At 36.2% G+C, this 72,089-nt stretch overlaps 1 protein-coding gene across 1 annotated transcript; it reads right to left on the bottom strand.

The window, feature by feature from the left end:
* Window positions 1-33,661: 33,661 nt before the first annotated feature.
* LOC145684846 (uncharacterized) lies at window positions 33,662-42,592 on the bottom strand. The gene is made up of 3 exons (XM_081757207.1): window positions 42,329-42,592; window positions 38,025-38,234; window positions 33,662-34,190 (listed from the first exon to the last, which is right to left on the bottom strand). Exons 1-3 carry the CDS (start codon window positions 42,341-42,343, stop codon window positions 33,849-33,851), a joined length of 567 nt encoding a protein of 188 aa, XP_081613333.1. The 5' UTR covers window positions 42,344-42,592; the 3' UTR covers window positions 33,662-33,848.
* Window positions 42,593-72,089: the final 29,497 nt, after the last annotated feature.

Here is a 72,089-nt window from a genome sequence, read left to right as displayed (position 1 = left end):
TCTAGAAGTGTACATTCTCAGACACTTGTTGTAAATGCATATTTGTTAAATAAACTCGACTAGCTTCCTTCTTTCCTTTCCGCATACCTTCAAGCACAGCCTGATACTTCCCGATTAGGTCATCATTCTTGAATTGATCAAAACCATGAAGAACAGAACAACAAGGGGTATTCGACACGCGATCAAGAGAGGTGCAGGATCATCGGAGAGAAACGGATCCCACCATTGGAGGACCACCGACTCCACAAGTCAAAGAGTACCATTCTGACGGTTCATCGCCGCAGACACCTTTAAGTTTATCACCAGAGTAGTAGTATGAAGGTGTAGGAGGACAACATCGCAAAGACGCATCATCGACGCCCCTTGCAGTTCAACAGGATTAAGATCCAGATGTTGACTGTGACCAGCTAATCCAGACTTCTCCAGATATTCATTCCAGATGACCAGGACGACACCAGCTTCGTTGGATATGTCAGGCTAGTGCTCATTCCTATTCCTTAATTATAACCTTTCTCTTTCTCTCACCCTTTCCCCCAACTAGTCATTTTCTAAATTAGAAGCATTTGAATTTTATTTAAATTCAACCACAATTTTACAGTTAAGTACCGTGTTGTGCATCAGTTCCATCCCCATTTGGTTGCATTTATTTATCACGTATTCTGAGCTATAACTGATGACACAGCACCGCCACATGATGGAGATGCTGTGAGGCTTACGCCTTTGTTACGATCCTAAAATTTTGATAAATTACGATTCTAAATATTCGGTAGATGCTTTAAGATCCCAAATTTTGAGTAATTTGTACTGTGTAATTTATAGTTTGTCGAGAGAAATTGAGTAAAGTTATTTTTAACCCACCCGCCCACCCTCGCTTCGTTTATTCATTTGCTCTATTAGAGTAATTCTTGTTTTATTGTTCCTTAGTTGAATGATTAAGTGGGTGAGAAGAGAAATTTTTGCCAAGTTATTATATTTTGTTTTTCTTTGTGTTAGTATATAGGAAGTGTTAATTACATTTTGGTGTTGGATATATACATAGTAGTGTAAGATATTTATTATAAGTGTGATTTTGAAAATAGATATAATGGAGAATACTAGTGTTATGTCTTCTGCTATAGATCGTTTAGTAGAACCCCCCAAATTTTCCGGCAAATTGAACGAGTCAGTTCAGTCGTTTTTTAGTCATTTTGAGGATTTTTCTGTCCTTCATAACCTACGTGATGTACAGAAACGTCATTTGTTGCCGTATTGTTTAGAAAATGGGGCTCGCGCTTATCTGTTAGCTCTACAATCAACCGCAGAATATGATAATCTCATGTATGTACAGATTAAGAAGAAATTAATAGAGGCTTATGAAGATAATATAGTTTCGCAAGTTTTAGAGCAAGAAATGAGAAATAGAGAACAGTTAGATTCTGAATCTGTCTTAGATTACATTTTTCATAAGTGGAAATTAATACTCGAGTACGATCCGAAGATGCCAGTGACCGAACAAATTAACTTGATAATCGATGGGTTATTGCCTTCATTTTATTCTGTAGTTGTAAGAAAATCGTATAAGTCTGTTATTGAGTTAGCAAAGTCCTTAGGTCTCGAGGAAAGAATTAATGTTCTTGTCAGCATGCGTAGTCAGCAATCGAAGACCTTGGCAATAACAAATGAATACAATATACATCCTGTTAGTTAGAATGCTATACAGCAAAAAGAAAATACTTTAGATGTTAATATTCAGAACGAAAATGAAATTGTAAGTCAGCCTGAAAGAAATAGCTTGATAGCTCAGTTAGACGGTATCAAAGTCCAGTTACAAGATCTCGTGCAACGAACTGCGCTCGCAAAAGTTTCTCACGCACACAAAGGAAAATCTGTGTGTATACAATCTTATGAGCATTCGCGTTTGGAGCGAAGAAATCCCATTCATGCATCCTCTCCATCCTTTGCTCATTCGTTGCCTCCTGTTTCTGTCAATGCAGGCAATGTAAATGAGAATGTTAAATCGAATAATAGGAATAAAGTAGACAATAATATGTGTCATAATGTTAGAAATAGTAAGCGATATTATGTGCCTATTCAATATGAAGCTGATTTGCCTCATGTTAAAGCATATATTGATAATAAGCCGCATTTATTTCTGTTGGATTCAGGCAGCACTGTTAGCTTAATTTCAGGTAATAGTTTAAGTAATAAGCATAAAATACTCAAAGGAACGACTTTTATTCGTGGTATCACAGGAAATTCTCAAGGAAGTGATCAAATCGCTTTAGTTAAATTTAAATTAGGAGGACAGTATTTTACGCATCCTTTTCGAGTGTATAATAATTTTCCGTATAATAGCATAATTGGCCAAGATTTTTTGAAAAATCATCTTGCAATGGTTGATCACAATAAGAATTCTTTTAGTTTTGTTAAATTTGGTATTCCTCCAAGAATTGAATTGCCGCCATACGTATCTTTTGATGAAATTTCTAACCATATAGCAAAATTATATAAACCTCAATTTTTAGTGGCTCGCTCTGTTGTTTTGCCTCCAAATTCAAGTGTTCAAGTTACATTGAAAAAAGTAAATGATCTTGCAGGAAATCGCAATTTATTAGTTCCCAATGAATTAATAGATACGCAGGCAGAAATTTTTGTGCGTAAATCAGTCGTAGACGAAATTCATCCGGTAATATCTGTGATTAATCCTACCAAAAGTAAACTTTACTTGAAAAAAAGATGTTGTTTTGGGTTCTGCCGAACATGTTATCAGTGATACCAACTTCAAGAAACAAAATAGCACTAATAATAAGGTTCATCAAGTTAATGCAGCAGATACGAAATCTTTTCCTGAAGGTTATGATAAATATAGAGTAAATGTTAACCCTGAATCGTTGCCACATCAACAGCAGCAATTATATGATCTAGTAGAAGAATTTTATTCTAGTTTTTCTTGGAATGAATTTGATTATGGTTGTGCTAAAGGATATAAACATAAAATTGAATTAGTAGACAATATTCCAGTAAATCGACCCCAATTTTCGATACCATTTCATCTACGGGATGAGATCAAAAAACAAGTAGATATTTTATTGAAAAGTAAGATCATTGAACCTAGTATTAGTCCGTATAATTCTCCGGTAATGCTTGTTAAAAAGAAGAATGGACAGTATCGATTTATACAAGACGCGAGATTTTTGAACAAAAAAATGGTTCCTGACAGTTTTCCGGTTCCTCCTATCCAGGATATTTTGACTAATTTGGCAGGACGCAAATATCTATGTTCTAGCGACGTTTTTGGAGCGTTCTTTAATATTCCCCTCACTGAAGAATCTAAACCTATTACAGCTTTTTCGATTCCGAATCTTGGATCGTACCATTTTAATTTTTTTGCCTCAGGGTGTCAAGACATCTACTAGCGGTATGAACAGATTAGTAAAACTCACCTTAGAAGGTCTTCCACAAGATAAAATATTTGCCTATGTTGACGATTATTTTTGGTCTAGTGATAGTTTTGATGAAATTTTGCAGTTAATCGTATGTTGCTTCAAAGAATAAAAGAAATTGGTTTAAAGCTTTCCCCAGAAAAAACAAAATTGGGATATTTTTCATTAGATGTTTTAGGTCACACTGTTAGTAAAGATGGTTTGTCTATTTCGAATCGAATAATTAACTCAATCTCCAACTATCAACGTCCCAAAACAAAGAAACAGGTCAAAAGTTTTTTAGGATTGGCTTCTTTTGTTCGTTCGTATTTACCTAATTTTAGTCAATTAGCAGAAGCGTTACTTTCTTTGTTGAAAAAAGACGCTCCTTTTCGTTGGAAGGACGCACAGGAGACAGCATTCAATAATATTAAACAAGCCATCATTTCAGCACCATGTCTTATGAGATACAAACCTGATTATCCTCTGTATCTCTACTTTGATGCCAGCAAACTCACTCTTTCTGGACTAATCAAACAACCTCAAAATTCACCTGACGATAAAAATCTAGTTCCTATTAGTTATTGTAGTCGTGCAACGTCTCCTAGCGAGAGAAAATTACACCCTTATCAGCTTGAATTACTAGCATTATTGTACTCATTAAGTTCATTTATGTATTTTCTTTTGGGGCGTCATTTTTATTTGAAGACAGATTGTCATAGTTTAATTTATTTGAAGCAAACAAAGAATGTAAGTAAAATTTCTAGATGGTTGAGTGAAATCGAATCGTATAATTTCACTATTTCACATATCAGTGGCTCCAGTAACGTAGAGGCAGACGCCATTTCACGTTTTTCTAACCCCCCTAGAGATTTGGAAGACGAGAAAAAGAATCAAGAAGATCCGAAAATTTTGTTTACTCAGACCACAAATTCATTTTCAATTTTAAATGAGCCAAATCTGGCAACAGAACAGCGTAAAGATCCATTTTTTAAAGATATTTTTTCTTGGTTGGAACAGAAAGAAAATAGAAATCCTAAAATAGAACGCCAAGCATTATATTTTACTATTAAAGATGGAATTTTGTATAGAAAACAGAAAACGTCTCAAGGTATAAGATTTTTGGTTGCAGTTCCTACTTCTTTGCGTTATAAAGTTTTTAATGCTTGTCATACGTCTGCATTGGGATCATCTCATTCTGGTTATTCTAAAACCTATGATATGTTAGTAAAAACAGTGTATTTTCCCAACATGAAGAAATATATATATCAAAAGTGTAAAGAATGTACGATATGTCAAGTATCGAAATCAAAAATTGGTTCTCCGTATGGTACATTGCTTACTTATCCCTCCGTTCCCCCTTTCTATCGCATCCACATAGATGTAGCTGGGAATTATTCCCCCAATAATATGTTAAATCACAAATATATGATAGTTGTAGTAGACAGTTGTACTAGATACATAATTGCAGATTCCCTTCCTGATGTTACAGCAAGTACTTTGGCTTCATTTCTTCATCATAAAGTAATTTTAAAGTTTGGAATTTTTTATGAGATTGTCTTAGACAAAGGCAGTGCATTCACTAGTGGACTATTTAAAGAATTATGTGCTATGATTGGTGCTAATATGCGTTTTGTAAATGTACATGGGCATTACAGTAATGGTGTTTGTGAAGTTACTATTAGAAACATAGAACAACGATTGAAATCAGCTTTATGTGACAAAGATTTAGGAGAATGGATTGACTTATTGCAACCCATAGTTTTTTCGCTTAACGTCACCAAGAATTTATCGTCTGAAATTTCACCATTTGAATGTCTTTTTGGCTTCAAACCTAGGTTACTTCATCAGGCAATTTTAAATACCCCGTGTCAATACGAAGATAATGCCATTCGTTTACAGCAATTAAGTAGTAGAAAATGGATCGATCTGGCTCAGTGTTGAACAACTCACAAGCCCCTGGGAAAATGACCACCGTGCACCGTGAGCCCACGGTCTTTTACGACCTCCATTTTAGGGGTGAATTCGTTCCCTTTTATGAACACTTTTAAGGGCGTGTATTCGTTCTCTTTTACGAGCCCATTTTTAGGGGTGAACTCATTCCCTTTTATGAGCATATTTTCCAACCCCTGTGAACACAGCGAAGAGAAGATAATACATAACACTACGTAACACACAGCAGAACAGATAACAGATAAGAATATGAAACACAGAAGGGGTGTATATACTTTCCAACCCCTATGTTAATTACGAACAGATAGAAGAGCACATAAAACTACAACCTCCATTTTAATGGGTGTATTCATTCTCCAACCCTTACGAACACATAGCATATCAGATAACACATAAGATTACGAACACATAACATAGCAAGGGTGAACTCGTTCCCTTTTCCAACCCCTATTTTAACATAGCAGAAATGACATAAGAATACATAACTCATTCCAACCCTTATTTTAACATAACGAGCAAAGATTACAATTGAACACCCACGGTCTACAGATAATCATTTTAGAGGGTGTATTCATTCATTCTCTTTGATGACCATTTTTTCCACCCCTAATGAAATTACATAGGAGAGCAGATAATACATAAGATTCGTTCCCTTTTATGAACACTTTTTAGAGGGGTTAACTCGTTCCCTTTTATGATTACTTTTTCAACCCCTATTTGAACATTTTAACATAGCAGAAATGACATAAACATGTCCTCAAACTACTGACCATCGTGAACAAAGGTCAAACTAAGAAACGAAACAAAATATCGAGGTGCTGTTTCCACATTTAGCAATTGGTCATCAAAAAAGTACTGACCATCAAGGTCAAAAATTAAAACTCGAAAACAGAGCCACATTTAGCAATAGGTCATCAGGTACTACATGTCCCAAAATTAGTGGTCATCGAGTTCAAAGGCCAAAATACTTAAAACCAAATAACTCTTAAATGGATCCACATATTGAGGTGCTGTTTCCAAATCTAGTAACTGGTCATCAACTACTACAAGTTCCAAAATAGTGGCCATCGAGGTCAAAGGTCACAGTACTTAAAACCTAATTACTCGAAAATGGATCCACGTATCGAGGTGCTGTTTCCACATTTAGCAATTGGTCATCAGGTACTACAAGTTCCAAAATTAGTGGTCATCGAGGTCAAAGGTCAAAATACTTAAAACCCAATTACTCGTAAACGAAGCAACATATTCAGGTGTTGTTTCCACATTTAGTAATTGGTTAGCAACTACTACAAGTTCCAAAATAGTGGCCATCGAGGTCAAAGGTCAACATACTTAAAACCTAATAACACGAAAACTGAGCCACATATTGAGGTGCTGTTTCCAAATCTAGTAACTGGTCATCAAATACTACAAGTTCCAAAATAATGATCATCGAGGTCAAAGGTCAAAGTACTTAAAACCTAATTATTCGAAAATGGATCCACATATTGAGATGGTGTTTCCAAATTTAGTAATTGGTCATCAACTACTACAAGTTCCAAAAATAATGAAAGCCCAATGAACCAATGAATGCAAATAACTCTTAAACTGAGCAACGTATTGAGATGCTGTTTTCAAATCTAGTAATACGTCATCAACTACTACATGTTCTGAAAACACTGACCATCGAGGTCAAAGGTAAAATATTTAAGCCTTAATAACATGTAAACAGCGTGTCGGATAAAAAACTTGTGTGACCTATTCAGTTTTGTACCAAGCAGAAAAAGTGAAGAATGAATCAATTTGAGTGGTTTATTTGCTATTTTACTAACGAGGAATGCCATTTTGTACTACTCAAACAAACGAAGGAATAAATTTGTATTAACCTAAGAAAAGCGAAAAATGCTCATTTTAATTAAACGAATTAATAAATTTATACTAACTAGAAAAAAAAGCGAAGAAGGACTATTTTGTACTACTCCAATAAACGAAGAAGTATTCAGTTTTGTACCACTTTTTATACCAACGAGAAAAAAATGAACTAGCTGAATATACGAAATAATAAATTTAAGTGACCTATTCAATTTTGTACCAATAAGAAATGGCTCAGCAAAAGGCGAAGAAGGACTATTTTATATAATTTTACTACTCAAATAAACAATGAAGTATTTAGTTTTGCACCATTTTGAAGTATTTAAATAAACAAAGGAATAAATTTGAGTGACTTATAATTTGTGTCAACTCTAAAATCAATTAAACGAAGTAATGCATTTGAAAAACCGAAGTTGAGTATTTTATAGCATTTTGTATTATTTCAACAAACAAAGGAATAAGCAAAAAAGGATCATTTTATATCATTTTAAACTAGTCTAATAAACGAAGGCATAAATATGAGTGAGCTATTTAATTTTGTAGCAACCAAATGATTTTCACGAAAGAACAAAATTATACTAATCAGAAAAAGCGAAGAAGACCCATTTTAACTAACTGAAAATTTCTGTACCTTTTTGTACTATTTAAACAAACGATGGGGTAAATTTGAGTGACATGTTTTTTATACTAACTAGAAAAATCGAAGAAGGTCCAATTTAGCTAACTCAGAATTTATATACCTTTATACTAGCTCAATGAACGAAAGAACAAATTTGGGTGTTCTACTTTTTTATACCAAACAAGGAAGAACCATTTTAACTTGCTGAGTATTTTATACCATTTTGTACTACTCAAATAAACGAAAGAAAAAGCGAAAAAAGACCTTTTTAACTAGCGCAGAATTTCTGTAACAAGAAAGAAAAGCAAAGATATGCCATTTTAACTATTTAAACAAAACGAAGGGATAAATATAAGTGATCTATTCCATTTTGTACCAAGGAGAAATGCCATTAACTTAGAATTTCTAGTGCATGTTGTATTATTTAAACAAAACGAAGGGCTAAATTTGAGAAAGCCAACATGAACCATTTTACAAAAATTTGAATGGAGTATTTAGCTTTGTATGAACCAGAAAAAAAGTAAAGAAGAACCGTTTTAACTAACTCAGATCATTATACCATTTTGTACTACTTTTTGTACCAATCAGAAGAAAATCAAAGAAGGGTCATTTTAACTAGCCAAGCGGAAAAAAGGAAAGAATTAACACTTTGTACTAACCAGAAAAGAAGAAGGATCAGCATTCTATACTTTTTGTGTAATTTGTTGGGGTGTCCTATTTCTTTTTTTACCAACGAGAACCATTTTTAACTGACTTAGAATTTTATACCTTTTCGAAAAATTTGTATCACATCGAAAAAAGCAAGGAAATACCATTTTAAATAGCTCAGCATGTTATAGCTTTTTGTGTTTTTGGTCTACCCAATTTCTTGACCATGTTGTACTATTTAAACAAACAAAGGAATAAATTTGTGTGACCTATTCACTTTTATAGCAAGCAGAAAAGGGAAAGAATAAATTTGAGTGGCTTAAGCAAAGAAGGTCAATGGTAACTAGCCTATTGAAGAATGAATAAATTTTGTTTGCAATTAAAAAAGCGGAGAAGGTCTAGTTTCTGTACCAACCATAGAAAAACAAATTTGTTTGACCTATTCACTTTTATAGCAAGCAGAAAAAGCACGAAAAAAAGGGAAGAAGGTTCATTATAACATGCTAGGTACTTTTATACCATTTTGTATTATTTTTGTGTCATCCAGAGAACAATTTCAATTGCCTCTCCCTGACAAATCAGTTGCCAGAGTTCAATGTTTGTAATATTACAATACTACAAATTGATCCATTTATCAGTTCAAGTTCTTCTATTCATTCACAATCAAATGTATATGCTACAGTTCATTTACAGAATTAAATAATTGTTTATCTTTCTCTAAAAACATTTCTACTACTTTGTTGATATAATAATCACACTCTGTAATGTATTCATATACCAGATTAAATTTTTTCTTCAAAGTATAAGTGTTCTTAATATTACAACTTTTAAAATGCTTCTTTATATAAAGTTTATAGATTTTTTCTCTCATTTCACGTTTAATTAAGATCGTCCATACCTTTTGCAATAAATCGTAATCATGCTGCAGCAAACAGTTGTGATCTTTTTCATTTTCATTACGTTTAGAACATGCTTCACATAATAATACTGAATTAGGTGTATACTCATTAAATACTTGTATAACACATGTATCGCTAATAGTTTCACTAGTACAGTCGCACTCATTAGCTTCCAGTTCAAAACAGGTAATATTTGAAACACTGTCATCATCACTTTCCGGGAGTATTTCATCATTATATCTATTATACCGTCTAAAATAATACACATCTTCTATTTCCTGTGTTGGATATATGATTCTCACTTTATCACGTAATTCATCTGGCAAATCGGGGTGAGACGGGTGAATTAACAGTATAGGTTTTTCGTTTTCACGCTGAATTTCTTTTTCTCTAGGTGAAATATAAACAATTTCTATGCTAGTCATTTTTCTGCTTTTCAGCAAAAACAAATCAAGTGTGATACATCTATTTATATACCTACAATGAAAGCATTCTATACATTCTCCGTGTTTAATAATATGTTTCAAGCAATATAAAACATCATGATGTATGTTCTATTATTTTCCAAATATACTCTATAAACTTATATTCCATTATAATAAAATATATAAACGCAAAAATATATATTTGTCTTTTTGACTTAGACGAGGAAGGAAAGTTCTAAAAAATAATTGAATCGTTGAACAATAGGCAGTACCTTACAACCTTCACTATACTAGGAATACAAATGTTAAATATCTGCAGCAACATGGAACTTTGAAAACTTCTCTTACTTTGATATAATCTCTTCTTCTGCTGTGATTCAAAATGGTCAAGTATGCTGTTACGTTAATTGCTATGTAGTCTGTTCTACACAATTATGACTCAAATTTAGCCCTTCGTTTTGTTTAAATAATACAACATGCACTAGAAATTCTAAGTTAATGGCATTTCTCCTTGGTACAAAATGGAATAGATCACTTATATTTATCCCTTCGTTTTGTTTAAATAGTTAAAATGGCATATCTTTGCTTTTCTTTCTTGTTACAGAAATTCTGCGCTAGTTAAAAAGGTCTTTTTTCGCTTTTTCTTTCGTTTATTTGAGTAGTACAAAATGGTATAAAATACTCAGCAAGTTAAAATGGTTCTTCCTTGTTTGGTATAAAAAAGTAGAACACCCAAATTTGTTCTTTCATTCGTTGAGCTAGTATAAAGGTATATAAATTCTGAGTTAGCTAAATTGGACCTTCTTCGATTTTTCTAGTTAGTATAAAAAACATGTCACTCAAATTTACCCCATCGTTTGTTTAAATAGTACAAAAAGGTACAGAAATTTTCAGTTAGTTAAAATGGGTCTTCTTCGCTTTTTCTGATTAGTATAATTTTGTTCTTTCGTGAAAATCATTTGGTTGCTACAAAATTAAATAGCTCACTCATATTTATGCCTTCGTTTATTAGACTAGTTTAAAATGATATAAAATGATCCTTTTTTGCTTATTCCTTTGTTTGTTGATATAATACAAAATGCTATAAAATACTCAACTTCGGTTTTTCAAATGCATTACTTCGTTTAATTGATTTTAGAGTTGACACAAATTATAAGTCACTCAAATTTATTAGACTAGTTTAAAATGATATAAAATGATCCTTTTTTGCTTATTCCTTTGTTTGTTGAAATAATACAAAATGCTATAAAATACTCAACTTCGGTTTTTCAAATGCATTACTTCGTTTAATTGATTTTAGAGTTGACACAAATTATAAGTCACTCAAATTTATTCCTTTGTTTATTTGAATACTTCAAAATGGTGCAAAACTAAATACTTCATTGTTTAAAATAGTCCTTCTTCGCCTTTTGCTGAGCCATTTCTCATTGGTACAAAATTGAATAGGTCACTTAAATTTATTATTTCGTATATTCAGCTAGTTCATTTTTTTCTCGTTGGTATAAAAAGTAGAACATCGAAATTATTTTTTCGTCACAGAAATTATCAACTTGTTAAAATTATCCTTCTTCGGGTTTTTCTGATTGATACAAAAATAGAACATTTCAGTAGTTCAAAAGTTACATAATGGTCAATTTTCGTTTCCTTAAACAGTACATAATGAGCTAGTTAAAGTAGCTCTTCTTCTCTTTTTCAGTTGGTACAAAAGAAAATAATCCACCTAAATTTTATTCATTCCTTCGTTTATTTGAATAATAGCCCTTCACTTTTTCCAGTTGGTACCTAAGGAAATAATCCAATCAAATTTTTCTGGTTCGTACAAAACTAAATACTTCATTGTTTGTTTGAGTAGTAAAATGGTATAAAAGTCTGAGAATGGCATATCTTTGCTTTTCTTCTGATTGGTACAAAAATAAAATAGACCACTGAAATTTGTTCCCTCTATTATTTGAATAGCACAAAAAGGTATAAAATGCTGATCTAGTTAAAATGACCCTTCTTTGATTTTCTTGTGATTATTTGGGTAGTACAAAATTGTACAGAAATATTGAACTAGTCAAAACGGACCTTCTTCATTTTTTTCTGGTTCATACAAATATAAATACTCCATCCAAATTTGAGTAAAATGGTCCATGTTCGCTTTCTTCGTATATTTAAATACTACAAGATGATATAAAATACTCAGCTAGCTAAATTGAACTTTCATTTTTGAGGACACAAATTATTTCTTTCTTTCACTTGAATAGCACGAAAAAGTACAGAAATTATAAACTTGTTAAAATGATCCTTCTTAGGTTTTTTCTGGTTTGATACAAAAACAGAACATTCAAATTTGTTCTTTTGTTACATAAATTCTGAGCTAGTTAAAATTGTCATTTCTCGTTTGTTTAAACAGTACCTAATGATATAAAATTCTAAGATTGTTGAAGTGGCTCTTCTTCACTTTTCCAGTTGGTTGGTTGGTTCTTTGCTTTTCCTCGGTGTACAAATTTATTCCTATGTTTATTTAAATAGTTAACATGGTCCTCCTTCGGTCTGTTTTTCTAGTTGGTACAAAACTGAATACTTCTTCGTTTATTGGAGTAGTACAAAATAGTCCTTCTTCGCTTTTTTTCTAGTTAGTATAAATTTATTAATTCGTTTAATTAAAATGAGCATTTTTCGCTTTTCTTAGGTTAATACAAATTTATTCCTTCGTTTGTTTGAGTAGTACAAAATGGCATTCCTCGTTAGTAAAATAGCAAATAAACCACTCAAATTGATTCATTCTTCACTTTTTCTGCTTGGTACAAAACTGAATAGGTCACACAAGTTTTTTATCCGACACGCTGTTTACATGTTATTAAGGCTTAAATATTTTACCTTTGACCTCGATGGTCAGTGTTTTCAGAACATGTAGTAGTTGATGACGTATTACTAGATTTGAAAACAGCATCTCAATACGTTGCTCAGTTTAAGAGTTATTTGCATTCATTGGTTCATTGGGCTTTCATTATTTTTGGAACTTGTAGTAGTTGATGACCAATTACTAAATTTGGAAACACCATCTCAATATGTGGATCCATTTTCGAATAATTAGGTTTTAAGTACTTTGACCTTTGACCTCGATGATCATTATTTTGGAACTTGTAGTATTTGATGACCAGTTACTAGATTTGGAAACAGCACCTCAATATGTGGCTCAGTTTTCGTGTTATTAGGTTTTAAGTATGTTGACCTTTGACCTCGATGGCCACTATTTTGGAACTTGTAGTAGTTGATGACCTATTACTCAATGTGGAAACAGCACCTGAGTATGTGGATCCATTTTCGAGTAATTACGTTTTAAGTATGTTGACCTTTGACCTCGATGGTCATTATTTTGGAACTTGTAGTAGTTGATGACCAATTACTATATGTGGAAACAGCATCTCAATATGTGGCTCCATTTTCGAGTTATTAGGTTTTAAGTACTGTGACCTTTGACCTCGATGACCATTATTTTTGAAACTTTTAGTAGTTGATGACCAGTTACTAGATTTGGAAACAGCACTTCAATATGTGGCGCAGTTTACGAGTGATTGGGTTTTAAGTATTTTGACCTTTGACCTCGATGACCACTAATTTTGGAACTTGTAGTATCTGATGACCCATTGCTAAATGTGGAAACACCACTTCGATATTTGGCTCCGTTTTCGAGTTATTAGGTTTTAAGTGTCATACAAAGGCGTATCCCACATAAACTATGAGACCCAGATAAAAATAAGTATGATATTTGTAATCAGCATGTCCGAAAACCCCCATATGCCGAGTTCCATCCAAATCGGTTAAAATTGTCATAAAAAGGGCGTATGCCACATAAACTATAGGACCCAGGTAAAAATAAGTATGATATTCGTACTCAGCATGCTCGAAAACCCCCATATGCCGAGTTCCATCCAAATCGGTTCAAAGAGCGTATCCAATCGCTATGTTACATAGGTATTCATTGTCTTAAAATAGGGGTTGAAAAAAAAAATTTTTATGTAATTTCTGCTATGGTAAAATAGGGGTTGGAAAAGTAATTATAAAAGAGAACGAGTCCACCCTTAAAATAGAGGTTTTTGTGTGTTACGTACTCTCAGTGTAATTTCTGCTATGTTTAATTAGGGGTGGAGAAAATGAATACACCCCCTGTGCTATGTCCGCCATGTTTCGTAGTCTCTGTCATGTTGAAATAGGGGTTGGAAAATATGCTCATAAAAGAGAATGAATACACCCCTAAAATGGAGGATGTTGTGTTTATTATCTGCTCTGCTATGTTAAAATAGGGGTTGGAAAATATGTTCATAAAAGAGAACGAATACATCCCTTGTGTGTTACATATTCTTATGTATTATCTGTTCTGCTGTGTGTTACGTAGTGTTAAGTGTTATCTGCTTTGCTATGTGTTCGTAATTAAAATAGGGGTTGAAAAATATGCTGATAAAAGAGAATGAATACACCCCTAAAATGGAGGATGTTGTGTTTATTATCTGCTCTGCTATGTTAAAATAGGGGTTGGAAAATATGTTCATAAAAGAGAACGAATACATCCCTTGTGTGTTACGTATTCTTATGTATTATCTGTTCTGCTGTGTGTTACGTAGTGTTAAGTGTTATCTGCTTTGCTATGTGTTCGTAATTAAAATAGGGGTTGAAAAATATGCTCATAAAAGGGAACGAGTACACCCCTTAAAATGTGCTCATAAAAGAGAACGAGTTCAATTTGCTCTTCTGTATGTTCGTTATGTTACGTAGTCTTATGTATTATCTGATCTGCTATGTGTTCGTAAGGGTTGGAGAATGAATACACCCATTAAAATGGAGGTTGTAGTTTTATGTGCTCTTCTATCTGTTCGTAATTAACATAGGGGTTGGAAAATATATACACCCCTTCTATGTTTCATATTCTTATCTGTTATCTGTTCTGCTGTGTGTTACGTAGTGTTATGTGTTATCTTCTCTTCGCTGTGTTCATAGGGGTTGGAAAATATGCTCATAAAAGGGAATGAGTTCACCCCTAAAAATGGGCTCGTAAAAGAGAACGAATACACCCCCTTAAAAGTGCTCATAAAAGGGAACGAATTCACCCCTAAAATGGAGGTCGTTATAGACCGTGGGCTCACGGTGCACGGTGGTCATTTTCCCAGGGGCTTGTGAGTTGTTCAACACTGAGCCAGATCGATCCATTTTCTACTACTCAATTACAAGAGATTAGAGATAAAGCGCAAGAAAATCTTTACAAACGTCATAAAACGGCGACAAAATTTTTTGACAAGAGACATACGAAACCTACTTTTAAAGAAATAGAAAAAGTTTGGATATTAGACACCACAAGAAAGAAAGGTCACGCCAAAGCATTCAGCGGAAAGTTTATTGGTCCAGGCATAATTGAACGTGTGGAAAATCCAAATTCATATTTTGTTAAGTATAAGACCGCCCGAGGATCTTACAAGATAGACAGCATAGCAGTCCAGAGATTGAAGAAGTTTTATGAGAAGGAAAACCCGGAAGAGGAAGACCACCTTGAAGACTCTGACGAAGAGATGCCTATCAACGTCTGCATACGATGAAGACCATACGATGAAAAAGAAGAAGACGAGACGCGAAGACCATCAAGGACCACCAACTGAAGAAATTTTCAACCCCAAGAAACAGTGTTTGGAAGAAGAAATTTTCATCCCTTCTCTTCATATTAAGGATGTTGTGATTGCCGAAAATCTACCAACTTGGGCAACTATAGGGAAGAATTCTACAGAAGAAAAACCGAAATTTGCTTGTAATACTGCCATCAATCAGAAGATTAGTATTTATAAAGGTAACATAGTGGACATAAAAGCAGATGCTTTAGTAAATCCGACGAATGAAACCCTAACTCCCTTAGGTGGTGCAGACAAAGCCATTCAAGATGCAGCTGGATCTGAATTTTTAGAAGAATGTTTGACCATATCACCATTGAAGCCAGGAGAAGCGAAAATTGCCAATGGTTATCGTCTACCAGCTAATTATGTAATTATGACATGTGGACCACGGAATTCAGACAAGAAGATTTTACGAGAGACATATAAAAATTGTTTTAAAGTGATGTTGGAGAGTGATCTTTCTACAATTGTATTACCTAACATTTCGACTGGAGCATTTAAATTTCCGAAGTTAGAAGCTGCCAAAATTGCCTTAGCTGCAACAAGAATATTTTTAGAGGAACATCTTGATTACGTAAACCGTGTCGTATTTTGTGTTTATGATAGAGAGAATTGGGACATTTATCAGCGATTACTCCTCATATATTTTCCCATTGATGAAGAATCTGTTAGTCCGTCTGTCCGCACGTAACTTGTATGTGGATTACTTTTCTTGAAGATTGGATTGTAGATAGGAACACCTTGTTGATGGATGATGAACTTTCTTTTAGCACTGGCCACGCTTAGAAGTTAGTTTATCTTGGTTTTGAATTGTGCATCTAAATCTACCGGTAGAACGCTTTGAAACTAGAAATACTTCGAATTTTGGAACACGTTGGTATCTTCAAGAATTGTACCATTTCATTTGATTGGACAGCGTACCACTACAGAAGTTTCTTACTTTTTTTGAAATGTGAGTATGTGAAGAATGAAGAAAATCAACGACACGCATATCGATAGATGTTTCAATGGATACATTAAGAAGATTGAAGTCAAGATTGCAAGAACCATGCTCCATCCCCTTAGATGTCCAGTATTCGATGCCCGAAGAGGACAAGATTCAAGAAGAAAGAAGATGAAGATAACAAGAATTTATATATTAGTTAGGGTTGTAGGTTATATGTGGTGAATAGTTCTGTCGTGCTGATTTCATATAGTTTGATTACAGCCAGTATATGGGGCTATAACCATATCTTGGAATTCTTTTTCAGTCTACGGACGCTTTAAGCCTAAATAACTTAAAGCTCATTTTTCTCAAACTGAAATCAGTACCCTTCTTGTGCAGTCTAACTTTACTATCTTTGGTTAGCTAGATAGTATTACACCGTTTTTTCTTTTCGCGTATAATTCACGTTTGATATTGAAGTTATTTTTTGCATTAGAGGAACATACACATACATATATATAGAGGTCTACATTGGATTATGAAATATTTATTTATTTATTTATTTATTTGATTATGACTTTTTTATTATACGTATCTAAGTTTTGATAATCTGTGTAAGTGATAATTAAATTTAGTATTATTCCTACCTTTCATTTCCCTTCCCTGAGCACTAACGGAACTCAACACTAACGTTTTAAAGCACATGTCACTCACAATGATATTATGCAAGCACTGATTTTTCTTTTTCTTTTTCTTACTTTCCATCTTCCCAGAGACACTGTCGTCATATCTTCAGGTTACCCAGTGAACTATATGAACTGATTCAGAAACGCACACTCAGCATTTTGCAGTTTGTGGTCAAGGATTAATTCAAAACATACATATGTTACACAAAGAACTCTCTTACCTTTAACGAACATTTTTTTTTTTTGGACTTTCTTCAATATTTTTATTCTTTCTTTTTCTACTACGGAAAATTAAAATTTTCGTGTATTTTGATTTCGAGGAGGGGGTGTGAAGTATCTGTCTATTGGAAATGAAGTGACTGTGTATTTGATATAAAGAAGCATGAACTTTTGAAAACTTATGAAAGAAAACTTTGACTAGAAGTGTACATTCTCAGACACTTGTTGTAAATGCATATTTGTTAAATAAACTCGACTAGCTTCCTTCTTTCCTTTCCGCATACCTTCAAGCACAGCCTGATACTTCCCGATTAGGTCATCATTCTTGAATTGATCAGAACCATGAGGAACAGAACAACAAGGGGTATTCGACACGCGATCAAGAGAGGTGCAGGATCATCGGAGAGAAACGGATCCCACCATTGGAGGACCACCGACTCCACAAGTCAAAGAGTACCATTCTGACGGTTCATCGCCGCAGACACCTTTAAGTTTGTCACCAGAGTAGTAGTATGAAGGTGTAGGAGGACAACATCGCAAAGACGCATCATCGACGCCCCTTGCAGTTCAACAGGATTAAGATCCAGATGTTGACTGTGACCAGCTAATCCAGACTTCTCCAGATATTCATTCCAGATGACCAGGACGACACCAGCTTCGTTGGATATGTCAGGCTAGTGCTCATTCCTATTCCTTAATTATAACCTTTCTCTTTCTCTCACCCTTTCCCCCAAGTAGTCATTTTCTAAATTAGAAGCATTTGAATTTTATTTAAATTCAACCACAATTTTACAGTTAAGTACCGTGTTGTGCATCAGTTCCATCCCCATTTGGTTGCATTTATTTATCACGTATTCTGAGCTATAACTGATGACACAGCACCGGCACAATATATATATATATATATATATATATATATATATATATATATATATATATATATATATATATATATATAAAAGGTAACTGCAGGTATATACGCCAATGCAGCTAAATACTCCAAGTGTTCAGCGCTGGGACATTTTTGACTAAATGCGCTAGAGTGCATATCTAATATGTGCCACGGGCTTGGACAAGTTCAATTGACGAATAGTCCGGGAGACAGCGCTGAGATCGCCACTCGGTGCAGTGTTGTTTGCTTCGGGAAGGTTCCGTGGACGGACATTATTATTTCAATAGAGGTAAGAATCCGTTATTAGTATCGTGCTAACTCAGAACATTGCTGGTTGTTTACAGCAATGTACGCCTTATTTCGTGACCGTCTAGGAAGACTTTATTTTGTAAGTGTAACTTAAGTATTTGTGATTCCATGGCTACTAAATCAATACCAAGCATGGTGCAGCGAAATACGCCAGGGCCTGTGCAGGACTGACTGCAGAGACAAAAATGATTTCATTTGTCTGACATGTTCCATGTAATATCTGTGTTGTTTTTTGAAGTCACAGTACAGTGATACTGTTTGTTTATCTTCTTATGGACTAAAAGTTTTCAGTTTAAAACTTCATTTTAACTTTAGAGATTATCGTTTTTCACATTTTATCTTTATATTTTCATCTTGGACTTTGGTTATTCTTTTTTTTCTTTCTTCAGCCATGCTGTATAGTAATATTTTAGTTCGTATAATACAGACGATGTAAACAGCTGCAAGATTTATTACAGGTTTCTTGTAGTATCCTAGACTTGCCGTAATTACCTGCACGTAATGATAAATGCGCCAGTTTGTAATACTTTTTTTCTTTTACCTTGGGTACAAAGCCGAAGTGAGTCGCATCATTGCCACATTTTTTTTTCTACATGCAGAAAAGGTCACTCCGTAACACACATGTGTTGGTCTTTGTGTTTCATGGAAATTAAGGCCTTCAAAAATTCAGCACCCTTAACATGGCGTATTTACCTGCACCTACCTTATATATACTATCTGAAGCAGACAAGATGGCCTCTGATTGGTTGATGAATTGCTCAATCATAGCGACAGTGGTGAATCTAGAACATAAAAAAACTTGGGGGCCAGCAGGCACGTAGCCAGGATTTCGTAAGGGGAAGGGCCCGTGACATGAAATACTGTGGTCATCACACCAGGGGCACGATCATTCTAAACTATTTTACTGGAACATATATTGGTTCATTTAGCCATCATTTCGTAATGGGGGACGGGGCGTGACATGAAATACTGAAGACCCAGGAACTCGATCAATCTAAACTACTTTACTGGCAACATTATATTGGTTTGTTAGGACGATAAAATTAGGATATATTAGTAAGTGTTTTAATCACAAACTATGAAGAAATCTTGAGTAAAATTATATTAAAAAAAAAAGTATTGAAAAAGATTTTACAATATTTACGAACCTTCCTCTGTTAATTCAAATATAACAATTTTCCTTTCATTATGACCTCATCAACTATTATAAAATTACATATCCACTATTATAAAAAGTACATATCCAACAATGTTTAAAATCAATTTTCTTTCCACATAACTTGTTTGTTTTCATTATTCCGTCAACTACTGTCTGTTCCAAATGACAGGTTAAAGGACCACTAGGAAACTGTTTCAGAAATAACATGTTTGATGCTGCAGGGAAACGATAAAAAAATATGAGAAAAATGTCCACACTGTTACAAAACGGCACTATGCTTTCAAAAACTTGAAATTTCCTTGCTTAGTAGCAGAAATTCTGAGATTTTCGTAACTTTAGAAATTTTTAAATTCCCTGACTTTTCCAGGATATCCCTCTCATTCGCCACCATGTATTGCAAGTCATACATATCTCCTCATAAGAAAGAGTAACGAAAAGCTCGCTGTAGCTTTTTATTTTTAACGCTGGTTATTTTTTTTACTTGTTTCCTTTTGTTTCTTCCTTCCTTAATTATTTTCATTTCTGGTTACGAAGGAGGGGTCCGGACCCCCTGTTCTCCCTATTCTACGTGCCTGGGTCCAGCCAGAACCCAGATTATGATAGGTCCTATCATAAGTTTACAATTTCTCATGAGGGGCCGCGGTGGCTCAGTGGTAGAGCGTTCACCTCCGGTGCTTGGGGTCACGGGTTCAATCCCAGTCCCCGCCAAATGAACTTTGTGGTGGACAAACACCGTGTGAGTGGGTTTTCTCGGGGTTCTCCCGTTTCCTACCACTTTCTTCATTCCAACATTTCATTCATTACTCATCATCACCGTCTCCTTTAGTCTAACCGGCATAAACGTGGGACGTAAAACTCATAGATTTAATTTCACTTTCATTTACAATTTTTCTTGAGTGCTGCAGAAGTTTCTAACTTAACACTCTCCTGATGGATATTATAGCACGATTGAACGTTAACATTGTAAACCTCAAGTATTGTTGTACACATTGCACAGCAGAAAACCTGCAACTCTTGCTATATCTAATGTTTAAAATATGTTCCAATAAAGAATACAAGAGAACGTTTAGATACTATAAACTATCAAAAATATATAAATAATAGCTTAAATTATTTTTGTCATTCAAAAAACTGTGGGGTCTAGGCCTCTCCGCCACCGGGCTACGTCCACCACTGTGTAGTGATAAAATTTAACTTTTTTTTTTTTACCGATGTCATTTCCTCAAGAGCCGCCACTATTCCGGGTGGTTTCTAGTGTACTTCAATCGTTGCTTCCTAGTTTAAAAATATATGCATGAAGAAAGCTTCACTTTGGTATAACCATTATTCGTGTATTACTTCAGGTTCAAAAGTTCTATCCCAAACTCCGGGTTGCATTGTATATTGGACACCCTGTATATTTCTCCTTCTGGTCTATTTAAGTGTCCCTTGCTTTCAAATTTTCTAAAATATAAATATAATATTGCTTCAGTTTTTTAAAAAAATAAATATTAAAATTACATAGTGCAGTAATTAAATTTCGCGTAAAATACATTTAAAGATCTCAAGAAGAATTCAGTAAAATTAACTTGCTAAAACTGTCGTTTTTTTTTTTGTTTTTTTTAAAGAATAAATAAAATGTTTCGTAATATAAATTAATAAGCTAAGAAAAAATTATGTTACATGTATTTAACACTATTAAGAGCTACTCTTGTTTGTTGAGATTTAAAGAACCTACAATTAAAATAATACATATTTCGCTCGACTTTTCTATGAACGTAAGCTTCACATTAGTTGCTATATATAAATTTCTTACCTTGTAGGGTCAAGAAGTTTCCTTACTCTATGATCTATTAGAAAAAGAAAATGGCCATGGAATTTGCAAAACAAAAACAAATGCCAGCCTCAAACACCACTGATAATAAGTATGAAAAAATGGGATTTCCATTCCCAAAGATGTTTCGACAATGAGATCACAGGTCAGATGTCAAACATTCGTCGAGTGGATAAATATAATACACTTCAGATAGTACAGAATGCACTTTTCCTTCATTTTCGTTTGCATAGCGGTTAAAATCTTGCAGGTCGTTATAATCTGGACTTGGAATACATTTCTTAAATTTTATTCCTGAAGCAAACACCTGTTTAATGTCGGTCTGCAACATAAGCTCAGCTATACACTACCGTATGTTTACGCGCGTAAACTAACGATGTGAGTTTATGCGCGTCATGCAGTTCATGCATTGTGCATGAATTTACGCATATAAGCTGAGGAAAGCAGTTGCAGAATGGATCGATCGAAAGCAAAGTTTTAAGGGTGGGTACTACCAATGTTATATTGTTGAGAAAAAGAATAAAGAAAAGACGCTAAAGAAATAGGTATGTTTGGACAAGGAATAGGATTTTAATATTAGACAAGGAAGGATAATCCAACTTTCACAGATTATATCAAATTTTTATTTAGATTGTGATGGCTCAGTAGTAGAAGGTTCATCTCTGGTGCGTGAGGTATCTGGTTCGATCGCAGCTCGTATCAAATGGGCAGGGGTGTAGCCAGCAGGTTTGTGTAGGAAGGTCCGTCGTTTTTGAGGGGGGGCAGCTACAATGTACAAAGCCAAAAAATGTGTTGCTGCTAGTGTTTTTGAGGCCTGAAAGAAAGGAAAATTTTGGTTTCCTTCTGGAAAACTAAAAACACTATTTTAGCTTCTTCTTCTTCTTCTTCTTCTTATTATTATTATTATTACTATTATTATTATTATTATTATTATTATTATTATTATTATTATTATTATTATTATTATTATTATCCATAAATTATATTCAAGATAGTTTTTATTATGCTTAATCAAGAACTACTGTCCGGGACCAAACGCTATAATTTTGTGCATAATTATAAAGGTAACCAAGAAAGTTCTGTCCCTTTTCGTGGATGTCTGTGTTCAATTGGACCTCACACCGTGTGTTGAATGCGAGTGGAGATAAGGCGAAGGTCAATTGTTGGTGTGTATATCCAACCATACTACCTGGTTGTGGCAATTCAGATACACCGTAAAGACAGAGGGAACGGCTTGGGTACAAAACCTCGCGGCCAGAACCTCGCGGCCCAAAATCTCGCCGGGCCGAAACCTCGCCTGGCCAAGACCTCGCCGCCCAAAACCTCGCGGGACAAAATCTCGCCGGGCCAAAACCCCGCCTGGACAAAACCTCGCCGCCCAAAACCTCGCGGGGCCAAAACCTCGCCTGGCCAAAACCTCGCCACCCAAAACCTCGCGGGCCAAAATCTCGCCGGGCCAAAACCTCGCATTGCCATAACCTCGCGTCCCAAAATATCGCCATACCCAAAATCTCGCCTAACCAAAACCTGGTTGTAATGATCGCGCGACACAGAATCTCGCCTGGTCTAAATTAAGCGAGACGTAGTGTCGCCTGGGAAGAAATGTTGTCATAAAACCTCTTCACGACGATTTCTTCAATGTAGAATGTTCTATCGCCAGATTTACAAAACTTATTAGGTTTTGAAACTTGACATTTTGTATAAATCTTCTTGCTCCACAAGGGCACTAGCTCCAGATAATACAATATTTTGCGAAATGCATGCCCTAAGGAGGAATGGAATGGAATGCCTTGAATGAATTTTGCCGTTCTCCAGATCTAAAAAAACTACTAAGCATAGAACCTTTACGTTTTGGTACAAATCTTCTCCTTGTACAATAAGAAGGTATGTTGCAAAATGCTCCTCGTAAGGGAGTGTTGAAGTTTGGATAATTCTTGAACATTGGCTTGATCTCAGGACCCACGAGGTTTTGGCGGCGAGGTTTTGTCCACGCGATGTTTTGGGTGGCCCCGTGTCATTTTCCTGTTTCACTTTTTATTATGTTTATTTATCTCCAACCGTTTTCTGTTGGACTTCGCTTATCAAAATATTTCTAAAACTGGTTTACTGGTCCCAAAATCTAAAATTCAGAGTGGGGGTGGGGCGACTGCCCTCCTGCCCCACTGGCACCTCTGTCTAGCGGCTGCAATATGAAGCTATTCCACGCCCTTTCATATGGTTTTAGTTACATTTACTTCGGACTCTTGACTGCGAAGACATTAGGTTTTTAAATAAAATTAATTTGCTGAGCAAAATTGAACTTTATTGAAAATGAACTTGGATTCATTGTCCTCTGAACGTCCTAAATATTACTTTACTTCAATAAATTATTGACTTAAAAAACAACCAATTACATAGGCTTGCAGAAAATATTCTAAAGTTAGCACAACATGAAGTGTCCTTCAAACATTACTTTTGAAGCAATGGTTTTAAATGCAGGTACTATCAATGTTGTGTTGTTGAGAAAAAGAATAAAGAAATAGACATATTTGGACAAAGAAGTGGCTAATATTTAACAAGGCAAGAAAGAATAATCCATCTCTCACTGATTATATCAAAACTTTATTTAGATCGCGGTGAGTCAGTAGTAGAGGGATCATCTCTTGCGAGTGGAGTCTCTGGTTCGATCCCAGCTTGTGCAAAATGGGTTTTGTGGTTGACAAACACCGCGTGCGTGAGTTTTCTCGGATTGTCCCGTTTCCTCCTATTATTTTTACATTCCTCCTCTTTAGTGATGAGCGCAAGAGTCTTTGTCTTGCAGTTTTTACAAGAGTCTTCACCAAGACCAAAACCAGGAATCCCGATGCAAGACCAAGACCAAGACCAAGATCAAGTGTGCCAGTGCAAGACCAAGACCAAGACTCGGTGTGCAAGACCAAGACCACCTGGGTCTTGGTCTTAGAATTGCATTTGCTCATCACTACACCTCTTCGTTCATGTCATCGTCGCCCTCTTCTGTACCCTACACAGTAGCCTATAAGCGTGGAACGTAAAATTCGAAGATTTAATTTTCTTTTATTTAGAACATACAATGTAACAAGACTAATTAACATATGTAATTTTTATACTTGCGAAAGTCTTCTATTCTGTACTTTCCTCCTGGAGATGTATTTTGGCGAATAATCTTCGCAAGAAATACTCAAAGTTTACATAGAAAAAATAAAACTGGGAGTAGGCGGCTTCAGCCTTTAATCAGGGGTTACTTTCCACCGGTCCAAAATATAGCTTAGAGAGGAAATTATTACTACTGGCACCTCCTACTTTCTAATTTTAGGTAAATATCCTATAAAGGTAGATGCTGGAATTAATTTCTTGTCGGAAAATAAATTGCGAACAATGGCGGATCCGCTTCATTCGCTTCACTCAGTAAGGCTTAGCTTTTTCTTTCTTTCTTTTCTTTTTTTTCTTTTTTTTTGTTTTTAATCTCTGGACGTTTTGGGGGGCTTGAAGCTTACACACATAGGACTTACTAACATTATTTTTTTAAAAAAAGAAATCCTGAAATTTGGCTAGGCTTCAGCCTGAAATCCCCAAACCCCGTAAACCTTCCAATGATTACAGTTGGATGATATTCTTGGGCACAAAGAGCTACCAAGGGAAATCAGTTCACGGGGATTTTTTTTTTCGTTCCTGAGTTGACATTTTTGTTGGATATATGCTAAAAAATCAGAATGTGGTTCCTGTGCCGGTCCAGAAAATACACAATTTTCTTTACAAATATCGATAAATCATACTAAGTACTGATACCAGTACCATGATTCTAATATCAATATTTGTAGATTTCATGCAGTTTTGTGTAGGAAGTGAAATGTATAAATACTGAAGGGAAAACATTGCACAGAAACATTATGTTCCTATGTTCAACATATTTTTTGTATGTGGTGCAAAGTATCCTGACCTATGATGTTACTTTGCACCAAAGTTTATATTATAGTAATCACGGTCATCGTGAATGTTTACAAATGCACTTGCACGAATGTTTTCCTTATATATCTAGCTATTATATGTTTAAAATGTAATGTTCTAAATCATTACGTTTATAAGTTACATGCGATTTTCTTTAAAATTCATTACATCTGCTGCAAAGTAACCCCGTCTTACGGTACTGGATGATCTTTGTCTTAAACAATATCACCTACTCACGAAGCTGTATACATTTCTTGGAAAAGCAATCAGAACGAACATAATGTTTCTGTGCATTCACTTTACGGTACCCAAAGAAAACCTTTTATCTGCAGCTATAACGCCTACAGGTAATCTATTATTGAAATCTAGGCCCTGATCTAGGACGGGCTCCTGGGAGGGAGGGGCAGTGAAAGATTTCTGCGATGGTCTGCCAGTGGGGAGCGGCGAATGACCCTTCGTCCCGTGCTGCAGAGATTTCTTTGAATTTAGTGCAGGTGTCTTCTGTGGTGCGTATTGTATTCAAATTTTAAAAAGTGGATCAAAGAATTTTCCACATAAGAAATATATACCATATAGGCCTATTACAAAGAGTATTATTGCTGGAATTTTAAACGAAATTTACTAAACTAATTTCGTGCAAATTACTAACTCAATCCTTTATATAAATTTTATATCTCTCTTTATTGTTAATAATTATAAGAAACAATATGTTGAAAGTTACTGTTGAAAATAACACTTTTTGAACCTCGTCACCGTTATCACTCTTACAATTTTCTCTACGAGACGAGAATTTTTTCGAGTCTGGTGAGCAACACTAGTTCATCCAAGTCTTAGATTTCAAACATCATTTCAGTGCTAAATGATCCGTATATAAAACCTATAAATTATAAAAGTAATTATACGATCACAATGAATAGCATATAGGAACGCCTAAGATATTCAAATCATTACACAATATACTCCAATAAGAAATATGGTTTAAATATTGTTAAATTACATCCTTCTTAGACTTCTCTCCTGAAGCAGAAGGATTCTGAGAACTATTAGATAAGGGAATACATTTTGTACTTAAATTTACAAAACGAGACGAGAAGTGAATCCTCGAGAATCCAGACAAGAAAGAAGTTTTCGAGAATTTATACAAGACGAGACAAGACTTAGGGTTCAGGAGAAGTGGTGTAATCACCAGTGGGAACTGGCAAGTCATCTAATTTAGATTCCAAATTAATATAGAGGTTTCCCTTTCATAAACCTCGTTAAACTTAATCAGTCAACTAAGCTTTATTAAGCTGAACGAATGTAACTTATGCGTCCACATGTAAACGTTTATTTACAGATATTTCTCTCGAAGATGGTTTGAATTATGTTGTCCAAATTTAGCGCTATCATAATGATCGTGTATCTGGTTTCAAAATTAACTAGATAAAAGGCCCATTTAAGGGCTGTATGTCAACTTGACATCGAACAACTTGCACCAAATTTACTTAAAGCTGGCCATTTTTCACTTCCATTCTTGGCAATTTGCCGAACAGGTAATTTTGTCACCGAAAATTTTGTCACAGTAATTTCGTCAGTGGTAATTTTTTCACCAAAATATTAGCATATAGGTAATTTCGTCACCGGAAAATTTTACACAGTAATTTTGTCATCGGTAAATTTATCACCACAGCATTAGCATATAGGAAACTTTGTCACGAAATTTTTTCCCCTTTGTTGAACTAGGTATAAACAAAGTAAACGACCAAAACAGCTTATTTATCTTAATCAAACTTGGAAAATAATTTAGTTGGTGTTATATTGTCATTTTGAATTTATTCCTACATGCATATTAATATATGTATCTGTATACGAAAAACAACGTATCAGTCTCGGTCTTGTTTCGATCAATATTTGCAGCTCCTTCCTGACAAAGCGGTTAGCGTACGTACCTTTGGCGTGGTAGACCCGGGTTCGTTTCCTTGCAGGTTATGTGCTTCGGATCCCACGTTAAGCTATAGTTCGCATCTGATGTGGCCCCGCTGATATAGTCGCAAGAGCCTGAGCAACAAGAAATTTGTTTGAGATATCCTCGGTACCGAAAACCAACATTAAACCCCAATAAATAAAGTCCAACACTTTGCATTACATTATACTTGAATAGCCAGAGCACATGTCTTTGAAGCATGGGGTTCCAGGTTTGAATCTTGGTGGGAGATCATTAAAAAGTTTCAACTCATAACGGTAGCTTACATTCCGTCTTAAACCGTAGGTCGACATCTCGTACAGCTTTGATGTTGAAAGGGACGCTAGATTCCAAGCCAACCAACTATGCAATTTATATTTTGATATTTTAACAAATACTCTGGTTTAATCTGATAGTTTCCCTTTTCCCATGATCTTGCCTTATACTGAAATTCTAATCTCTACCAATCGCTGCTCTGTTGAGTGAGCTGTCGGCTCGACTCGATAGTGAATGAGCTGTAAGCCGACCCGCTCGAGCCGTTCAGAACCCTAAACCCGAGCCGAGCAGTTTTGAACTTGTTTGGCCGGCGCTCTCTAACTTGTAACGATTTTTGGTTCGAGCCCAAATACTTGCTCCTCCAGAAATCAGACCCAGAACCACGTGAATAATGCCTTCCCTCCTAGACTTCACGACTACCGAAGTCAACAGTCAACTCGCTTTTAGTATTTAGATACAAATCGCCTATCTTTCATGTATATACACGGTGTTGTAATAATAATAATAATAATAATAATAATAATAATAATAATAATAATAATAATAATAATAATAATAATAATTTGTAGTAGCAGTAAGTATCATTAATAATAATTATATTGTCAATGTAGGATATCTGAAGAAAGTATTTGAAACTACACACAATGTTGGGCTCGATTTGGCTCGACTCGACTCAAATTCGAGTCGAGTTTAGAGCCGAATTGGAGTAAATTTTTCGATCCGAGTTTTCGAGTCGAGCTCAAATATGTCTGTTTCGAGCCGAGTTGAGTTTCAATGAAAACTCGCTCGAACTCGCTCGTGCCCATTCTTAACTGTCTCTCGTTCACGGTTTTGTTTAGGACTCTCAAGTAAGGCTCGATCGATATGTTGTATCTCGGTCTAGTTTCGATTTACTAAAGTCTGTCTCGTCTCGAAATTTAAAGAGGAGAAACATGATACTTAGAGTAATCTCGGTCTCGGCATCACCATTAGAATATGTTACGTATGTTCAAGTTTAATTCTAGAACGCTTGGAGCAATTTCAACGAAGTTTGATACACATATGACATACAATCACAATAATATTGTAGGGCAAGATATCTCCGGTCTCCCTAGCGGTGGATAGAAGGGTGACGTATAAATAATCGAGAACGACCTACATTCATGTCGAATACACATTTTTAAAGAGTCGCTATACTTTGTTGAGAGTCCAGATGACATTTAAGCTCAAGTTTAGTCTAATAGAACAATAGATCTCCGTAGAACCTTATGCTAACTGTTAGAAATGAATAGAACTATTGAACCTACCAGAAATTTTGAAAACAAATAAATTGCACGTCAAATATACATTTCAAATATTTTGAATAAACTTTTATTCTTCCGTGTATACAGTTCAAAGACTAAACCATATTCGATTACCGATTAAAGAAAGAAAAAAAAACGAAAAAAAAAATCATAATTTAACGTCAAACCATTAAGGTCTTTCGGCTGAAGGAGGTGAATGATTAATGAAAGTGAATGATGATGAAAAATTAAACTTTGTGCTCTCCTACTCTGAATCAAACCTGGAACCACGTACAACAAAGGAAATACGCGCTAGTCACTACACTAGCAGAGAAAATTGCTTATTGCACTCTTTCGAGTACAAAGGCTATATGACACGGTGACCTTCAATTTAAGGTAGAACCATAAGCACCGCAATACGATCAAATTTCAAGGCTCTCCTCATCAGGACTCCAACCCAGGACACGGTGTAAGGAAGGCGCAAGTGCATGATTGTAAATATTTTGCCGTAATTTAAATGTGTTATACGAAGTATTCATATAGTTTTTGGCCAAGAAGAAGAAAAGAAAAGTTGTAAGTTGTTGTAGTTTTATTCATTGCTTATAGCATTCAAATTCTTTAGAAATAAATAAATAATAATAAAAATAAAAAACTTCCACTGAAATCTAGTTTCATACTATCCTTCGATATGGACAACAAACCCATGTGCAAAAATCCTGCTGCTCTGTAACAATAGATAGCAATTTCCAAGAATTGCCTCACTTCCCTCTATGCTCTGTACCTTCAACCATAAAATACAAGCATCATATGATCTCTGCATCTTTCGGAATGATGGGAGAATTTTGAAAACGCTACGTCTCATTCAGAGCTTACGAAGCAGAGATGGGTATTTTTGCTAACTCTCACTCACACTCACCTACCAAAATCTTCCTTTTCAATGCTGCACATGGAATGCGTTTCTTATGTTCTTGTCTCTGAAGCAAATGAGTCCACGTAAGCGCGAAGCGAGTGCGGGCTCGCGATCACACTCACTTCTCTCAACTGTGATCGCGCTCACTTGGGCTCGCGCTCAGTAATCTTAACTGCACTCGCGCTCACTAATCGTAACTGGGCTCGCGCTCACTCGCGCTCGCGCTCAGTTTTCCCAACAGAGCTCGCGCTCACTTGGGCTCGCGCTCACTTTTTTCAACTGGGCTCGCGCTCACTCGGGCTCACGCTCACTAATCTCAAGTGGGCTCGCGCTCACTCGGGCTCGCGCTCACTTCTTTCAACTGGGCTCGCGCTCACTCGGGCTCACGCTCACTAATCTCAAGTGGGCTCGCGCTCACTCGGGCTCGCACTCACTTTTTTCAACTGGGCTCGCGCTCGCTTGGGCTCGCGCTCAATTATTGAGCGCGAGCCCGGTTGAGTGCGAGTGCCGAGCTCACGAGCGCCGGGCTCGCGAGTTTGGACACCTATGCTATTCCCTTCATTTCATATGAAAATAGGAATTTTGTCGTTTAAGAGTCTTTGTCCCGGCGAAATTAAAATACCGCTAATTTTACAGTAATTATGTGATATCTTAAAATAGATAAAAGATAATCGAAATGTGGAACAAGAGCGCCCTAGACAATATTATTTTACATAAGATACCGTTATCACGACTCACTTATCTGCTTTTGATTTCGAGCCATTTTGATTATCGGCATTTATTTTCGCGTTTCTAAACAGCTGAAAACGGAAAGCCACTAGATAACTTGTGATAACGGTACCTCACGCAAAATAATATTGTCTAGGGCGCTCTTGTTCCATATTTCAATTATCTTTTATCTATTTGAAGATATCGCATGATTACTGCAAAATTAGCGGTATTTTAATTTCGCCGGGATGAAGACTCTTAAGAGTTAGAGTAAAATCTATAAACTTGACCATCCGTGTATTCTGGAAACCATAGGTTTGTAATAATATACTGTTATTACTAAATAAGTTGGTAATTTTTAATATTTGGACATTTTCTATGCAACAAAAGGTGGCGCGCATAGACAAACAGGCGTGCACCCAGAATTTTTTTTTATTGGGAGGGGTACAAGCTTTCTTTTGGATGGTTCAACACTACAAGCCACTACGTGTATGTAGTATTGAACTCATATTACTCTCCATCCGAAAAGACGATAAGTAATTGTGAAATATTTCACCTATATCTCCAGGGAAAGAATTCAACTAGATTATTTTTATAAGAGAAAGAGTACAAATTTTCAAGCTACTCATTTCTCTATGAATCAATTATAGGTTTAATGAGAAAGTGTGCAATTGTACGTTGAGTTAAAAAGTCTGTCGGTGAGTTTCCAGATACGTGTTGTGCCCATGTAAACGAAGTTCACTTTATAGTCTATGCTTGAAAAATATGTTCTTTTTTCCTTTATTTCAGTAAAGAAACAAATCCGACTGGTTAACATTGTATAATGAACACGAAATACTTAAAATTTCGGGAAACTTTTGGATGATCACGGACTCAACATTAATTTTGTCAAATAAATAGTTTTTTCACTAAATTTGGTGGTTGTTGCTGTGTAACAGGAAACAATTCCATGTAATGGCTGGTGTACGCTGCTTTTCACTAGTAACTCTAGATCATTTGGAATCGAACCAATAAGAATTAACCGTTGAGAAATCATCTTTCTACTACTGGTCGCCATGTTCGTCTTAAAATTATAACATTTATTTTATTTATTTACTTTGTATAGTTACAGCACGTTGGCCATTTTACACTAACACATTTAACAAAAAATATTATAGCAACAGGATATTATTAACATGAAGAAAAAATAATAACAAAATGTATATACAACAATAGTCAGAGGTAAAAGTGAGGGGGAACGCGGGGAGACGCCGTCCTCCTGCTTCCAGAAAATATCCGTGGCGTCCCCTCACTTTCTAATATAATTACAACGGGCAAAGATAGGCACGGGGAACGGCTTAACGTCATGCGTCCCCCTATCTTTCCAGATCCACTTTTATTCCTGTCAATAGTCACAATTTAATTTTCCACAATAAGGATCGGAGAATTCTTCGAAGGGGTAAAAACATTTTTTTTTTTATATCTCTGGTGGATGGAAACTTGTTAAATTCACTAAAATCAACGTCGTCTATATGGAACGTTAATTAATTTTATAGACGAACTATAAGAGGTGGTTCCTCACATCAGAATAAGAAAAAATAATTAAAAATAAAAGTTATGGAACTGTGGGGAAAAGCGTATAATTTTAGAGTTAGAGCCGTTCAAAGGCATGGAAATATACGAGGGTGATTCAGAAAGTAATGCATCCAAAGTGATACAGCATCAATACAGGTATTAGTGGAAAGGTTGCAATGTGAGCTACAAATGATGGCATCGTTTTTCAACATAGTCCCCATTACAGGCAACACACTTGAGCCAACGCGAAACAAGGTTTTTCATGCCATTGACGAAGAATTGTGGTATTTACTGGCAACACTATTGCCGAATTCCTGCTTCCGCCTCCGCGTCACAATTGTAGCGTTAGCCCTTAAGTTTGAGGAAGAGCCCAAAGTCGCAGGGTGCAAGATCTGTACTATAAACAGGATTAGGCAGAATGTCAACTACATTCTGCCAGAAGATGGGACAACTTTTAATTTTTTGGCGGAGGAGAGGACATGTGGCGGTACTCCATAGATTGACGCTTCGTTTTCGGATCGTAATGGTGTATCCACGAATCGTTTCCGCCGTAATGAATGTTCCTAGGCTTACAATCTTCCGCAGTCAGAAACTCAATGACAGGCCGCTTTTACAACCGGACTTCGCCAACGGATACCATGGGTTACTCCATTACTCTGGAACGAGAAGAGATAGCAAGGTGAAACAAATGACATTCTATAGCTAAAACATCAGTGCATTAATGAGAAACAGTTCAGAATGCTTGCAGTACTATTGGCCAAGTAGTGAGCTCGGAGGCATTATTTTTTCAATCACCCTTGTGCATTGCAATGTGCATCATTTCGAACAAGAAGGGGCGTTTTATATTAGCGTAAAGGAAGCCCACATACAGCACCCAAAAATGCATATTTCAGCAACGGGCAATGGGTGCGCAAGAGATCCCCTACAGGGCATTACCAAAGTTGTCAGGTAAAGAGACGGAAAGTTTCAGCACCCGTTTAAATACGTGGAAAAGTGAACACTATTTTTAAAAAAATTTAAGAGATATTTACAATATCTGAATATGAATCTTTCAAGTACCGAAAGCAACTTCAGGTAGAGATTTTAAATAAGAAATATAACTGAAATGGTCTTAAGTGGACTTGAATTCTTGCGCACAAAACGTTCCATGTATAGATGTGGCCCTATATACGATTCATACGTTAGTTAAATAGACATATGCATTCATAATCCACATTAATTTAAGGATACTTTTTATGAGAAATGTTCTCTTATACAAAAAAAAATATATATATATATTAATTCTTACCATTACGTTACATTAAAAGAGGGAAAGAAAAGTATACTATTTCGGAATTTGAAGACTATGTTGTAATTCATTCTAAGAACGTCACACTCGTTTAGACAAAGCTTATTTGTGTTTAAATGTACACTATTCTTGCTTCTCTTACTTTTTCTAACTGTACCAATGCCAAACACAGCATCTCATTAACTTCATTATACCATTATATAATGTAATGTCACATTACATCATTATAACATTACTCTGTATGTCATAGGTCAAATTAAAAATGAAGAGTGGAGAACTAGCATGAAAAGAGATGAAATACTATAAAGAGGAAGATAAAGGAAAATCTAATGCACTTGTAATTTTTTTCTTTTTTTTATTTCTCAAAAACAAGAATAACAACAGGTTTATTGGTAAGAAAACGCACTTAGGATTATTCTGGTTGAAGTAGTGCGAGGTAACCAATTTTGAATTCAGTCCACAGTTGGAACTTGATCACAGAACTTAACAATAAATATTATCTTTTCAGTGATTGGTCATTTATCACCACCCATGACCTCCGTGACCACCTCCGCCTCCACCACCACCATGACCACCATGTCCACCACCGCCTCCGCCACCACCGTGGCCGCCATGGCCACCACCACCACCACCACCATGGCCTCCGTGACCTCCTCCGGAATGGTCATTTCCTCCGCTGTTGTGCACAGTGGCGTGGAATCCATGTTTATCTGCGTGATATTTCACTGTTCGTACGTTGCCACCTGGTTCCTTCACGTGGTATTCTCCTTGCACGTGTTTTCCATCCCGAGTTTCATGTTGACCATGATGGTCTCCTGTCTTATGATCCGTTACACCATAAGCAAATTCATATTTTGGATATCCCTGTGATTACAAGAAAATAAACAACAATTAGACAATCTAACCTGTTTCAAACATTTTCTTTATTAACCTCTTGAAGGGCACACACTGATATGAGCAAGATTTTATCCAAGGATGTTATAAATAGAGGATCTGCCCATATGTCTTCATCCTATTAAATTGGTGAAGCCAAAAAGCAACCGAACATCGGCACATCTGATTGGCTACTCTCGTTTCTGCCATCGTCTGATTGGCTACTTTCGTTTCTGCCATGATTGTTGGCTCAAAACATTGCGATCCTATTAGGCGCAGTGGGCAGAGTAGGGGTGGCGAAACTGTGACGTATGGCTTCAAGATTTTGTTATAAGGGCAGATCCTCTATTTTATAAGATCGTAGATTTTATTTGTCCACAGTTTTGTTCCAAAAACATGCAGAAAGGTGTTGCAAACTTTAGCAGTTTGTAAAAACTTTTCGTTTCTCCTATTTTATCGATATATTCTGATATTAAAATAATTTCTACAAAACAAGGCCTTTCGAGGAGTTGACACCAAGTGCTGAAATCATTAACTAATATTCATACTTTATCGTTATTATTGATGAAATGAAATTAAATTCCGATTTTACGACCATGATTATGCCCCGTAGGCAAGGAGACGTATAATTAACGAATGTAAATCTTTTAGTTTATTGTCCCACGATTATGCCCTTTAAGCTAAAGGAAACGGATGGGTAAGGCTAGTAAATGATGCTGGGAGAATTAGTAGAATAAGAATGAGGGAGTAGACAATCGTAAGCGTACCCCGAGAAAGTTCACGATTTTGTGCACCACAAACTTACTTGGCCCGGGATAGAACCAGGGACCCCGCACGCCAAAGGTAAGCACTCTACTACTGAGTCACCGTGCCCCCTTCAATTAAGGGAAGTGACTCATTACGAAAGTATTAGGGAATATCTTCCTTAGGATACACCCTTTAATCAAACTGAGATATATCAAACCTAGACTGAGGTGTATATATACTAACTAACTATGTTCTAAAAGTAATATCAATTTCCAAAAAGATTGGAACACGTGTCCACTTATTTTAAGTGTGTAATTTATTAACCGACTTTCATCTTCCTAGCTTGACGAACTGGTGAGACGAGCAATTATTCTCATAAATTTTTACCCCCCATTATACAGCCTTAGTACACACATTTTAATCAAAATGACATAATTAAAAGTTAGTTCGACGCAGAAAGTAACTATCTTCCAAACTTAACTCGAAGCGAATAACCGTTTCCTGATAATTCAATCACTACAAGATCAGTTTCATTATTATATATTAGATAAGAGAACCGGAATTAACAATAATAAGTAATTTAAGGTTCATTTCACTTCGTTACCCACTCATTGTTCCTCTCTAGCCAACAATATTTAATATCTATCTAGAAGAGATAGTGAAAAAGAGCCTACACAATGAAGAGGATATTTCGATAGGAGGTAGAAAGATGAGATGTAGGCCTATACGCTTTGTAGATGATAGGGCGCTTGGTGCGGAATCTGAAGAAAAAAATCAATATGTTAGAAAACTTGAAAAAGGGCTGTGAACAATATGGGATAAATATAAATGTGGAAAAGACAAAAGCCATGGTGATTGGAACCAAGGGGTCGTTGTCACATATAGAAGTAGGAGGGGGAGAAAATAGAACAGCTGACTAGTTTTCAATACCTAAGTATATTAGAGATGATATTAAGTAAAATAAAAGAAGGATAGGAATGGCGAAAGAAATCTTTAGGAGGAAGAAAATACTATTTTGTAGGACCTCCAATAAAGAGTTGAGAAAAAAAGATTCATAAAATTCTTCGTGTGGAGTGTTGTTCTATATGGCTCAGAAACATGAACATTAAGCAAAAATAATGAAAAATGACTAGAAGTCTTCGAAACGTGGGTGTCAAGAAGAATGGAAGAATCAGCTGGGTCGAGTGGAATATGAATGAGAAGATCTTAGAAATGGTGAGGAGAAAAGAACAATCTTAGATATTATTAAAAAGAAGAAGAGAAGCTGGTTGGAGGATTGGCTAAGATGGAAGTGTATTATGAGGGACGTGCTAGAGGGTATTGTGGCAGAAAAGAGAAGGAGGAGGCGAAGAAGATTACAATTAATGAACGATATCAAAATAGAAAAATCGTACGTGAAGACGAAGGGCTTGGTGGAAGACCGTAGAGCATAGAAACTTCTCAGTTGCGGCAAGTGACCTGCCCATAATGGCAGAATATGTATGATGATGATGACTACAAAGAATGGACTTTCCTTTGTTTCGTTTTTACGAAACTAAAGTGAATTAACTGAATTTATTGAATCAAATAAATTATCCATCTTCTAAATAAATACGCTTCAGGTCTGAACGACTTTAGTCGAGTCCAAGATCGTGAATCGACATAGCTAGGCTCGAGACTTTATATGCCTCAAGTTCTACTAACCTTCCGGCAAAGACTAAGATCGCCGAATGCATGGAACAGGAGGGGCAAAAGAAAGATTACAGATCTTTGTACACAATGCGGTATGTTTCAATATTATGATGTGATGTTCTGATTTATATGGTGTTTCAAGCTTTATGATTGGGTTGTGTTCATGGAAATATTGTATAGTGTAAAAAAAGACCTTAAAGAAAACTGTGAAAACTAAGCCCGCGGCAAACGTTTAGACACAGCATGTTAAAAAATCGATCTTGGACACATCATTTAAGTATGGTAATCGCCGGCTACGATCTCGCCGGCAATGGTATGGTACACAAAAGAAACAAAAAAGCCTGTCCAGAAGAGGGAAATTTTATAGTGAATATCCTTTCGTTTCGTTCGTTTCTTTCGTTTTTATAGTGAATATCCTTTCGTTTCTTTCGTTTTTATAGTGAATATCCTTTCGTTTCGTTCGTTTCTTTCGTTTTTATAGTGAATATTCTTTCGTTTTTTTCGTTTTTATAGTGAATATTCTTTCGTTTCTTTCGTTTTTATAGTGAATTTCTTTCGTTTCGTTCGTTTCTTTCGTTTTTATAGTGAATGTTATAGTGAATATTCTTCTAGACGTTTATAGTGAAAACAATGTTGTACTACAACCCGACCTAGTTTTTCTCGTTATATCGCTACTGGGTCTAGAAGAAGCTGAGAGTATTATTGGCAGACATCGTAAAACTAAGTAATGTGTTACTTGTTGACATTTTTGCATTGTGTTTGCTTACAGATAACTGAACAGGAAAAAAAAAAAAAAAAACTGGAGGGAGGTGGACGCAAATCCTTACCCTTACGTCATCATCATGAAATTAAAATTTTTCAGTTTAACGTCCCGTGAATATGTCCTTTCAGGCTAAGATTGATGGAATAATAATGTAGGAGGAAACAGGAATACCCCGAGAAAATCCACGGACACGATGTTGTCCACCACAAACTTACTTGGCTGCAGATCAAACCAGGGGTAAAAGGTAAGCGCTCTACCCCCGAGCTATCGTGTCTCCCATGTCATCATCATGATGAGAAATATAGATTACTGGCAACTTCTTTGATAAACCTCCATGCACCACGGCCCTCAGACAACTTCTTCATCTTTACGTATAATTTCTTTGTTTCAATACCATCCTTCAAGTATAGCCTCTTTCATCCCTCCCTCTTTATCCTTCTACCGTGCCTTTATTATCATCCTCAGAAAAGAGAATTTTTCTTGATTTTCTTAAAATGCAAGTTCATTATTTGAATCCTTTACCTCACGGGTATTTCATCAAAACTAAATACGTTTGACTAGTTTGGCCAAACAATTCTGAAAGCAATGTCATTCTCTCCTAGTTCACGTCCTGAATTTCTCACGGGAAGGACTGATTTACTTACCACATAATCGACAACATGGTGATGTCCTCCACCATGGCCATGGTGACCACCATGGCTAACCTCGGCCTCAACTTTGGCGTCTGGTCCCACCACGGGACCTTTGAAGGAAGCAAAAGAATGGGCGTGGCCACCACCACCACCTCCTCCACCGCCGCCATGATGGCCACCACCGCTGACACCAGTCAGTACTACAGCGATTAGGATAAAAATCTGCAACAAAAAAAAAGAAAGTAACACAAAGGTACAATAAGTACAACAAGAAAATAACACAAGATGACTAGTGGTATTCTGCAAATTATGTATTAGTCTAACATAAGTATGTATAAATTACGTATTAGTTTAGTTATGCTTTAAAATATTTCTAATATGAATAGGAGGGCTCCTAAAAGAATTCGCCTTCTATGGGAAAACTTATTTCAAAACAGCATGCAAATTTTCGATAATAAAATTTGATTAGGATTAGGAATTAGATTTCTGTTCTTTCAGCATCTATGGCCATGTTGAGGATGACGTTCCTCGGTGATCACACCAGGCCCGTATCCACGGGGGGTAGGGGGCCGGGCCCCTCTAAAAGTTTGACGGTAGGCTTGCAAATTAACTATAATATGGTGATGAAGTAGGTCTACCTATAATATGATTGGGTCGGGCCACCCTAACTTCTGCCGCCCCCCTAAATTTTTGGGCTGGCTACGGGCCTGGATCACACTGCCCGGGGAATTGGAGAGGGAGAAAGGAATGGGGAAGGAAGGAAGCAGCCTGGGACTATTGTGTTAGGTACTATCTCTGCAGTAACCTCTCAAGATGGCTGACCTGAAAAAGATGTCACACTTTTTTGACCAAGTGTCTCACCACCGTACCGGAAATCGAACGCGGGACCACTAGCACCGAAGGCGAGAGCGTTAGCGAGTACGCTACGTGGGGCCGCTATAATAAAATTTGAATTTAATATAAAGAGTCTCTTATTCAGTAGTTCTTTTCAAAATTACAAATTCAAACAATTGTAGATTATTATTTGCTACAAAAGTTTGGCACCAAGATAGATCGTGTACAAATTTTTATCCTGAAAGGATATTATAGTAGGACCAAGGATGCGCTTACGCAATGGGTCAGGATTGCCGCCCCCCCCCCAAAAAAAAAACTTCTTACTGGGCATACGTTTGTACACTTTATTGTTGAAACTATACTTATTTAAAGGAAGAAATGGTTGATATAGCCTACCTGATCTTATATTTCATCTGTACTCTTTCTTTTCTTTTTAAAAAATAGTTCCAACATTTTTTATGAGAATATAGATGGCACTACGTTATTATTTATCGTCTTTTCAAGAGCAGAATAGCAACAGTTCAATACTATATAGACGGAGTATTTTGTAGTAGGGTATGCGCCCCCCCCCCCCCCCGAAAAAAACTTTGGATCTCTCCCAACAAGAATTACTGGGTGCGCGCCCAGTATACTTTATACGAGAAGTGCTGCACACTACTGATCGTATAATCTTTTAAATCCGTGTACTATACTGTTGTTCCAGTTTCCGAATCAATTTAGGTTTATTATATGTATTTAGAAGAATCAGAAGAAAATACGAGCAGATTTTACAAATGATCTACATTTGAATTTAAAAAAAAAAAAATAGGTAGAGAAATCACGTTGTTTTAAAACTACACTTAAAAAAAAAAAAAAAAGATTGCGTACCACCAGAAAAAAAAGCACTACATTGTCGTATTTCTATAGGTGCCATTTGAATAACCATTGATCCATAAGAAATATAGATTCGTGCTAATTAAAACAGAATATTTTCCCACCTTTGTAGTAATTAATATATAGGAGGTTTCAAAACAACACCAACAACTATTAGGAGGTGATTCCTGACCTCCAAGATAAGACAAAAAGTATAGACCAATCTGGGTGCACAAATGCTTCCTTTCGGAGTTATAGGCTGCCGAAAACATGACAAAAAGAACTCTTAAACTTTGGGACCTACCGCAGTCGGGTCAAACTGCACTTAGGAAATATTATATGCCCTATCCAAAAGTACATGTCTCAGAACTCACACAACAATTTTTTATAGAGGGAGTTTGGCTACGGACATATAATTTGAAGTATTTATTAACTACCTCTATAAAAAATGTTGGAGAAATACTGCAGGATTGTGAAACTTAGATATTTGGATAGGGCACATACTAGTTTCTAACTGAAGTCTTGACCCGCCTACGGTAGGTCCCACAGTTTTGAGGCTATGGACCCTTAAAGTTTACTTTTCATGTTTTCGGCAGACTATAACTCCGAAAGGAAACATTTATGCACCCAGGATAGGTCTATACTTTTTGTCTTATCTTGGTATCAGGAATCACCTCCCAAACGTTGTCGATGTTGTTTTGAAACACCCTGTATAGATTACATAACCGAACAAAATTAAGCATCTTTGACCTACAGTATGGCTACTATTGTAAAGCTATTGTTAGCAATAATAATGCGGGTGTGTCAAACTACAAGACATTTCGCTTATATAGTATTAAACTGGTGTTATTTTGCATCTGAAAACACGATAAGTAGTTAAGTGCTGCCACCTATGTTATTAGAAAAAATATCGAACTAGATTGTACTTTGTAAGAAAAGAAAATGGGCTGATGAAGTGTAAAATCAAACGTTTATGCTGTACCAATCATTTTTCTGCTAAACAAGTAGTTTTACAAAGGAAGTGGATAAATATTTACCGAGTTACAAAGTTTTAGGACAAGTCCGGACCCCGTGGACCCAACGTTGGTGCGCCTATGTTCTACAGGTGCAGATTATTTATTCCTTTGTGTACTGTATATATAAGCTAACCTTTGGCTAGCTGGTGGCTCCGCTTCCAAACGCCCGGGTTTGTTCGGCCTATGTCCTTGTATCTCTTATGTATCAGCCTTTGTATCAACAGTGAATTTCGTGCATTTGCTCTTAATATTTCCTGAATTTAGCCAGCTGGGAGCTTTGCCCCCAGACCCTCGCGTTTGCGTGGCCTACGGCCTCGCACCTCTTAAACCCGTAATCCTACCGAATTTCAAGTTTATTTCCCTATTTAAACCATCTAAAAGATAATATTTTGTATTCCACGAAAACACCCATTTAAATAACATAGGAATTCCTCATCTCCCCCTTTAAATACCTTAAAATCTAAGAATATTCATTTTTGACAAATTTCCTTTGGGTTAGTCCCGAAAGCTACAAGCATACCAAATTTAATCATTGTAGCCCTACAGAAAGTGCCCTATAACATGGGGAACATTTTTCAGTTCCCTTTAAAACCATTCTAAATTTGGAAAGTTTTATTTTTAGCGATTTTGTTAAATAATCCCTATGGAAAACGTACACGTATACAGAATTTCAAGTTTTTATTTTAAGTACCTAAAACGTGAAATTATAGATCCACAAAAGGACCATTTAAATAACGTGGGGAATTTCTTCATCCCCTTTAGACCCTCTAAAAATTAAAAATATTCTCTTTTGGCAATTTTACTGTTAATTAGTTCTACGAAGCTACAATCACGCAAAATTTCAACTTCCTACGTCAAGTGGAAGTACTTATTATTTTATATCAGTGAGTGAGCTCATGTAGTTTTATACAGGGTGTCTCAAAAGTCCCCTGACAGAGTAACTGTAATTATCAGAGTTAGGACAAAATGTAAGAGGAGGAAACCGTCTCCAAATATGATGTTTTCAATCTAAAGTGAAGGAATTTGTTTAAATCGGACGAGCCGTTTGGGCTGTACACTCTTTATGCACCCAATGTTAAATGAAAATGCAACGTTGCTATTTACCTGGACCAACAACATAAGTAAACGAAGTGACTATCTTTTACACTAACGTATCAATGGTCAGCTCCCATTTCAAACATGCCCCCATTTGCTTTATGTTGTGGGTCCAGGTAAATGGCAACGTTGCATTTTCATGGGCGCGCAAAGAATGTACAGTCCAAACGGTTCACCCGATTAAAAAAAAAAAATCCTTTGCTTTAGATTTAAAACATCATATTTGGATACGGTTTCCCCTCTTACATCTTGTCGTAACTCTGATAATAACAGAGTTACCCTATGTCAGAGGACTTTTGAGACACCCTGCATATAATAGTTAGGATAATTCAGTATTAAGTAGCAGATATTTCTATTATTATTCTACTTTTAACGGTGGCTCACACATACCCATAACAGTGACTGAGACACTACTAACATAGACTCACATACTCTTAAACAGTGATGTATATAATTTTTACAATGTGTATAATGTTCATTTTACGATTTTTTAAAAATGATAATGCTAAATTACTATACCTGTGTATGCTCCATAATTTGAACAGTTAACAACAATCACATCAATCTTTTTGTAATGTAATGAATGTTGTTAAAAATAATCACAATGTAGGAACACACTTTGTCCTAAAATGTGTCCGGCTGAGAACTAACTGATGCAGTTATCACTTGCATGCAGTTCCTTTTATAGTAGAAATTAACAGCAACTTTAAAAGATTTTTAAATTCTTCTCCCTCTTTTTTTCTGGTTATTCAAGCGACAAATCGGCTTTTCACCAAATTTACCGCGAAAGCAACCATAGCTTGCAACATCTCCCTTTCCTGAAATCTTTGTTTGACCAGACGCTTGATGCTTCGCTGGCCACATAAGATGCGTTTCGAAAAAAAAAAAAAATCCCCTTCTATGTAACAAGTGTCAGCCTGCTAATTAATTAACGTGCAATTACTCTGCGCGTAGCAAAACAGAATTTAATTCGTTTTTAGATTAGTAAATTCTAATATTCCGTATATTTAACAGTATTTCATTGCCATAGTTGGTAGTAATTTGAATAATTCCTGTAGGCTTACATTGGAGTGATTTGTTTGTAGTTTAATATTTCTTTTTGAAACTACAGGTTTACACGAGAATTAAACTACTTTAATATTAAAGTCCAGTCTCTCGTATCAAAGGCACTTATTACCGTTTTTCTGGAAACAACGCAAAAGTGATCATAACTTTTTAATTAACTGTTGTAGGTCGACCAAACTGCACATGTACTTAGAGACTTTGCCTCTATACAAAATTGCTACTCATATAATCTCCATTGAAAATGATGCACTTGCACTATCGTTGAACCCAACCTCCGAATCAGAGCTCCATCGTGACTAAACAGTTAGCGTATGCGCCTCTGGGTGGGAGGTCCGGGTTCAATTCCCAGCGAAAGCTCATGTGGTTCGGATTCCACGTTAAGCTGTAAGTCCGCATTCCCTATAGCCTTATTGCTGAAAGGCCACTAAAACTAAGAATCAAGACCATCAATCTAACCAACTCTCGAATCGTCCTCAAAAAATATCAGGTATGCATCACTGGTTCTTATATTTCTTGTGTCTTGGAGAAGAACTGTGCCGCAATTCCATGAACTAATTCTCCGTTTCTGGATTATAAAGATACACCCAAGTTTCATCCATTGTCACCAGTTCGAAAAAAAAAAAAAAGTGTCTTCATTAGCTTCGAACACTTCAAGCAGATCAGAGCACACCCTTCTTACTTTCAAAACGAGTATTATTAGCTGATTAGGTATCCACTTCGCACAATCTTCCCGATATCCCAAGCTTTTCACTAGCTTCTGCGTGAATAGTCATCACAGTTCATTTGTGCAGCAAGCTTACTGATTGTGAGTTGCGACACATCTGTCCGCACGAATCAACTCATCCACTCGCTGACGATTCGTGTCACTCGTCAAAGTTGATGGATTCCCATTGCGCGGTTTGTCATCAATGCTGGTTTTCCATTCTGTAAACTGTTTCATTTATCCATGCACATTACTCTTGTCAATGGTCTCATCTCTATACACATTCTGTGGTCTTTACTGAACATCAAATGGCCTGCACTCCTCTTTGGTCAAGAACTTAATGACAGGACATTGCTTCTGCTTGATATCATTCACTTAGAATAAGAAAGAAAAATATTATGAATCACCCCTTCTTCTTCTTTACTGTATAAACGAAGAGTCTCTCTAGCCATATGCACAATTTGAACGGGCTACAACAGTTAATAAAGTTGTGGCCATTTTTGCATCGGGGTGGGGATGGGGGTAGAAATACTAGATAAATTTTAGAGTAGATGCGTCATGAAACTAATGGGAAATAGCACTCCTAGAAATTTTACCTTTTTTCTTCTTTGTCTCTGTCTTTTAACCATGTTTGTGTAGAATTGATGTACCCACTATTAATTTTTTCCTTTACTCTTCTCTATCCTGGGTGTACTCTGTTTCCTGAGAAAACCCTCTACGGGGATTTGATTACTATCTTCTGCTTTTTTTCATTTTTCTAATTGTGTTTTCCACTTCTATCCTTATCTTTTCTACTTCTCTTTCTATCACTCTATTCTCATATATTTGGCTCTGGTTATCCTCCTTTAGTATATTTTCTTAAAATAGCTTGTCCTGGATCAACTTCTGGTTCTGGAACATCTTATCCTCGCCGAGTTTTGTTTATTTGATTGATGTGATGTTGTTGGATGCTTTATCTCTTGCTTAGGCTTTTCCATTATTCATCTGTATCCTTTTTTTCAGCTCTGTATAAACCTTGTCTATGGTCTTTGCTTTTGTTATTGTCACAGCTCTTTCAAGCTTCTTATTTGTTAGTTTGGATGCCGCCTTGCCTTTTATACTACATATTTCACCCCATATTATTTTTCAACTCTTTCTTATCATTTATTGTCACATGCACTTCCTCGTTTTATCCCAAGTTTTCTTCCCATGTTGTGGTCTTTTCCCAGATATTTTCCCTAACACTTCTTCTTGGACTTTCCTCATGGAAGGACTATTCAACTTGAACAATTGTAATACATCTTCTATCAATTTTGTTTGTTGCAGAAGTTTTCCCTTTAACTCTTTATTTTAAGTCTCCGTCATTTTATTTTGTGTTCTCTCTACCTTACAAATATACTATTAAAAGCTGAAAAAATATTATTTTAACAATACCAATTTTCTTATTTGCATATAGCCTCTGTCTAGTACCTGTACTTAACAACATTCATAGGCAGCAGAAACTGTCATATCAAGTGGAATGTTCCTGGACTTCTGGAGTTTAAATGTATGAGACATTGCACTATCTATGAATGGTGTGTCAATAGCAACACTAGGCTTTCAGCAATATACTTAAATTCCTTGAAACTGACAGGTGCAAAATCCTGTTTGTCACCTCAAGGAATGTTACTTTAGGCAGTTTCATCGGACAATAATGTATTTGTAAAACATGTGGGCCATCAATTGTCAAAGTTCAAAATCTCATGGCTACTGTCAACCATCTTTATTGTTATAATATGAATACTGTGTTAGCAATTACTTTAACACACTGTTGAGGAGTGTAAAAGCAATCATACTATACAAAGGTTCACGATATATCTCTCAGGTAGGCAGAAACAGTGATATTAAGAGATCCAAAAATGCGCAATATCAAATCCAATCAGTCTTCAAAGAGGAGTGCCACAGGGGTCAAAACTGCAGTCCAGCTCAAACCTCCTGACGTTTAAGGCGTGTCCTTTTCTTTACAATATCCAATGGAAGTTGGGCGACGTTGTCTAATAGCTTTGTTCCTAGATTAGGAGAAAGCAATTTCAAAGATACATTCTGATGATATATATCACTATAGCGTTAATAAGTTTGTAAGAACGAATTTGTTTTTCATTATCTTAATTTCTCGCGGTAATATTTTATGTTATGCCTGTGCGCGAAAAGAAGCGAAATCTAACAATATCGTACCTGCACACCATTGGCTTTCAACAAGTCTCAAGAAATTTGAGCGGGACTTTAGGGTCTTTCCTATTTTGTTTATACACAGCAGACGTACCGAAGTTGTAAAATAAATTTATATGCGGACGACACACAACACAGCTTAACAACTATATCACTAATGCGTGAATTACACAACGCATTCCTCATGAATGAGGATTTAGTGATTGGTGTTCATCCAATTCTTGAAAATAAGTCTTAAAAAATGCATATTCACTATCATACGAACTAGAGAAAATATGAGAAAATTGTAAAGTAAGCAAATTAATATATCAATTCGAAGTACAATTTTAAACTACTCACCCACAGTAGATAAATATTGAATTTTTACTGGATGAGGAATTTAATTGTAAGCAACATATATCTACTATAACTAATAAATCGTTATCAATCCTTCCACATAATGAACATATAAATACCGACACAAAGCTGAACTTGGTAAACACGCTCATTTCCCCTCTATTGAGCTATTTCGACTCACTATATGGGCTAGCCATCACAATATCCTTAGGAATATCAATCCAAAAATTCAAAAATGCCTACATGAAATTTATCTATGACACACTAAGATCTGAGCATATTCTACCCTTACTAAATAAGAAAAAAATTCTAAGAATGTTAAGAAGGCAGTTGGTGCATCTGCACTGTCAGATTATTAAGTCATAAACTATAATGTTTTTTTAAAAACCTTAAAACCATGCTGACGTTTCAAAATGAAATCTACCCAAAGCATTTTCTATTACAGCTGTGAGAGCTTGGATATCTCCCGATGTACGTGAGTATGGAAAATTCTTGACCTTCAAACGCAGGATAAAGGATTTTCTTTCAGCAACAAGAACCTAGCTTCAATACCTATTCCTTGGACCGCAGCAAGTAAATTATTTACATAATGTAGTATATACGTGGTATTGAGTACAAATATAACTGTACATAACATTTTTATTTTATCTTGGTGTATATGAAAGTAATGCGCATGATTTTATTGTGACGCAACTATCCAAGGCAGCGCGGTAAAACCGGTTGGGCAATATGGTAGAGGGCTCTGTCCTTCCGACGCAGCTGGTCGCTAGTTTCCTTCGAGCAGTGTGAGCGGAAAGACGCCCCGCCGCGTGAAATGTTTTTTCGACTTGGTAACACGGCGCGATGGAACGTTCGCTTGACAGTGATACGAAATCAAGTTTTGGATGAAGCTTGGAAAGAATGCAACCGAAACATTCCAGGTGCTTCAAGAGGCCTTCAAGGAAGACTGCATTTCAAGACCACAGTCCGGGAGGTGGCACAAGGCATTCAAGGAGGGCTGGGAGGAGGTCGCCGTCGAACCCGGTTCTGGGCGCCCAACTACGGCCAGAACCGACGAAAATGTGGATCGTGTGAGCGAAGTCTTGCTTTCTGAAAGTAGATTGAGCATCCAGATATTTACTTACACCCTACACATATAAACGTTTGCGGTACATGGGTTAGTGACCGAGGATCTGCAAATGCGCAAAATCTGCGTGAAGCTTGTGCCGAAAGTGTGGCAACTTCCTGGCCCGGAGTAATACCTCGGTGGTCCCCCATCCCTCCTGAACCTCGCCTCATTACGAAAGCCATTTCTAATTCAATTCAATCAAAATTCTTTAGGTTCCATTTGATAACAATAAAAACATGGTTACATGGCAAGAATGAGTGCCCCGTTCCGGAAATCGGTGGTATATTGTTTTAAGTTGACGCTCATGTGCACTAGGCTCCATGAAGACTAAAGTTGTGGTCAACCTAATAGAACGCCATCTTGAAGAAGCCACCATGTCAGTGCTCAGCAAAGTTTCGAACTTCGCTCCAGTACCTAAATCCATCCCAATAGCTGACATTATATCCAGTATAGAATAAGTCATTCACTCCTTGGTAAATGAAGAGACAGAACATATTAGAGAAGAAGAGGGCTTGACTCTCAAAAGGGCCATGCATCGAAGCCGAACATCAGCAAAGCAGAATTTACATCACTCAAGTCAATTGGCCAGGATGCAGACATTATAATGTTTCCAGCAAACAGAGGGACCGCCAAAGCGAGCCTACTATTTCAAGTTTACAAAGAGAAGATTACACAATTACTTGGTGACTTAACCTACAGAACTCTGACAAGGGACTCGCCGGCCACAGAATGAAAAATCGCCCTACCTTCTGAAAAAATCGGGATTAGCAGAAGAAGTATATAAACAGCTTTCATCGAATGGAAGCCAACCGCCACGTAGATACATAATCCTAGTGTACCAGGCCGAGTGTATCAGCCAGAAAATGTGTGTGTGTGTGTGTGGGGGGGGGGGGGGTGATCCAACCATATTATAATTCATCACCATATTATAGTTCATTTCCACCTACCGTGAAAAATTTAGGGAGGAAGCAAACATTTAGTCACCCCTAGTTCCCCCTGGATACGGAACTGTAGTGTACTACTGAAACCTATTGTCAGTGCCATAGAAAGCCTTACTTACCGTCTAGCAAAATATTTAACGTCCCTCCTAGTCATTGGTTGAACAGTGCAAATACCACGTGAAGAACTCCCCCCCCCCAAAAAAAAAGAAAAAAATACATTTATCCCCAGATAACATTCTTGTCAGCTTTGACGTAGCAAAAGTAACGATTCATGACACCTTGCGACTTCTGGAGAAGTATTTTCCATCAGCCATTGTTGAGTTGTTTTGATATACGTTTACCTTTACTTATTTTCTCTACGCTGGACAAAACTATGAACAAACCAATGGAGTTGACGCAAGATCAACTCTCTCACCAGCTGTGGCTAATCTGTCTATGGAAGATTTTGAACACCAAATTTCTACAGTCAACACCGCTGAAGTCAACCCATTTCTACATATATGTAGATGACACCTTCGCTGTTTGGTTCCAAGGACAACATTCTCTACAAACTTCTGTTGATTTCCTCAACAGCCGCCATTTTAATATCAATTTTACTATAGAAATAGAAAACAACGGCAGCTTACCATTTTTGAACATTCTTATTAGAAAAAAACCTGACGGCACCCTTGGACACAGCGTATGGCAGGAAACCCACACATACAGATCTCTACTTTAACAACAATAGCTTTCATCACAAGTCTGGACGTATAACAGTAATGTATTTTTGCATAGAATTTTTATCATATCAGATAAAGAAAGCATGCAGGCCGAACTCCAGCATCTGAAAACCACCTTTCATCAAAATGCTACAGCGATACCGATATAAGAAGGATCCTAAAAGGAGCTGCCATGAAGTCATCCAATTCAAGAGCAAAAGAATGAACAGGAACGTGTCATCTTTCAGGAAAACTCTGCAGAATCCTCGGAAAACACGAGATAGAAACTACCCATAAATCCTCTGCCAAACCTAGGGCCTTGCTACGCCTAGCGAAAGATGATTTAGAACTGAGGACACTGGCAGCGTACCGTGTTCCATGTGAATGTGGGAAAGCCTTTATTGGACAGAATGGATGAATAATTGAAATTTGACGAAAAGAATATTCCGATTACGTCAAACGATAGCAAGCAGAAAAATCAGGATTGGCAGTGCATAGCATAACTGAGGAACACAACATCTCTTTCCCTGAAACATCTTTGATAGCAAAATGTTCATGCTACTGATAATGCGCTGACTATGTGTTTAAATGCGGATAGTTAATCACAATGCACTGTAAACGCGAAAGCAATAAAAACGTACAGAATACGTCGGCTCTAACGTATTTGGTGCGTTACGGAACAATAGACCGCCTACTGTTTCGGAATCAGTAAAAGATGTCTAAAGGAAGGAAAGAAAGGAAAGACGTGTTGCCAGTGAAATTCGCCTTGCAGTAGTCTTTATCTATAAATGGGATGCACTTTAAATCGGCGTTTGCTTCAGCGTCTTTCTTTCTTTACATCAGAAGAAACTGCAGCTAAGAGAAATACTTCTTCCATAAGCTTCATGTCTTCTCACAATAATCCAACTGAAGCAGGTCATTCTGATTCTACCATTCCGGCGCGGGAAATGACAAAAGAAGACCTGGAAACCCTGACTGGCTCACAATATAATTTATAATTCTGACGAAAGTAAAATTACCGAGTAGCCACCAGGTCGCGTTAGCTGTGGGGGATAACGCATCGGAAACGCATCCTGGAATAGCCATAGACTAAAGATATACCATTAAATTGAGGAAACATCTGGCTTATGACGATGAATGGAATAATACTATGTTCATTGGCTATGCGGCTACTTTAGTAAAATATTTTGTCTTTATCTTGTCTACTTTTAACTTAAAGCTTCCAGTTTAGCCTCACACATCTCTGGCCTCTGCTCTAAGGAATTTACAGGACCTCAAAAAAGCATAGGACCCTTAACTACGCCACTATTTCGTGTTTACGTAACCAAGAATATTCTTCAGTATAAGAAAATGCCATATCATTGTATTTTCTTCTTGTGTATACCTATATTACATGGCTTTTATTTAGCTTAAATGAAGCTTACTTTTATCGTAAACTACTGAACGAGTAAATGTAGATAAAAACAACCAACACAAATGCAGTAGTTTCATTATGAGACTGATATTTATCTTGTACTTTCTTCGCTCACATCTTTCCACTCCATTGACTTATCAGCTGAGGAATATTTCTCCTTCCTCATTCCGTCCTTTATTGGGTCCACTTGAAACATTAAAAGGAAGTAAAAGACCGTAGACCTAAACCTATTCAAAGGAAGTTAAGAACAAAGAAAATAATACCACAAAAAGAAAGAATTTCTATGTTAATAGACGGAGACTGAGAATGGACGTTTTTCACGGTCGAAAACGACGTGAGGTTTCGTTCAACTTTTTCCTGCTTCTCTGTTGCGTTGGTTGAACGCGAGGAGAAATCATTGCTAACATTCCATCAATGAGTAAGTCTTTCGGAACTGTTTTTAGTAATATGCTTCGTAAGGAACAATGACACATTATTAAGAGATAGTCAATGTGTCTTATGCAGCACATGGCAATATCTTCCTATAGTTAATATCTTCCTACAGGGTGTTCCGAAAAAAAAAAAGATTAATCTATATCGAACGACCTATTCACTTAACTCTTTTAAATTTTGGCTTTTATAAAGGTAAATTATAGATTTTTCAGTCAACCAGCAATAGCATCATTCCTACTTAGCCTAGGATCATGGTTCGTACGTCGCTCTCTTCAGAATATAATAACCTTTCAAACGGTACCATTCACATGTCTCCATGATGTATCTGAGGCGGAAAATAGCGAAAAAGGAGACTTTTCTTGAAAATATCTTTTTTTTTTTTTTTTTTTTTTTACCTTTTGCTCCTCTGGACCCTCTTGTTTTAACACAGAGATCTGAAAAATCTGAAAAATACTAAGGAGTACACTGAATGTGTGTGCAAAATTTCAATCTTCTAAGTGGAAAAGTAAGTCCGGCAAAAAATAATAAAATTAGGCATAACAAAAAATATTTTTTAAAAGTTATAACGCCATGACACCCTATATCTCGACACAAAAAGACGTGAAATCATACGTAACGTGTTCTACAATGCCTCCATGCTTGAAGAAAACGAAGTAAAAAGCTTCAGTGGTACTTTTTAAATCGAATAATGAAACAGTACTTTAGTACCTAAACATAGGCACTAATTCTTAAAAGGGGTTGGATATAAAAGCAAAAGTAATCTATACTCAGTGGCATGTTCGGAAGGATAAACCAAACCAACTTGTTGAGATAAGCTGCGTATCGGGTTTCCTGGGTCATCTATCTCTGTTGGAGGCGAGATAAGTGGTGAGAAACGATCTACACTATGAGGGTTGATCTTACATGATGCTCTATGCATCCATCAACTGTACCAGATTCAAACCGTAGTCCTGGTTTGAAGTCCACGTTAGTAGTAAATCCTGTTCTTAACCCCATGGCTGCATAAAAACATAAGACGTAAGAACCCAAAAAGTCAACTCAAATTTGGTTATGATTACAAATTATGTCGATTATCTCCGTGGTTGTTACTTTTAGATACTTATTTTTTTGTGTTTCAAAAAATTCTATTTACTTTTCATTTCCTGTACAGATCATTTCCTGTACAGACACGAATATATTAGCCATTATTTATGATTATTACGTTTTTAATATGGAATATCCAATACAGAGGGCATGGTTACTCAGTAGTACAGAGTACACTATTACTCAATACTGTTACAACCGTGAAACAAGCAATTTAACATTCTGTAAAATCAATATAAAACCACGAACATAAAATTATAGTAAATATAAATAAAGTTATTGTTATTTTCGAATTTGTCTTCGTTACACTTAACACGTACCAAGCGCTCCAATGTACATGTGCTCTAATCATCTATAATACGAAAACGGACAGCATAGGTTTTAGAGAAATTTGTTTTCAAAGGTTGTACCGTTTTTGTTCATTTGTCTATCGAAGATACACAAAACGTGAGAATTACTAATTGATATGTGTTAATATTGACTAGGCATGTGCAAGTTAGAACAGGGAGTGAGCCAATCACAGAAGATTTACTGGTGTCGTTCCGCAAAATTTTCCGTTCTAAAAAATATCAGTAATCAAGTAAAAATTCCTCAGCAATCATAAAATTGGTTAATTTCATGTACAGAAATGTTAAAAAGTGAAACATCGTATAAAGAATCCGAAAATTTTTATGGCTCAGACAATTTTCAGTACTACACTGAGAAAAATCCATTATCCGGACAGCGGTATATTGTACAAATACAAGGATTCGTTATGTTTACTAAGGAAATCTGTACGGAGCGTACTTTATCCATATGCTACACAGGTATTGCCTTTTACCCGCTTAGATATTACATCATGTCGCTGCAGGATGTCTGACATCTAACAATCTTCTGTATTTTACATACGTATACGTATGTTAAATACTTCAGCTATATGTTATATACGTCCATCTGTGTGTGAGGTCCTGACCTCCTATAGACACCTCTTTCTTGCACCATAGATGACGTCATGAAACAACGGTCGTTTGCTTGCGAGTTGGTTTATAAACGAGGTTGTTTACAAACGGAAAAGAAGAGTGGAAGGAAACAAAAGCCTGGGTAAGTGCAATAGTAAACTATCACTTTAGTTAAATATTCCATTAATTATATATTCCTTTAGTATAACTTGCTTTAATATAGTACTGAACAAGTAATGTGATTTATGACTACAATTCTTACTATTGTAACTCGTTAATGGTTGAGGAGAAAGGAATGGGTTAATCTGAATTTTGAGAAATCTTTGAATATTAATGTTTTGTAACTTTTTACATTTCAATGTACTCAAAATGAATGTTATGTGTTTATTCATTCCTTTTTATATGTGACGGTTTATTACTTGATGGAGATTTACTACAGGACTGCTTAACATAATTGCTAAGAAACCGTTTTCAGCGCGAACATTTTCTTGTGTAGTGAATGAAGATTTAGGATTTAGATTTCTGGGCTTTCGGCATCAATGACCTTGTTAGCCCGTCACATGTGAGTTATGACGTCCCTCGGTGAGCACACTATCCGGGGAAAGGGAAGGAAGCAAACGGCCTGGGACCTATATGTTGGGTACCACCCGGCATTTGCCTGGTGTGAAATGAGGAAAACCCAAGAAAGCCTCATTCAGGATGGACTTAAAAGCTTTTGATACTTTTTCGACCGAGTGCCCCTACCGGAATCGAACCTGGGTCCGCTCGTACCGAAGGCGGGAGCGTTAGCAATTACGCTACGCGGAGCCACTTGTGTCTAGAAAATTTATTTTTACTAGGATATTTGCAACAAAATTTATTTCATTTCTTTGTTTATTTTTCTTTTTGTTTTTTAACAATAAAACAAAACATATTTTACAGCCTCACTGAAATTTAAAAACAGCAGTCAGTTCTTTTTGTTTTGTTTTGTTTTGCTTGTTATGTTCTCTAGTTAACTAATATTTGAGTTACTGAGAATTAAAACATTATTATTATTGTTTCATAATTTTGGAACCAAAAATTAGATGTTTTTCTTTTTTTTTCTTGTGTTGACGTCATTGTGGCAAATTGGGGTGTTTGTATCGTACCTTGGCATTAATTTGGTTACTAGCACTTAGTTTCAAGGTCATAAGTTGCAGACCGCTTGAAACAGCTACTACACAGCTTGAAGAGTTAGGAGTGTCAGGCGTTTGACTTGCAGCTTTCGTTACAGCGTCTAAATTGCAGTATTGGATTGCGTCCAGCTTCTATCGCTGGTAAAAAAGTTATATCGCTTTCGTAATATGGTAAGAAATACAATGTAACAGTTAGGTATAGTATATATGACTAGTTTAATCAGTCGGAAATTACTCTGTTTCCTTGTCTTATTCTTTCGATTGTGTTTAAGTACTGTGACTTCATAGTATTGTTTCACTATTTCTAGAAGGAATTAAGTATTAACGAAGTAAAGAATAAGCAGAAGCCCACTTTGATTGACGTTTACTATTTCTCATACTTCATTGAGAATGTTTTGATCCCCAATTGCGCAAACTTCTAGTATATGTATGTATGTATGTATGTATATATATATATATATATATATATATATATATATATATATATATATATATATATATATGTGTGTGTGTGTGTATGTGTTTCTTTTTTTGTTGTTGTTGTTTACACTGCTTTAGAGATGAGCTCCTTCATGGCTAAGTAGTTAGCGTACGCGCCTTTGGTGTGGGAGACCCGCGTTCGATTCCCGGCGGGAGTGGTTCGGAGTCCATGTTAATCAGTAAGTCCACGTCTCATACAGCCTCGTTGCAGAAAAGGATATTAAAATCAACTCAGCACTGCTTTACAGATGGAGTTGTTTGATTCAGGGTTCGAATGAAGCTTTTTACGGGAAGCAGGCACGTAGCCGAGGGGTGGGTCCAGACCCCCCCTTTGGATCCAGAAATGAAAAATATTAAGGAAAGATGAAACAGATGAATCAGCCTCAAAAATATAAAGCTACAAGAAGCGTTTGGTTACTCTTTCTTACGAGGAGCTTTGTGTGGAGGAAACGGGGGGGATCACGTTGAAATTGGATATTATTGTAACTGAACATTCCGAATTCCATCTAGCTCCATGTTAACCCTATGCAGCGGCGCAAATCTGTCTTCAACATTGAGAGGGACGCGTAAGACAGTTCTCATAATTTTTTTAAAGATGTTCAAAATATTTATGAAGTTGAAAAACAATGCTGCGGAGGATCAGGGGAGCAGAGTTGTCTTCAAAATTGTGAGGCGGGCAGATTGAAGGCTTATTCTGGGGTGGGGACATCATTTCATCTTACTTTCCTTTGTGGCAATCGGACACAAATCATCACATTTCTCCCCCAAAAACGCATTTCAAATCGGATTATTGAGGGGAAAGTCCCCCCCCGTTCTAAGATTGGAGGGGACATGTCCTCATCCCCCCGGGATTTGCGCCGGTAACCCTATGGACTAAAATGACGATCGATAAACCGGTTCTTTCAGATAGCCTGTCAGTTAGAACTTAAGCAATGCCCAGAATTACCAATAATATGAACCATTTTGATTTTCGCGGCAACACTAATCCATTTTATAGGATGTCTTTACTCCCGAAAGAGATCTCGTTGCTATCCTTGACGGCATTAAACTAAGATAAGAGAAATAGAAAGAAGACGAGAAGAACCGAGTTCGAATGACCTCGGAAGACTATGTCTTTGTTAATACTTTTTTCTATTCTTTTATGCAAGATTTCTTCATAATTCTGTAATTAAAATACTTACTAACATATCCTCATTTTATTGTCCTAACAAATCAATATGGATATGTTGTCAGTAAAATAGTTTAGATTGATCGATCCCCTGGTGTTGTAACCACAGTATTTCAAGTCACGCACCCCCTTCCATTACGAAATCCTGGCTAAACGAACGAATATATGCTACCAGTAAAATAGTTTAGAATGATCGAACCCAAACGAAGCAGGTAATTAACACTAGTACTAGGTATGTGTAGACTAAATGAGGTGATTTGCTTCGTGACCCTTCGAACAATGTACGAAGCGGATGCAAGCAGTTAGTACATGGAGTTAGCTTACCTAAATTTAGATTTCGCTTTCCGAAATCTTAATGGATGTATTAAGTGATTTCGTTACTTACACTCTCAATCTCTAAATACAAGGATTCAAAACACATTTTCGATTCCAAACTATGACTCTGCTAGACAAAGAAAGCATAGTCCAGTGTATGTTTTACTTCATTTTCATATACGTGCTTGTAGGTTTTCTCGGGGACTTGGTTTCCTCCCACTTTCTCATTCCACCAAATATTCCATAACCATTAACTTGCTTTAATCACCGTCTCCCTTAGCCTAACAGCATAATCGTGGGACATTAAACTCAAAGACTTTATTTTTATTTTCAAGTAATTACTTTTCTCTCCCTTATTTATTTTTAATTTAATTTCTCTTTCAATTTCCCTCTTTTAGGAACATCAACATAATTTGCAATTCTTTCTCATTATAATAACACTATTAAAAGTCCCATATGCAGCTTACCACGTTGTAACCCAGCGGAAACGGATGAACAATGAATATTGTCGAAAATATGTATTGCTTACAGCGGCGTAGCGAGCATTACAAGATTGGGAGGGGGATGAAACTTGAAATTGCCAAGTCTTGGTTTCTTTCTTTAAAAAATGTCAAGTCTTGATAAAAAAAAATGCCAAGTGTTTCGAAAATCTTACAAACCCTGTGGAAAACTATTACAGGAACCTTATTTTCATATTCGTTCCATTCCATGCCCTGTCTGAGACACGAATAACATCAGCCCTTGTTCCGCTCTCGAGTCCAATTTAACATCTAACCTCAGGATCATTATCATCACCCACGATGCACAACTGTTAATTTGATAACTCATGGCTATGTTAGGTAACCTCCGCCAGCTAATCTTCACGAGAACCTTTAAAGTTACAATCAGTTGTAGAAATGCATTTAAAAACGTAGAATAAGGTAGGTTATATTTACTGTTTGTGATGTAGGAGTGCCTAATTTACATATTAAACATTCAATTGAGGGGTTCAGTGAGGACCAGGCTAACCTACATCCAGGTCAAGATTGAGATTTTGACGGAACAGCATACCAATGTCATTAATTGACCTTTGCCTCAACCACTCGTCGGTGTAGCTTGTCCTGAGTTAGGGGCGGATCCAGGGAGGGTCTATCGCCCCCAAGAAGAGGAAACTTGGTGTATTTTAATATAAAATAAAATCCACCCAGAGTTGAATCTCTTAAAAGTAGCGATAGCTTGTAAGTAGTGGCATTACAACCCACCGCCCCCCAGTAGTCCATCCTGGATCCACCCCTGTTGTATACTAAGCCAAACTATGAATATCAGACGTATCCTTTGTAACGTGCTGTTTTCATTTGTTTCCTTTTCTTTCAGAAAGTTAAAATTGTCAGTTAGCCTAGTCTCTCGCTAAACTGTCAATTGTGACAAAACACACCAATAATTGTTGATGCCAACTAAAACATACATATCCAAAGCCTACAAAATATATCACATTATTTAAGTTTTTTTTTAATTGCTTGCAATGTTTTTCTTCGTGCCAAGCATCCGAATGTCATCTTGAATTCTGACCTTCTCATTTCACTACAATTCTTTGAAGTGTAAAACTGCACAGCTTTTTTTTTCCTCTCTCTCGCTCTCTTCAGTCCTTCAGTCTCCCCCACTTTGATTTCATGATTTCGCACTCTGATGAAAAGTATTAAACACCAAAACGGAAAAGTACTAATATATAACCTCTCTTTTAGTAGCCCCTCCAACCACGCGCCCGGGGCACGTGCCTTGCTTGCTCGCCCATAGCTCTGTGAGCTATATAAGTAACATACAATGCGCGCGCATATGTAAACTTGGTGCCAGCTTTGATTCTCGCTGAGAGAGTATACATATAATGTTGGTTCGAATTCCATCAAACCATAGGCTTATTTTTGTGTAACCTTGGTAGTGAAGAAGACAGTAGACTTCAACAAATATTCCTGTCGGGCCTCGATGGCTCAGTGGTAGAGCGTTCACCTCTGGTGTTTGGGGTCTTTGATTTGATCCCAGCTCGCGCCAAGTAAACTTTGTGGTGGACAAACACCGTGTGAGTGGGTTTTCTCGGGGTTCTCCCGTTTCCTCCCACTTTCTTCATTCCACCATTTCATTCATTATATCATCATCAGCGTCTCCTTTAGCCTAGCCGGTATACCCGTCGCACGTAAAACTCAGATTTCAACAAATATTCCCTTTTCAGCAAGACATTAGGTTAAATTGGAAACAACGATCTAGATCACATACTTCCAACTTCATTATTGATACAACTATTATATACAGGATGCATCAGAAGTCCCTTGTCATCCTTTCTGAAAACTACAGGGATGTAGTTTCATTGAATGCGAGATAAGAGATACACATTAGGCCCAGAGGGATACTTTCGGATTACATCACGCGGACGGTCGCCATCTTAGATTCGAAATTGTAATACGGATGATAAGTGGGTAGTGTGATATATGGCCATGCACTAAAATGTTCTGAGGATGTCAAATGTGCAATCAGATATCATTTAACTTATTCTGGTGAAATGTTAATGGCAGTGAACCAAGTGAGACTATATGTAGTGGTATGTCATACCCTTTTGTTTTTTTTTTCAGTGATAGAGACATACTGTTTCTGGTTTTTTAGTGATCAAGATATACCTTCAGGGAAGAATACATGCTAAATACCTTTAATAAATCCATTTTTATATATTGACAAAGATTTTATTTCTCATGTAGAAGTAACTTCTAAGTTGACAATACTGACATTTTTTTACCTTTTTCTACCTTTTGTTTGTAAAATGAGGTGTTTTCAAAGAAGTTCATTAGTTTATATTTTGATGTGCCATATTGAATTGTTTCTTTCGTATGTTGGTATGTGTCGTCTTGTCTGAAGTCTTATAAGCGTCGTGGTTTGAGCGTGGGCGGATTTAGGGGATTGCAGTGGGGGCGAATCTTACGGGAGTTTGAAATACCCCTCATTCGAGTGTGTGGTCCAGGAGTTTTCCCGCTGGAAATTGTTAATATTAAAAGTCGATTTTTGAGCACTTTCGTGTATAATTCTCTGATACAAGGTAAGGGGCTATTTTTATTTATTTTTTTTTTCAGAAAGTTGTTCACGATGGATGGATCAGTCTCTCCATTTTTTCTCCGTAACTAAAGAGGCTTTCCAGTGGTTTTCAGACATTATGTAAACAGAAATGCAATCTTGTAGGCTTCACACTTCACTGCATTTGAACATTTAGATAGCCGATATGTCGAGTCAAAATCGTAATAAAACGCACCGCCTCTGATTGTTCCCACTTCGAACACATTTCCCTGTTATAGTCAGGGGTAAAAGCGAGGGGGAACGCGGGAGACACAGTTCCTCACCTCGAAAAACATGTACGGCGTCTCCCAGACCCTAAAATGGTACAATGGGCAAAGATAGGCAGGAGGAACGGCGTGGAGTGATGCCGCTACCTACCGTCCCCCCACCTTTTCAGGTCCACTTTTACCCCTGGTTATAGTATATGTTCCACATGTTCCTACTGAGCAATAAACATTTGCAGAAGCTTCTTCCAATTAATGTGGACACAAAGTAGGATATAGGGTCAAATTCGTGCACAGACGATGGCGATACTTTGTTCTAGATGATAAAAATTATGAATATTTACTGCACAAACCATAGGCTTAACATGTCCACAAAGCTAGAAATTGAACAGCGTTAGGTCCGGTGATCGGGCAGCCATTCAACTGCCTCTCGTCGATCAACCCATGTTTTAAGGAATTGTTCAAGTAGTGACGCACCACGAATCCATAATGAAGAAAGCGCCATGGTGTTGAAAAAACTGCGAGAATGTACCATCCTCGGGCATCGCAGCTCGCAATATCTATCCCTGTACGAGCGTGAGGTATTATTCCGCAGTTAATTTTATGGAATGAAAAAGTGACTGATTAGACGTATTCCTCATTTATCTGCCAACACCATAATTAATTTTCTTTGCGCTGGTCATGTTGGAGGGGTCTTGCACGCGGGGTTGTCAGGTGACCAATTGTGCATGTTCTGCCTATTAACCTTCCTATTTACGTAGAGGTCAGCTTCATCTGAAAAGAGTATTTGCATAAAAATGTTAGAGTTTAACCATAATTACTCGATAACTCGGTCACAAAACTGCACTTGGCGACCAAGATCGTTCTCGTGGAGATGTTGCTTCATTTGCACCTTATACAGATGCACTTATACACGCGCAGACCCTATGACTCAACCCACATTGCATTAATAAATGACGTGTGCTCCTTTGGGGCCACATCGAGAAGGAAGTCAGCACTGCCGTAGGCGTTGCTTCATCTGTAGCTGTCTACGATCGTCCGCTACGACGTATGTCCACGAATGTGCCCGTCTCCTCAAATTTAGTTAATTACTGTGACACTGCAACATGTAACACAGTCACATTGTGGATGATTCTGTTTGCAATCGGTAACCACTGCACAGGCACTCCTCCCGCCCCACAGTTTGAATATTTCGATACATTCCTCATGTTCTAACGGTATGGTTCTACATCTAGAAGAAAGAGGTAAATACAACGTTCAATTGACAATAACTTTTCACCAAATTAAGCTCCATGGAATCTGATTGCATATTTGACATACTGAGAAAATTCTAGCCCGTGGCCATATATATATGTATCACATTACCCACCAATTTATAACAAACAAATTTAATCCAAAATGGCGGCCATCTGTGTGAGTATTCCCAAACGGCCTGATGTATCATCCATCTCACATTCAATTAAACTACACCCGTGTAGAATTTAGAAAGGAACTTCGTATGATGTATACAGGGTGTTTCGAAAGTCCCCTGACACAGAGTAACTCTGTTGTCAGAGTTACAACAAAATGTAAGAGGAAAAACCATTTCTAAATATGTTGTTTTCAATCTAAAGTGAACACTTTTTAAATCGGAGGAGCCGTTTGGGCTGTACTCTTTATGCGCCCAATGTGGAATGAAAATGCAATGTTACCATTTACCTGGACCCACAACATATGTGAATGAAGTTACTGTTTGAAATGGGCCATCGACATGTTAACGTAAAAGACAGTAACTTCATTCACTTATGTTGTGGGTCCAGGTAAATGGCAACGTTGCATTTTCATTTAACATTGGACGCATAAAGAGTGTACAGCCAAACGACTCATCCGATTTCGAAAATTCCTTCAACTTACATTGGAAACATCATATTTGGAGACGGTTTCCCAATTACATTTTGTTGTAACTCTGATAATAACCGAGTTACTTTATGTCAGGGAACTTTTGAGACACCCTATATATCTTATGGAATATATGTTTGATGTCCCTAGAACTGTAGTATAATTTTGTTTAAATTTACAAGTTATTACAAGTAGATTCTGACTTACATGCGTAAGAGTTTGTATGTAACTAACTAATGAATTGTATTTCATGAAATTTACATTGAAATATTTAACACAAAATCTTTTATATTCATGCTTAGTGACTTGGCTTTGGACTGCAACTGATTATTGTACCCCATTGAGAAGAAAACCGATGTCCGAATCTTCATTTGGAGAAACCAAAGTTCTATTGGAATGCTGAGGATTGCAATTATTAATTTCTAGACTTCAAGGTGCGTAAATTATATCTAGGTATAGTCTGTGTTTATTGTTATAATTACTATTACTATTATTGGGTTTAGAATCAATCAAGTACTTCATGATATTTTAGAGGGATCAAGATGGCTGCCAGATAGATAAATATTTGAGCGTCAGGCCCTTATTTCTTTTCAATTTTATATTTAATCAATGTCTATTTTCCCCCCTCATTATTCCACCAAATCGTATTCCAAGATCATCAATTTTCAATACTCATTTGTGACTGTCAGCATACACAGCATAATCGTAGGACGTAAAACAAAGATTTATTTTTATCTTTCGTTTTCATGTCTTTTCTTCATAGCTGTGAAAAATAACGCCTTCAACTTCATAAATTTGTATGCTACTTGCCTGCATTCGAGCACAGTAATAAACTATTTGGACATTACGAAGCAAAGCAGGTCTACTTTGCAGTTAGCATAGTTTTGAAAGGACGTGACATAATGATATTGGTGTTGCGATGTTCAGCACCGTAGATAATTAAACAGTGCTAGTAAATAAATCTGTAACAATTGTATTGGTGTTTAGCTTACATGACCTCCAGACGGGCCATTTTTTTTTACAACATTTTGTTACTTGTACTCTATATGAGGGGCCGCGGTGGCTCAGTGGTAGAGCGTTCACCTCTGGTGCTTGGGGTCCCGGGTTCGATCCCAGTCCCCGCCAAGTGAACTTTGTGGTGGACAAACACCGTGTGTTCTCGGGGTTTTCCCGTTTTCTCTCACAGTTTTCATTCTACTATTTCATTCATTCTCATGATTATAGTCTCCTTTAGCATACCCGGCAAAAGCGTGGAACGTAAAACTCAAAGATTTCATTTCATATAAACTTTGGTGCAAAGTAACCCCATAGATGAAGATATTTTGCACCACATACAAAAAAGTATGTTCAACATACTAACATAATGTTTGTCTGCAATGTTTACTCTCCTGTATTTATACATTTCACTTTTTACACAAAACTGCATGCAGTCTACAAATATTGATGTTGGAATTATGGTACCGGTATCAGTACTTAGTATGAATTATCGATATTTGTAAAGAGAATTGTGTATTTTCTGGTACCGAAATAGGAGCCACATTCTGATAGTTTAGCATGACCCACAAAAATGGCAACTGAAAAACAGAAAAAAATCTCCGTGAACTGATTTGCCTTGGTTGCTCTTTATATCCAAGAATATCATCTCAACCGTAATCAGTGGAAGATTTACGGGATTTGGGGCTTTCAGGCTGAAGCCCATCCAAATTGCAGGATTTCTTTTTTTAAAAAAATCTAATTTAGTCATTCCTATGCGTATGCCCGTCAAGCCCTTCAAAAAGTCTAGTGATTTCTAAATAAACGAAGTATTTCTGTGTGAAGTCCCTCTCAAACTATTCTTCTGAATCCGCCGCTGTTCGTAATTTATTTTCCAACAAGAAATCCATTTCGACATCTACCTAAAGAGGAAATTTTCCTAAAGTTAGACGGGAGGAGGTGCCAGTAGTAAGAATTTCCCATTTAAGGGGTTACGTTGACCCGGTGCAAAGTAACCACGATTTGAGGCTCAAAACAGCCTTCTCCCAGTTTTATTTTTTCTATGACTTTACAATGTTTCACCCTTCAGTTTCAACTATTGCTTGGAAGTCCCATCATACACAGTAGAATTCTACGAAACCGACTTAACTTTGACGGAAATTCTTGTAGGTGATATCTTCCAAATTTTGTCTGCATTTACAGTGAGTGCTTTCCATACCTCTACAACAACAAACCCTTCAGGTGATTAGAACTGATGTTAACCACCAACATTATAGCCAAAATCCAGTTAGATGTTCTATCTTACGGTGGCAATTGAAACTTTCTCTTTACAGTTCATGGGTTTACCGACGGAAGACTGTGTAACTTTTTTCGTATTTTGAGCGAAGTTAACCCTGAAGTGCAAAGTAACCCCGTCTTAAGGTACTTACAGATTACCTAGGTAGTTAGCAATTTTCACATTCTTTTTTAAGGTGGTAACAGTTGGAGCCAAGGGATGTGCGATATTTCGATCGAACGATTAATATTTTCAAATATCAAACTATCGATATCGAAATTTTTGACCGATATATCGATGTTTTTGATCTTTATCAATTTCTATATTTTCGATTTTTGATATTGCTTATATTTTGATATTGCTGTATTTTTTGATATTTCGAACAAGTTTCAATAGTATTTCAATATCGATTATCTATTTCAAAATTTGGATATCACAAAGCCCTATCGAAACCCCTCCGAAATGAAGTTTTTGTGTATGGCCTGATTAGGGTTGCGCACGGCACGAGACTAGACAGAATTTTTGTTACGAAATTCGAGACGAGACATAGCTCTTCCAATAGAAACAGATACAGATTTCGAGAGGAGACAACTTTCGCGACATCTTTGCGAGAGGTGACAGTCTCAAATCATTTCTCGTGCGCACCCCTAGCCCATATCTTGCGTTATCAAAAAGCATGTTAATGAGAAATAACAACATGTAAATACAATATAGGTAGTTAAAAACATTTTTGTTTTCATTCTTCAGTAATGCATTATTATTAACCTCAGTATTTTATAGTCCATTCTTAATCTTAAGGTGATGTATAATTAAGTTTTGAATTCGGTTAACTGATTTTGTTTCTCAAATTGTTTTAAAAATGTATGTACAAACATGTTTATTTTCATTCTTGAGTGCTTAAAGTCACTATAGTTATTAAACATAGTATTTAATATTGTCCTCTTAACGTTAAAATAATATACAGTTAACTTTTGAATTCAGTTAACATTTTTCTTACTGAAATTGCTTTTAAAAAGTATGTAAAAACGTTTTTATTTTCTTTCTTGAGTGCCAAAAGTGATGCACAGTTATTAACATTAGTACTTTATACTCTATTCTTAATTTTAAACTGATAAACAGTGCGTTTCTGAATAAATTATGTCAAGTTATTTGAGTGACGAACACTGTTAGAAAATTCTGACTACTACTGGAACATTTTGATTTTAAGCTGACGACTACTGGTGCAAGGATTTTAAAATATTGTTTTTCCTTCAACGGCTACTCCTTTTTGAATTCTGACTACATGGTCATTATAGGAAGGATCAGTGAGTCTTTCCAACTATGGTACAGCTCCGACAGATTCACGATGCTCAGAGAAGAGACAAAATAGTATGTTTTCAACCTTAAAATGAGAACCACTAGCGTTTTTACCCTGCTATGCAAAAGTAAGTGGGTACTCCAATGGGGTTCCAATGCGGTACCTAATTTCTGCATTTTAGATATATGGAAATGCATGTGTCTAAAATGTAAAGAACTGATATTTGTTTACTGAAAACTGCAACTCGGTAAGCCTTACGGATACCGAGATATGGGAAAATAAAGAGCGACACGATATGTATATGGGGCTTGGGGCTTGCATACTTGAAGGTACAATTTGGAAAATGGATTAAAATATGACTAAGGCTTTCAAGATATTGTCAAATAAAGGGAGGACCAATACAAGTATGGGATTTTCGTGTTAGATGATAAAATTTCCGAAACCGGTCATGGGAAGTTAATAAGCACCAGTAGCAATTCCATCTTCAAGTAATTAGATATTTCCATGGGGTGTTAGAGCATCTTACAGTCTACTAAGATTAAATTTTAAAAGCTTTTGAAAATATAACATGACAGTTGTAAAGAGTATTAGAAATATGTAAGTATAAATATGTTTACCTAAAACTTCCAACCAGTACATCTAACATATAGAGAAACACCGTAAAATAAAAGAGTATGAGATGTTGAAACTTCGGAAAAATTATTGGTCCCAACAAAATTAAATAAGATGGTACTTCTATGGGTTAAGTGAGTACCTCATTGCAATTTCGATGGAAAGATTAGTTCTAGGTTTTCTTCAGGCAGTTCCAAAGGTTCATCGAGCTGTGCAAGAGAGTGAAAATTCCCTGTGAATATCTAATATAGTAACCAAAATATAACGAGTCATATGTTTTATGACGTAAAAATAGAGATCTTTTAGGATTTGTACTTCTGGGTCTTTGCTATAAGAAAGAAATTCAAAAACCTACTCTATATACCTTAATAGACAATTAAATCAGTGAGGACACAGTAACTTCGTGGTGGGGTGTTTACCTAGTATGTTTTGCAGAAACTACACTGGAGTATTCTCTTAATCCACAGAGATACGATCACACTTAACTGCCCATTTAATTTTAAAATGAAATTAAGGCAAATGAATGTTGATGATAGAATTGATGGAGTGCAAAGGTGGGAGGAAACGGGAGTACCCCGAGAATACCCACGAATACGATGTCGACTACAAACTGACTTGGCCGCTGATCGAACCAGGGACCCAATACACCAAAGGTACGCACTCTACCACTAAGCCACCGTGCCTGCACCCATTTAATTGTCTATTAAGGTATATACGGTAATTTTCTGAAATTTCTTCTTCTTACAGCAAAGACTCAACAGTACAAATCCATGTGGGCCTCCATTTTTACGACGTCATAAAATACATAATTACTTATATCTCGGTTGCTATATTAGATATTGACAAAGAATTTTCATTCTTTTTGTACGCTAGGAATTATCACGCTTGGATTTACCCGAAGAAAACTTCGAGCTGAATTAATCTTTCGATCGGAATTGCCCTGACGAGTGTGAGGTACTCACTTCACCCATATAAGTACCATCTTATTTAACTTTTATTAAGATCAAAAGTTGTTTTATGAAATTTCAAGATCTAATACTCTTTTATTTCACGGTGTCTCTCTAGCTGTAAGATGTACTGGCTGGAAGTTTTGGGTAACTCTATTCCCTTTTCTAATACTCTTTACAAATGTCAAATTATATTTTCCAAAGCTTTTCCAACTTAATCTTTTTAGACCCATGATGTTCTAAAACCCCATGGAAATACCCAGTTACTTTAGGATGAAATTGCTACTGGTGCTTATTCAGATTTCATGACCGGTTTCGGAAATTTTACCACCTAACACCAAAACCCCATAACTGTGTGGGTCCTCCCTTTATTTGACAATATCTTGATAGCCATTAGTCATATTTTCATTAATTTTCTAAACTGTACTGTCAAGTATGGAAGCCCCACATACCTATGGTGTTCCTATTTATTTCACCATATTTCGGTAACTGTTAAACGTACCGACTTGCGGTTTCGGTAAACACACACCTGTAACGTTCTTTATAAGTTTATTAAGATATATTTTAGAATGTTTAGAAATGGTAGGTCTGTGAATGCCATAGTACCCGGAAACCCCCATAAGGATGTGTGTGTAGTGTATTGAATTGAAACTACTTTTGAGGTTGTTGTTAGCTCTCAGTAATTACGTTTTCGAAACTGCACAATCTGGTACGCAAACCTCACACTTTTATGGTGTTGTTCTTTATTTTCCCATACCTCGGTATCCATAAGGCTTACCGAGTTGCGGTTTTCTGTACTAAACAGATATCAGTTCTTTACATTTTAGAGACATATATTTCCACATATCTAAAAATGCAGACATTAGGTACCCCATAGTACCTCGAACGCCATTGGGTACCCACTTACTTTTGCATAGTAATACATTTCGAGTTGTTCAGCATCAATAAACACTTTTTTTTAATTAATCGTTTTTCTACCAGAAACCCAAAAGTCCATACCTGACTGAACAGATTTTGTCCATTTAATTTTAAAAAATGTTAAATATTTTAAAATGTAACATTTTAAATATTTTTTGATTTTTGTTTCAGGTATTTCATGCATCAAAACAAAACCAGGATTCTGCATGAAAGACAGCGAAAAGAAGCAGTGTAATTTGTGGCTAAAAGCACGTCCTTTCTGAAGACAGACCCGATTATATTTACATTCTTTTGTACGAATATGTAACCTTAATAAATATACTGCTCCACAAATTATTTCTTTCTTCCATAAATTAGAATAAATGTATGTCTGTTTAAAGAAAATGTTTGTTAGCGTTAAGTCCTTTCAACTCTTTTTCTCTGTAAATAAGAACATTATACCTTGCAACATTTTTTTTTATCATTGTGCAATTCCGATTGGATAAAGTATCTGCACGAAGCACTATTATTTCAGACATACATTAATAACTAATGTATAGTTCTGTGAATAAGGCAATGGTATAGTGAACATGTTTTAACATAAAATCTGTAACTCAGCTTTTCAGTAGTCAACTTTATTGAGAATCCGAAGAAAGAAAGAAAAAATGTTGGACTTAACAACGAATTTCAAAATTATTTTTGTTCGAATTCTGGACTAATCCAAATTATCCAGAGAAATCATTTATGTTGCTCTCTACAGATGTATCCTTTATCTAAATCGTATGAAAAGGAGACTTCATACATCGCTATATTTTGTATGAACTATGTTTCGTATTTATTTAATCACTTTGTATCCTCGTCGCCAAAAGTGCCTTTACATCGCTGTGACGGGTATGTGATCGCGCAGTACTGCAAGGAAGGGATGGTTGCATAAGAAATTGTGATTAATTTTGAAGAGTTTTTATTTTGACTAGGGAATTAACATAGGTGAAGGGAGAAAAGACACAGATTTGAAGCATCAGTGCACTGTTATTGAGGCATCAGTGCACGAAAAAATTCGTATTCTCAGTTTTTCTATTTATTGTTTTATATGTTAAGTTAAACACCACAATATGTATCACTGATATCGCAGATCGTATTATTTTTAAAATCGTGTTTGTAACCTATTGTCAAAACATTCATCTCCAGACATGATGTAGAGAGAAGAGAAAGAGATACGACATCTGTAATATATGTATATGTGATTCAATAAGTAACTGTAGAAATTAGTTAAAGGACACATAAGAGAGCGAAAAGCAGGTCTAGAAGTCTGAACTTTTTAAAAACGTCCTAGATAGGCGAAAATATAGTTAAAAATTGCGAAAGGTATCATGTAATTTACCTTTCTTTTCTAGTATACTTTTTCTTTCACATCCAAACATCTCTATTCAGAATTACGAGATAAAGGTGAGGAGAGAAACATTTCCATTTCAAGAATTATATCAGGAAAAAAATCTTTTGACTTAGACTAGTTTCGAACTCGCAACCCTTGAATCCATAGCTCAGCGCTATACCGATTGAGCTAACAACTTCTGCGGGAAAAGCCTGATTTCTACAACTACCGGTTGCTGAATGGTGTATATTAACCAAGTTGTCCGAGATAATTGCTTCACATAGCTATTGCAATAATAATAATAATAATAATAATGATAATAATAATAATAATATAAAGCAGAAGAACAGGATTTAAAAAGTCGCATATGTTAAAAGTTTGACGTGCAGAGTAAGTCCTAATATGAGATTTTATTAATTATATATAATCAATGTAAGCGTGGTTTATTCGTGCATGCTACTCAAACTGCGCAACTCACTACCGTAGTCCCATAAGGGTTGTACGCGCATGGTACCGTAGCCTTGCGTCCTCCAACCGTGAAGAATGTTTCGGTTTGAACCTATGCGTGTCCTAAGAGGAAGGAGGAGATTCAAAGAAAGAAAAGTGGTTTAGAAATTATGCAAACGTAGAACATCTCACGAGGTAAGGTGATATAGAGTTCAGCGTGTCTTTCAGCTACTACTCTATACAAGACGTGCATCTACGACTTAACGTGAAACCCGAACCACACGACTCCTGACGAGAATCGAAACCCGTATCACCTCTAATTCTATTATGGGAGACACAGGAACATGTAAAAATAATCGAAAATGAACTATATTAATGTTAAATCCATAGCTTTTGAGTACCAAATTTCTCAAAATTAAATCCCCACGTTAAGCGGGTTTGCATATCCAGGCTCCTAACTATGAAAACATTTACGATCACTCTAACCCCAATCATTTCACAGATTCAACCTGTTGTATATAAGTTATTAGGACGTAAAATTGAACATAATTTATACGAAAAAGACTTTTATGCATTGCAAGACCTGTAACTGCCAAATATTCACCACAAACTTATAGTCGTATCGACATAAACAAAAAGAAGTGTGAAGCAAGAAACTACTTTACCCAAAAGTCAAAAGAGACGCACTGAAAACATAGGAACGGGTCGAGCGGTTTGGGTCATTCTTCTTTCAATTACAAGTTTATGTGTTCAAACCGTGAAGTGTGTATTCGTTTTTTTTTCTTTTTTTTTTAAAGTGTGTTCCTATTTTCATGAGAGAACTGAGAACATTTCTTTAAATAAATCTTTGGCAACTACTTTTCTCTCAAATTCCATTAGAAGGGAACATTATATGAATTGCAAATCTAAAATCCACAGCTGAGAACAAAATATTATGTTCAATATTTCATTATTATCCTTTGATTTGTAATGAAAAACTAACTATAAGCATTGACGATTTCAGAAGATTCTCCCCCGGTAATGGTCAATATATGAATGAGAGAAAACTGATAAAACATTATTAGTCCACTTTGAGCATGATCGAAGATAACTTATGGTCACGAAGGGGGAAATTTATGTCGACAGAGTCTCAAATTCTCCCACAGGTCATGCCCTGAAATCATCACTGTTTGAAAGGTTTCCTTAACAAATAGAATATTACATTTATTTCTCGTTCTATGTTTTGAAATGGAAAAATCATAATTTTAAAGTGAATTATAATACGATAAACATAAAGATTTATAGAACTAATGAAGTAAATATTCTTGTGTAAGTTATCGATTTCTAATCAGATTAAAACTCGAATATTCGTTTGCATCGCGCTTTAAACTAAATCCTCTCTCTATATAATTCTTACTGGAAAGTATGTTTAACTCCAATTACTTAATCAATATTTTTAATAATATATTTTTATTGTAATACTTTTATTATTCAATGTCGTACACACTACATTTCCCAAAGGAAAACCTCGCAAATGTATAGTGGACTAATGAATATTCTCAAATAAATTATTATTTTGTTTACGTAAATACTGCATCGCCTCATTTGAAACTTCGTACTTTAAATAATAATAATAATAATAATAATAATAATAATAATAATAATAATAATAATAATAATAATAATAATAATAAAATCATAGCCATACCTTTATCAGAATTTCAGGTTTAGTCAATAAATGAATACAACGTGGTCTCTATTCGAAGTTCTATTTAATCGAAACCGATAGGAATACAGAGAGAAACTTCGAGAACAAGTAAAAGAAAAATGTTACTTTGGTGGGATTGGAAGTAACTTTTACTGTGCCCGACAATTATCCTGGCAGTGACGTAGACTTCGCTCTTGTTCAAATGCTATCCCACTGGTTAAAGCAGACGCTTCGTTGAATTTAACGTCCAATCCCAGGAAAGAGAAAATGCGCGGACAGAAATACCAACTTAAAAGCACGCTCCGTTCTCTACAACAGGAAAGCGAAAGGAAATGAACCGAAATGGGAGATTCGTTTTTGATAAATATACTTCTGATCTTTGTATAACGATAACTGGAGTTCGAGGAGACATAAATGCTACATTTTTCGCTATTATATTTATATAATTTTCATGAAGAACATGGTTATTTTATATTTGAATTTTATATTATAAGTATGTAGAAAATAATTTTAAATGATAGCCATTTATGTTTATTCTGTTCTAATAATACTCAGATTTCAACATGCTACAAACTTTCGTTCTATTGAAGATAGACACAAACATGCTGTGGACGAAATGAGAAGGGGGAGTCCAAAGTTTATTTTAAAGAAACTCCCATGTCTTTACCTATCACGGTTCTTGAGTTAGAGGATGATATATGAATGTGTTTCCTGGTCGCGGAAACAGAGCGTGGGGGTTAGTGAGTGTAGCTTCGAAAAGTATAACATTTACCAATAGGACATAAGAACAGCATTCCAGGAAAAACACACAAACAAATTAAAAAACAAAAGCGAAATGAAATGAACTGAAAAGCGCGTGTTTTCTTTGTGTAGGGCTGTACAGTCTATGCTGACCGGTGAAAGTTGTCAATCCTTTGTTTTATTCTCGTTCTCGAAATTTAGTGTATAAGAATGGGTGATAGTACCTTAAAGAAAGGCAAGCCGTTGTATTGTGATGTAGGAGACATTGTTTTTAATGTTTACAACTTTTCTTGCAGCAAACAATAATAAATCTGACAGTGTTCATGAAACCTCTCGAGCAACATGTGTCAGTGAGAGATCCGTGTGGCGAATTGTGAAAGAGAAGGAGTAAAGTCTGGACAACCCGTCGTAACACCCTGTAAAGCAAGGCCAAATATACAGAAAAGACAAATAAATTTAGATTCTTTCGATTAAGTAGTAGTTCGTAGAACAATTCACAATCTCTATGCTGAAGACATTGTCGCCACCTTAAATAAATTATTGTGCGACCTTAAGAAAAGCATTGACTTCAAAGGTTTTGAGTGGGCATTACAACAAATACTGCGCATGTTAGGATTTAGATTTTAAAAAAAAATCTATTGGAAATAGAAAACTGCTTTTTAAAAGGAAAGATATTGTTGTTTGACGACATAAATATAGGATCTAATCTTATTTTTTCTTTCTTTGTCGTAACAATGCACATATATATGCTAGCATTCTTCAAATACATTGTTATCTAAATTCTCTCTAGTTCGCTACCAGCATTATTTTAAACTGTAGTTACGACGTGGCGTGCG

Source organism: Thermobia domestica, chromosome 5 (assembly GCF_964235325.1).
Source record: "Thermobia domestica chromosome 5, izTheDome1.hap1.1, whole genome shotgun sequence".
NCBI lineage: Eukaryota > Metazoa > Arthropoda > Insecta > Zygentoma > Lepismatidae > Thermobia > Thermobia domestica.
The sequence above is the reverse complement of the archived record's forward strand: the minus strand, read 5'-3'. Positions and strand labels throughout refer to the sequence as shown.

Excerpts from the sequence above, each read along its gene's own strand:
- LOC145684846 (XM_081757207.1), bottom strand. Across the intron at positions 34,191-38,024 it reads ACCATGTTGTCGATTATGTG|GGATATCCAAAATATGAATT; the intron begins GTAAGTAAATCA and ends TTGTAATCACAG.